This window comes from Impatiens glandulifera, chromosome 1, assembly GCF_907164915.1.
Source record: "Impatiens glandulifera chromosome 1, dImpGla2.1, whole genome shotgun sequence".
Taxonomy (NCBI): Eukaryota; Viridiplantae; Streptophyta; class Magnoliopsida; order Ericales; family Balsaminaceae; genus Impatiens; species Impatiens glandulifera.
The window spans coordinates 57,098,158-57,170,246 of NC_061862.1; the positions used below are offsets into that span (position 1 = coordinate 57,098,158).

Consider the following 72,089-nt stretch of genomic DNA (forward strand, 5'->3'; position numbering starts at 1 on the left):
AAAAATTAAAAAGATAAATTATTAAATATTTTTTAATAATAAAAAATGAATATTTTTATTGAATGCATCTTATTTAAAAGAGAGAGGGAGAAAATGTAATTAATAAGAAGAGAGAATATTATTAATAAATATAAAAAAGAAATAAATAAATACTGAGTCAGCATCTCTAATCAGCACTCCACGTCGTTCGCTGCCCCATTCGCTACAAATTTTTCGCTCCCCCTATCATTACTCTTAAACTTTTCATAAGTTCTAACAATTATTTTCTAACAATTACAATCAACAAGATAGGTCCCACCTAATCGAATAGAAAATTACACAAGTTGATATTCAAGCTCGAATTCAAAAAATATGAACAATATTCAATTCGATTCGAAACTAGAAAATTCAATAAAGTTAGACTCGAGCTCGAATGAGAGTAAAGTTAGAACTCGAGTTTGATTCAAATTGTTCGAACCTTTATTTAAACAATACCGAACTATAACTCGAAATAATTTATATTCGAGTTCAACACCAATTTTGGGAACATCAGAATATATGAAAGACATGAATATTAGATTTTTTTTAAATATTAGATTTTTCTTGAATATTAGATTTTTCTTGAACTATGACTGATTAAGAGATGAAAATAAAAACGGAAGAATAAAAGTAAGGAAGAAAGATGATATCGACCCAAAAATAAGTAATTAACTATTGAAAATATTTGGTTTAAAAAAGAAAGTGTGATATTTAGAAAAGTAAAGATAATATATATATATATATATATATATATTATAATATATAATAAAAAATAATATACATATATATATTAAATAAAAGTTAGAACAACTTTTAACCATCAAACAAAATATTTGAGTTATATATTATTGAACATATTTGTTTCGAACTAGAATCAAATATAGATATAAACAGAGTCGACTCGAACCATTTGTGAACGCTTATGTTTATGTCATATTTAGAACATAATGGTACTTGAGGATCTATTTGAATATCTCGTGATATTTTAGGTGCCGTTTTGATATTAAACTGAAAGAAGGTTTTAACCTTTGTTGCCGGTTGAGAATTGGCCGGATACGAAGGGATTGCAAAACCAGCGAAAAACGATTCAAGAGGTAGAGAGCGAATATGACAGCGCATGGAAGTAGTAAGAGCAAGAGAGAATCGTCCTCATCGAAGAAGAGTGGGAGTCTCAAGAGGAGCAGGAAAGATGACGATCCAAAGGCGCTTTCTGAATCGGACTATGAATCTTCGCCGAGGCACCGAAGTCGCGACTCGAGCAGAAGAAATAGCAGAAGGCGACGGAATCAGTCGAAGGATTCAGATTACTCCGGTTCCGATGATGATAGCGGGCAGGGGAGGAAGAAGAGGAGGTCTTCATCATCAAGGAAGATAACAGACGAGGAGATCGCCGAGTACATGGCTAAGAAAGCACAAAAGAAGGTGTGCATCGTCTGCTATGATTCAATTTTAAATTCTCGCCTTTTGATTATTCACGTGCTAGAGATGGTCGAGATTTGTGACATCGTTCTCCATGAATGTTGCTTAGGCAGCTAAGGTTGCGAAGAAGATGAAATCGCAGAATGTCTCTGGTTACTCCAACGATTCTAATCCTTTTGGTGACTCCAATCTGGGTGAGAAGTAAGTCTATGTCTCGATTAACACTAGTTTTCTATCCCACAATTTCAATATTCATGTTGTTTTTGCGGGGTTTATGCCAATTAAGTTGATTTTTGAATTTAATTTATCAATTTATTATGGTTCTATTTATTTTCACTAAAGTTTGGCTTTTCTTTACCTTCACTTGTTGAACTTTGGATCCACATGTCTGATAGGATTTATAATGGTTCTAACCCAAGCTAATAGATTTAACCATTCTTCATGTTTTTAAAGAAATGAGTTTCTTGATGTGGTAAACTTATTTTCGTGACATCTAATATAAATATATGTTTTGCGATTTTATTAGTCTGCTCAATAGAAGATTAAATTTGTATGTTTATCGAATTGATGAGTACAATTTTCTCTTTTTATAAAAAAAATGGAATCTTATTTTCTCTCCTAACAGCATGAAATGATCACTTCTTCCTTAGAGAGGTAAATGCATAAATGAGGAGTAAAAGTTTAATGAATATTTGCTAGTTGATTTGACTGGATATCTATTGCAGGCTACCATATATATAGAAGGAACTCCTTTCTTATCCAAATCTTAATACATTTAGTTCATTAAAATGCTAGGAGATTCACTTTTGGTTGACAGTTTCACTGAGAATCTTGATAGTTTCAGAATTTAGTAGATCTAGTGTACATTAGAGTGAATATTCCATCCCTAACATTCTGGTGAATGGTTAGTTGAGGAATATATGATTTTCTAGTCCAAATGTGCTGATATCTTGCGTATGTTTTTTGCAGGTTTGTTTGGAGAAAGAAGATTGAGCATGATATTATACAAGGTGTTTCAATTGATGTGTACTCCGTCAAAGCTGAGAAGCAAAAGCAAAAAGAAAGGATGGTATGTACTTTTAGGCCAACTTGTAGTGTTTGCGTGTGTATCTTGTGTTACTCCATTTTGTTCTAAAGCTTATATCTTCCTTTACATTGCCGTGAATCAAAACTGCATGTGTTATGGACTAGATTATGAAGATTGGGAATTAGGAACCATATTTATATCTAGCGACACTGTTCTTTTGTCTTTTCTCCCTAATATGTTTGGATTTTGAGATTCATTTAGCCACATCAGTAGTTTCTTGGAACAAATGATCTTTAACAACTGTGAGGGCATCGTTTTCTTGTGGTCTATATATTGCTTATTTTTCTAAATGGAGAATTTCTAAATGGAGTCTTATGTGCCTTGAATGAAATCACAAGACCTGTTAACAAGAACTTTTACAAGTCTTCTTGTAATAGCTCCAACATGAAGGAGCATTCTAAGGCACCATTTAGCTCCAAAGATTCCTCAAAAAGTTATGAAGAAGTCCTCACGTTGAGTGAAGATATATAAACATAAAATTATCTTGTTACGAAGTGTGTATTATAGGTCCAGAATGTGATTAACTCTGGTGACCATATTCCTTAAATTTCAAGATTCAGTTCCTGTTGTTTTTCAAAAGGAAGATGAATCCTTAGCTCTTCCTACATTGTTAATGGAGTTGTCGCAGTTGTATCTGTAATTGTACCTGCAAGATAAGTATCCACTGTTACCTGAAGGTGAATCTCTCACCAAGTAATTGTGGTGGAAAGTTGGTCAACCTTGAGTCTCATGCAAGTGTTTGAACCCTGCTTTCTGTTCTATCATCTGGAAGATATTTGTTTACATCAATTTTCTTTCCGCTTCTCTGCTTGTTGTATCATATGAACACATATATGCATATATATATTATATATATATATATATATATATTCATGCAATATATTTCACTTTATCAAACAAGATGGATTTTTTTTCCTTTTCTTATTGCTATTCTGCATTGGTGACTTTTTACTAGTCTAATTAATTGGATTATGCATTTTTTCTTACTTATTTACTGTTCATATTGCTAATGCTCCTATGAAGCTTTATGTTGACAAATATGCTTTTGAGGATAATCATCTCATCCTTTTATGGCTTAATTTTTCAGGCAGAAATTGAGAAGGTGAAAAAGAGAAGGGAAGAAAGGGCTGTTGAGAAAGCAAGACATGAAGAAGAAATGGCATGTATCTTATACATTTTAAGTTTCAAGTGTTCACCTTTTTTCTTGTTGAATTTTACGCCAAAAGCTGGTAGCTTATGGAAGCCTGTTAAATTCTAGATTACAGATTATTCATTTCTTTGTCTGGCTGGGTGTTTCCTTGCATGTTGATGACACAAATCTTAAACCTCATTTTTTAGGCATTATTGGCTAGAGAGCGTGCTCGAGCTGAGTTCCAGGATTGGGAGAAGAAAGAAGAAGAGGTAGAGCATTGAACTTGGTTTCCACGTTAAACCTTATCTTTCATCATGCATCTTTCTCCCCATTAATTTGTTACATCTTGAATCTACAGTTCCATTTTGACCAAAGCAAAATTCGGTCAGAGATTCGATTGCGAGAAGGACGTCTGAAGCCAATCGATATTCTTTCCAAACACCTCAATCCTTCTGATTATTTGGACATTGAAATAAATGAGCCATATGTGGTCTTCAAGGTAAAGTGCACTTGCAATTTTGCCTGGATGCTTCATGTTCTATTATTCATATGGACTCTCCCTTAGTGGTTCCTTCTTCTATAATTAATATATTGAAGCTGTTCTTCTGTAATGTCCAATGCTTCTGCAGTTTGGTTTACCACTATTTCAGATATAGATTGCAAAGATAATTTGTATTTTTTGCTGTAGTTATCATCACCGATTAAACATTCACTTAATCTTTTTTGGGAATTGAAAATGTGGCCACAAGGGGGTTAAGCACATAGCCCGCAACATTCACTTAATCTTGTTACAGCTGCAATTGGGATCTATGTACTCAATAAATGTACATGTCTTCATTTTAATATGCTGTTTGGTGCTAGAAGCACTCTGCACAATTTGGACTATTTTTGTCTCCAGCATGAAATTATTTTTTTTACAATCTAGCAGTTCTTTATTACTTTCTAAGGGAAAAGCTTTTGGAAGCCACTCATATGATCTAATGCTCATTATACCCCTTTCAAACATATATTTGGTGTGTATAGGGTTTGACAGTGAGAGATATGGAAGAACTTCGGGAAGACATCAAAATGCATCTGGATTTGGACAGAGCAACACCGTTGCACATAGAATATTGGGAGGTATTATTTATTTGCCTAGTTTCAATAAGATACTGCAATTATCTGTGCAATATTTTACTGTCATTCATGTTCAGTTTGAGCTTTCTGTTATATAATCTCATCTGGAGAGGAAAACTGTGGTCTTCTTATGATTTCAAAAGATCTCTTATTTCTTTCAAGCCATATCGTCCACATGACATGAATAAGGAACCGTTTCTTTTTTATCCTTATCTTCTTACACCCGTCCATCCACATTTCCTAGAATTCCATAACTGTCCTAGTAAATGACCCATTTTCATATTGAGTGAACTCCACAATAATGATAAATCAAATTTAGGATCAAAATAATTATGAAGAGAAGTGGATTCTTCCCAAACAAGGTCTAATAAGAGATGTTACATAACAGGCTCTCCTGGTAGTTTGTGATTGGGAGTTAGGTGAATCACGTAGAAAGGATGCGCTGGATCGAGCTAGGGTTCGTGGAGAGCAACCACCTGCTGAGTTGCTAGCGGAAGAAAGGGGTATGCATTCTAGTATTGAAGCAGATGTCAGGGACCTCTTACATGGAAAATCCTACGGGGAGTTGGAAGCCCTTCAGTCTCATATTGAATCAGAGATGCGTTCTGGCACAGCCAAGGTGGTTGAGTTTTGGGAAGCTGTTCTTAAAAGACTTGATACCTACAAGGCGAAGGTACATATTAATTTGTTGTTCAATGCATGCTTTATTTACTATGTATCAAGCTGCTACTAACAAACAGACTTCTTGATTGCAGGCCTGCTTGAAAGATATTCATGCTAAAATGTTGCGGATGCATTTAAATCGTCTTGAGCAACCTTTGGAAAGTGAAGATAATGTGGATTTGGACCATAATGTAAGGCCTGTAGAAGAAACAATCGATGAGGAAGAAATAGAAGGTATATAATAATCCCTTTTACCTTTTTTTTTCCGAGAATATCCCTTCTCCCTGTATATGTTTTTTTTTTCTATCCCAGTTTGCTAGGACCAATATTCTAAAACGTATTCTTTTCAAGGCCATAAAAACATTTTCACCCTTCAATTTGCGTGATATGTCAAGTTCTCCCTTCAAGTTTTTTTTGTCAATCTGAGGCTTTTTGTCGAAAATGTAATTTTAATTTTGTACAGAAAAGGGTATTTTTAATAGCAAATGTTAAATTGGAGTCCACTCTTCAAGTATGACAAAAAGTCTCAAATTGACAAAAATTTCTAATTTGAAGGGTGGTTGCGTTATATCGTGTTGAGGTTCTAATTTGTCGTGTGGAAGGCATTGAACTGAGTAGAATTGATTTGAATATCTTGTGCAAATCGAAGGTCGATATAGGTTTTGGACCTTCATTTAGTTTTGTTAAAGTTGAAGGGGTGACAAAGAGGTAGTTTAACCCTAAAATATAAAGATACCACATAGATAGACTAGGTCAATTTGTAACTGTCTTATCGAAAACAATGACCTTTTGAACACCAATTAGCAATAACTGAAGTGCCACTAGATGAGTTCATCATTTATTCTTTATATCCCCTTTGAGAATCTCATGCAGAATAACAGTATCCTGTTTCATAAAACTTGAAAGACAGTTAGGAATGACCATATATATATGCATGGAAAAACTTGAAACATTTAGGAATGAGCATGAATATGATTGGAATAGTATTAGTAGTGAACATTTGGGGGACCAGTTGAGACGGTGAGATTCACATGTGTTAAGAAGAATATTCTCACATATTCTTGATACAAAAACTAGAATAATATTTTGAATTTATGCCTGACTATATTTAGTTATTAACATTTCTATATGTGGAAATTGTGTCTAAATAAATTTAGTTTCCAAAACATTTACAGATCTGGATCCAGGTCTAGAAATAAATATAAGATGTGTTTCCAAATGGTGTCTAATGAGTTGAGTTGTATATAGATAGTAGAATAGACTGCTAATGGTCCATGTGCATTTTAGATGAAGAAACCATCCTCTCCCCTGAGCCCATAAATGTTGAGGCTACTGAGGAAGAAGCACCACTACCTGATGATGATGATGATGAGGACGGATCATTTTCTCCACAGCTGTTGCATGGTGATGAAGATGAAGCAATTGATCCGGATGAGGATAAGCGCATGCTGGTAAGTGATTAATCTTCTTTGCTTGGCGTCTTCATGTGCCATTTTTATATGTAAGACTTAATCGAAATGTTAATAATGTTATAAACAGGAAATGAAGCGAAAAGCTGTTGATGAACAAAGGCGAATGAAAGATACAATAGCCTCAAAGCCTTCTCAGCCTGATAATAACTTGGAGATTAAGGCAATGAAAGCAATGGGAGCCTTGGAGGAAGGTGACACAGTTTTCGGCTCAAACGATGAAATAGATCTTGACTCACAGGTTTGTTTGCCACTGGACTTTTTGTTTTTGTTTTTCTATTTGGAACCATGGCATTTTTTTTAGCTAATCTTCTGGTTGCAGGTTTACTGGTGGCATGACAAATACAGGCCAAGGAAGCCAAAATACTTTAACAGAGTTCACACAGGGTATGAATGGAACAAGTACAATCAGACTCATTACGATCATGACAATCCACCTCCGAAGATTGTACAAGGTTACAAATTCAATATATTCTACCCAGATCTTGTTGACAAATCTAAAGCCCCTGTTTACACCATAGAGAAAGATGGGGACAGTAGCGAGACCTGTATCATTAGGTTTCATGCTGGTCCACCATATGAAGACTTGGTAAGCCTTTTTGTCTCTTACTTTTTGTTACATGTTTAAAAAAGACCCTACTGACGCATGTTTGTTTGGCCAATGTGTCTACAGGCTTTTCGTGTTGTTAATAAAGAATGGGAGTACTCTCACAAGAAGGGGTTTAAATGCACCTTTGAGAGAGGAATATTACACGTTTATTTCAACTTCAAGCGATACAGATACCGTCGCTGAGCTTCATCGTTTGAAATGGGGTTATGTATGATTATAATATACTGATTAGGGTTTTCTCCTGACTGTAAAATTTAGTTTGGCTCAGTATCCATTCTCCCGTTATCATACCGTTATCATAAGACAGTTTTGGTTAATGTTTTGAACTCGTCTATGTTGGTAGAGTGAAAGTTGTTATGCTTCTGAGTTGGACATACACATTCTATTATGGTTTAACTTGTTTATTATTTATTATGTTTTAAACAGAGATTAAATCGAGATTAATTGAGGTAGCTTCTCATATTTATTCTTGTTTGATATGTCATAATTACCAAATTGAAATTAGTTCTTAGTATGATTTTTATTATTTACATATGTATGAACACTTTAAATTTAAGTAAATATAATGTTAGATTGTTGTGAAGAATTATACATTTGTTTAATTTTTGAAAACTAAAAATTTATTTGATTTTTTTAGATCCATTTTCTTTTGGTAGCATACTTATGTTATTATTATTTTTTATTTTGTACAAAATTTTTACAATTTTATATTTACATATTAAGATTGTAAGCAGAGTATATAAAATAATTTTAATTTTACAGACTAGATTTTATTAAAAAAAATAAAAAATATTATTTAATAAAATAAATAATATTACTTATATATATAAATAATAATAATATTTTTTTAAATAAACTCTTACTATTCAAATAATCTCTCAATTTTAAATTAACTCTAGTTTTTTTTGGTATGAAATAATGTAATAGAATGGTTTTTTCAATCAATACCTGCAAACAATGAAGCCATTAAGGTATAAGCTCCCTCAATCAAGCAATCACAATGAAATAGTACAAGATGTGAGATAGAAAAATTTCAATATGAAAAATAAAAATTAGTGAAATGGGCATTGGAGTGGTTTTATCTACATTTCAAAATTGTGACAGCACAGTAGCAGCTGGACGAAACACCTTTCGATGTCCTACATGGAATAATTTCAATGAGTCTTTATATCTTGAAGATAGTGACCAAATTGTTGAGCACCAATATACAAGGCATCAGCAACAAGAAATATTCCAATCTGTCAAGAATTGAATGCATGCGATAAGTTATCACCTAAATTAAAATCCAATCCAATAAGCTAGTTTTCTTTTCTCATATCTGAAAACAATAGAAAGATTTACAAACCAGACGAGCAGAGAAAACCAATTGATAACCCCATCCTTCCTTTGCTGCTGCAGCCCTTTGTTGGTCAGTCCAACTACCAACAAAGCCAATGATTATCAATTTTTAGTATTTAAAAGAAAATGTCAGCCAAAAACACAAAGTAATAGATGATATGGAAGATAACTTGCATGAAGGAAGGAAAAACAACAACAATAACTTGTAGGCTTTACCCAAGAAATTCAGAAACTCCACCTATCCCAGCAAATTTAAAAGGCTGAGGCCCATCTCTTTGGAGATCCTGTTACAAACAAAAAAAGAAATCGGTTAAAAACAAATAACGAATATTCCTTTTCCTAATTAAATTTCACCTCTTCTTCAGCAGCCTCGAGTCCCCCTTGAATCCAAAGTAGGTTTTTGTACCCAGCATTGTACAATAGTTCACAAGCCGCAAGAGATCTGTAGGATCAAAGCTCAAGGCGTTTATCTATTCTGGGGTATAATTGAAAATCCTTGAACTTGTCAAATCCAGGCTGCCCAAGTTCAAGTTTAGTAGGAAAAAACAGTTTTTCCTTCATTTTTAGGTTTCTAAGGTGTGCTAACAAACGAGATTTTCACAAGCCATCATTGTACTGGTGCGCCTTAACAAGTAAGTAATAAACGAATAAAGAATAAGAAGACTATGAAAATATAAGGAATAATAACTCACCTAAGACCCTTCTGGCATGAAACAATAAGATTTGCCTCTTTTGGGAATTTTTCCTCAACCTTTGATACAAATTGACTGTAGGATAGAAATAAGCAACATGACAGTTTGGCCGAGCGGTCTAAAGCGCCAGATTTAGGCTCTGGTCCGAAAGGGCGTGGGTTCAAATCCCACAGCTGTCAAATTTTTAATTTTATTTTTTTCTTATATAAGTGTTTAATTGTTTATAACACATACATATGGAATGAAATAAACATCAATGACAGTTTGGCCGAGCGGTCTAAGGCGCCAGATTTAGGCTCTGGTCCGAAAGGGCGTGGGTTCAAATCCCACAGCTGTCAATTTTTATTTTATTTTTTTTCAATTTTTTTTCCATATTTTCAGATTCCGAAACATAAATGGGGGTCATGTATTATTGCATTCATACCTATCAAAAGCCAATACAGGAACACCACTCCACCAACCTCCTGCAATGAGATAGAAAGAAACAGTTAAGGAAGATTTGATCCAAAGTAGTCGATTTCAAGAAGCTGCATCAAAACCCGTGATGATGGGGTGGGGGATAAGATAAGATCCTAAAGCTTTACCACATCAGTTAATGAAGCTAAGTATTTACAATCTAGCAAGTCCATACCCAAAAACGTTTAGAAACTAAACTCAGTCAAATAAAGATTAAAAACAGGTTTTTGTTTCTGGAGTGAATTCAGAAACAAAAATAAGAAGTGTTACTAAATGGGACAATATATGCTTTCGAATATGTTTTCTTCAATAAAAGTATACTTGAAGAGAATGTTTCTAGAAATAGAACTCAAAAGAGTGATACTCTATCATACCCATCACATAATTTGTTATCTTTCCAGAAAGAGATCCAATATCGAATCTATTATCAACGTCAAAGATGGGAATCCATGTTGATCCTTTCACCCATGCCTACAAAAAAGAAAATCATAATTACAAGATGATATTGCATCAAAAGCAAAGAGAGCAACAATAAACATATGAATTCCTTCACAAGGATGTTGAAAAGAAGAAGGTCAAAATAACAAGAGAAAATAATTTCTTCACCTTCTCATGCTCTGTTGCTGGACGTACATCTAGCAACGCCTTGTTAGACAGTTGAATGGCATAACCAGCTTCCCTTGGTGTAAGAACTTTAACTTTTTCCTCTCTGATCTAGGGGAGAATAAAGGAAATATATTCAAAAAACAAGAAAAAAGTAAAATGTTTCCTTTTGTTTACCTTGGTGTTTCCAATATAATGAATTAATGATTCATCTGTTCTTTTATAGCATTATCAAGGATACAAGTTCCTTTTTTTTTCCTTAACTTGTATAAAATGCTCGTTTTGGATTGATTTGACATGCTCTACTCATAAAAACGGTTCAAATTACCTCTCGTTGTCATTTTTGGTTAACTTTACTAAGTTCTCAAATAATCAATATACAATTTCTGCAGATATTGGATCACAATCACCTCTGTACAATTTCATTCTAAAGTGCATAACAAGATATTACCGAATTTAACAAAAAAAACACTATGATACGTAATTTGAACCATTCTTTAAAGTTCAATAAGCGCAAAATGAGCCTCCCGCCATGTTAAAGCAAACTTTTGATGCAAGTTCATAAAAACAAAATGAGCTTTTTCCCATCATCAATATATATATCCATCCACCCAAATGGAGAAAAGTCTCTCTTTTCACACCTTATATAGTGTTATCACATGACACTAAGAAAGAGCCTAACATTTGCATCATAAAGTTACAAATAATGCAAAACTAAGTAATAAGGCAGAAATATTATGCAATCAAATTTTGCATGTTAGATTTATACACCTTTAATTGAATTTCTCTACAAAAAATTGCAAGGTCTCTTGAGAATTCCAACATCTTAGTCCAAAATGGGAGGCAGTGATGATTTTAAACACAAAACATTATTAATTACATTAGGTTAAATGGAGATTACCAAAGCTTCCCATCTCTTTCTAGCCGCAGCCATGTCTCTCACTTGCTTCAGCTCATATTCTTCTTCTACAGCTTGCATCCGTACCCCAAATCCAATGTGACCCTAAAGAAAATACAATCCTATACAGACTCAACGAATACATCTACAAAGGGGAAATGACTCATGTGCGAAAAGGGTTAAAAGGAAAGAAGTGAATACTTTCTGGGAAATTGGATGCTGCAACTTGGGTAAACTGAAACAGGTCCTACCGAATTGAGTGGTGCAACTCAGTTTACTACTACTGCAGTCTCGATGTGAGACGCTAGTTGAAAGCGGAAGTCCTAGCCCCAAAGCTTCCATTTTTGATTGTTGTGTGAAGAGAGAGAAAGAGAAATACAGAGTGAGTGATCAATATGTTTATCCACTGTCTCAAGTGAAAGGGGCCCTTTTAGAAATAAGAGATTATCAAATTGAACTAAATTTTTATTTTCTTGAAACAAAATAATATTTCAAGTAAGCATAAACTCAAAACTATTTTATTTTATTTCTTTTTTGGAAATTAATTGTTGGCGACTAGATCACAAATCATATTTTTCTTTCCGACATTCTCTAATTTGTTAGACCTTATTTTTTACTTATTTGTTATCACATTATTCATATAAAATAAAATAAAAACTCAAAACAATCAATAAATACTCTAATATTCTTAAAATGAAAAAATACCCGAATGTTATTGGAAGCTAAAACATGATCGTTTTCATTCAGCATGGTTCGAACTTTGAATTGTGTCATATAAGCTCGAATCATCAAAATTTTAGTCATTTAATATTTTTCTCAAATAAACAAAATATTTGTCTTCGTATTTTAACGTATTATTTTCGTTTTTCTAATCAATTTGTTATGTTTGTAAATGAAAATGATATTTAGAGAGGGTTGAGACATATGTTTTTAAATCGAGTATTTTTATTTTAGATTTACGCATTTTAATTTGTCGAAATTAATTTAAGTGATTATAAAAATGTGCAATTTAAAAAAAGATTTGAGAAAATTTGAAAAGAGATAGATTTAATATATTTTTGTATAGAAGTTCGTAATGACGCAACTTTGTGTATCATTTACCAATTTGAACGTATTTGTATTTTAAATTGAGTATTTTTTCGAAATATACGTCGAATACGGTTGAATGCCATATAAAATGTGTAATGTATTAAAATAATTTTAAAAGGAGAGAATAGAATTGTTCATGGAACTACTATCAAGATTATTCAAACCATATTTTCTAGTATCATCATTTGCTCTATTATACTCAATAGACGAGATAGTAGTAGATCCAGTTAATACTATCAAAACTAATTGACATCAATGGTATTAGAGTGCGCCTCTTCACTAAGGTAATTTAAGTACGAAATGCTTTATTGAAAGTTGAGTAAATAACTTCCCGATGTTGGGTTTTAAAATCCTTTGGTTTGTGTAGCGAATAACGAAGTCACGTAACTAATTTTAGTTAGTTGATAATAAAGTCCGCTTTGTATAGAAAGATAGAAGTCTCATTCACTTGCTTTGAAATAGGGTAAATAATTTAACTTTTCGGTAAATAATTTACCAATTACCGAAACGTGGTAAATTAGTTAAAAAAAAATAATTATGTTAGAATAATAAGACTTCATTCATATGTGAGAAATTTTTAAATATTTAAAATTATGATAATTGAAACTCATATGTTACCGTTAAAAGTTCGAACCTCATTTTGTTTTGTGATTCAAGTTCCAACTTCAAGCCAATTTTTTAAAAACAAAATTAAGAGAATATTTAAACATTATTAAAGCAAAAAAGTATGATTATACAATAAGATTTGTTACTTGATTAATAATTACACTTTAAAATGTTAAAATGTTTATCAATAATTGAATATATATATATATATATATATATATATATATATATATATATATATATATATATATATATATATATATATAATAACGCTTAAGTTTAAAAAGTTCCGCACCATGGCGCACGACCCACTTTATGAGACAAAATGGACCGAGTTAAATAATCTGTTAACCCACGAATCATACAAACGGGTTATAGAATAATATAAAAAGTCACCAATTAAAAAATTAAATTAAAGGAGATAAGAAGTCTTTTTAGATTATTAGTCTCCATATTTATTAAATTAATTTATTATTTTTTCTTAAAATATATATTTTATTTTCTCTCTATATAATTATATATTAGATTTAAAAAATATTTTTACCTTAGTTTTTAAATAAAATTTCTAAATAATTTATTAAAAAAATATTTTTATACCTATAGACACCCCATTTTTACACCATGTATCCAATAAATAATCTAGTCTAATATATCGCTCATGCTTGTTTATTGGAGCGGAAGAACAAGAACATAAAAATGTCATTCGAAAACTGACTCGAAAAAATCTGAAAACAATGGTCTAAACGTTGAATTTTAAAAATACTCAAGTCACGAGTGCCTTCTTACCTTCAAAATGATCGACCTAAAAAAATGTGAACTTTTAGTATAATATTGATGTTCGAGAAAATATATCGAATGGTCATTTCATAGCTCATTTATGGGTCAAAATGCAGTTTTTCATAACAACTCAGTTTCCAGAACTCGTAATACGTTCATATCCTTCGTTTTGAAAAATATGAATTTTGAGTATAATATTGTTGTTTTCAATTATGTGTAGAAGGTATATAAAAATCCGAAAAAACTGAAAAATGAGTCAAACCAGCGAGTCAACTTGGGTCAAGGAGAAGTCAACATGGATCAACTGGCTAAGGTGTTTGACCGACTAATTGAAATTCAATTATTAGTGGAAGATGATGTCACTAAAGATGTAAGCTTGAATTATCTAAAAATGGATTATCCAAAAAAAGATATTTGAACCCTTTCAGGTATCATTAAGCCCAGAACGTGATTGAAACTTTAAAATTTCTTTTGGGTCTCGTTTTTCAATGGATTTTGATGATTTTGAAAAGAGAAATATGTCCTTTACAACTTCAGTTCACATTCTTTGTCATATTGAATTCTCAAAATGTCTGAAATTAGGACTCAAAAAAAGTGCTTTCAAGTGAGAATTGAATCTGACATGTTCTTACTAAAAAAATTCGCAATTCACGTGCTTAACGAATTCGAGTAATTCGACCTCAATTAGAAAGTTAGTTCATTTATATATAACTTTCCATATTTATTATATATTATATGCACCTTATTTTAACTTTTTTTTTAATTTAGTATAATTATATATTAAATTTTAAAAATAATTAAACCTTACTCTTTCAATACAAAAATAATTTACATTCTTCACCTATTTATTATTTATATAATTAATTTTCTTTTATTCATTATATCTTTTTATCTATTATTTCATTATTTTAATATTTTTTTATTAATTTAATATAATTATATATTAGATTTAAAAAAATAATTTTACTTTAATTATTAATTTCATTTTTCAAATAATTTATTAAAAAATTATTTTTTATATCTTCTCCGCCTATTTATTATTTATATAATTAATTAATTTTCTTTTATTCATTATATATTTTATTTATTATTAATTAACAATGATTAAATATTTATACATACATAAAATTTTAAATTAAATTCAACAATAATAAGTAATTTAGTTGTTAAAGTGTTCATAATTCATATTTGAAACTAGAGGATGCAAATTTATAAATATTAAATAAAATAATATGAAGAGTCACCAAGAACTCTTTTTATATTATTAGTCTCCATATTTATTAAATTGATTTTAAAATAATTTTTTAAATTTGTTTAAAATATATATTTTATTTTTCCTCATACTTATTTTATGAACTATTTTTTAAATTTAAGATAATTATATATTATATTTTAAAATATTTTACCTTAGTATTTAATTAAAAATTCTAAATAATTTATCAAAAAATTAATTTTATACCTTATATAATTAATTAATTTTCTTTTATTCATTATATCCTTTATCTATTATTCTATTATTTTAAAAAATTTTAATTAATTTAATATAATTATATATTAGATTTTAAAAATATTTTTATTTTAATTTTTAATTCAAATTTCTAAATAATTTATTAAATATTTATTTTTATACATTCCTTTCATATTTATTATTTATACAATTAATTAATTTTTTTATTCATTCTATATTTTTTTTTATTCATTAACAATGATTAAATATAATATACATACATAACTCCATATTTATTATATTCACCATTTTAACTTTTTCTGTAATTTAATATAAATTTATATTAAAATTTTAATTTTTTTTATCGTAGTCTTTAAATAAAATTTCTAAATAATTTTATACCTTCTCTACATATTTATTATTTAAATAATTAATTTTCTATTATTCATTATATCCTCTATAAATTATTCCATTATTTTTAATTTTTTAATTAATTTAATATAATTATATATTAGATTTTAAAAATATTTTTACTTTAATATTTTTTTCAAATTTATAAATAATTATTAAAAAAAAAATTTTATACCATCTTGGCATATTTATTATTTATATAATTAATTAATCTTTTTTATTCATTATATATTTTATTTATTTATTAACAATGATTATATATATATATATATATACATAAAAATTTAAATTAAATTTAACAATCACAAGTAGTCTAGACATTTCATATTTGAGACTAGAGTTCGAGTTTCAATTAATGCGAATTTATAAATATTAAAATAATACATACTTGATGTGATGACATATGTGAGTTCTTACGTAAATGCGTGTGTGAATTTGTAGTTGATGAAAAAGGCCGAAAGTAAGAATAAAATAACATATCTTCCCTACGTAAATGGGGAAGGTCAAAAATATCTATACAAATTACTCGAAGGGAGGTAATGAAAGATCAATTAGAGAATTCTTAAAATGAGGTAAAAGTATTAGTATTAGTAAGTCAAATTTATTTTGGTGGAATATTAGTTGATTTTAAATTAAAATTTTAAATATATTTTGTTTAGTTTTAGTTACGAGATTAGTAATATGAGAGGTCGTATGAGGAATATCAAAAGTAAAGGTAAGATCGATACAAAATGCTCGAAGTAAAACTTAATGAGAGATCAATTAGAAAACACTTAAAGCGAGGTCATATTAATATTTTAGAAATTTATTTTTGGTAAAATATTAGTTGTTTTTAAATTAAAAATTGACTATATTTTTATTTAATAATTATACATTATCTTTGAAATATAAGATATAATAGTACGTGTGAGTCAGAATTTGAGAAAGGAAAGAATTATGGTTCAAATTGAGTGAGTGAGTGTTAGTTATAAGATTAATAATACGAGAGATCGATTAGGGAAGGTAAAAAGTAAGGATAAGATAAGTCGAAGTTTATTTTGATGAAATATTAATTTTTTTTAAAATTAGAAATTTGACTACATTTTTGTTTAACCATATAATTACTAATTTATTTTTATAAAAGGTAAGATATTTTATAATAATAATAAATTAATTAACTTACCTCATACACTTCCGCTGAGTCTAACAAAGCCCACAATGGAAAAGGAAGTGACTGAGTGATCAACATAGGGACATAAGGTGGTAGAAGGAGGAAGTGACTGAGTGATCAACATAGAGACATAAGGGAGAAGGTTGTGAGGGTAGTCATACGGGGTGACTTTAACGCTAGGGTGAATACCTTTAACATATTAAAGAACTCATTAGTAATGAGCAAGGGTAAAATGTCATTATAAAATTTTTGAAATAAAATAACAAGTAATATGAAGTTAATTGATGAATGTTTGAAGTGATGTCACAAAAATCTATTTTGAGTGGTCAAAAAATGATAAATATCATTTTTTTAAATGGGACAATGGATTAAGTATGTAGCTCGGAAACACACTTAAACATTTAACCAAATGCAAAACTTGTCGCCTAACGGGCTCAAACCTAAGAACTTAGGGTTATTATCCACCTTTTATTGCCGTTAAGGCTAAAAGAGGGGATAAATATCATTTTTTAAAGTAAAATGAATATTAGTTTTTATTAATTCTTTTTAAAATAAAAAATTTAACTATTTTTTTATTTAATTATTAATAATTTTTTTTTCATAATATGATAATATATTTATAATAAAAATTTAATAGATAAAATAATATTTTAAATAATTTAAAAATTAGTAATGAGATAGGGTAGAGTTCAACTAGAGAAGGTTTGAAATAAGGTAACAAAATTAGTAAGTTAAAACTTAATTTGGGTGACAAAAAAAATGATCAATTATTTTTTAAATGCAAATGAATATTAATTTTTTAAAATAGAAATTTAATTATTTTTTATTTAATTATTATTAATATTTATTTTCATCAGATTATAAGATATTTTATAATAAAAATTTAATAAGTAAAATGATATTTTAAAAGATTCGAAGATTAATAATAAACAATTATAAAAGTTAACTATAAAATGGTCGAAAAATGTAACAATATTATTAATGAAAGGTGAGTCGGGAGTTGATTTTAGTTAGATCATACAATTACAATTAATAAGTATAAGTTTATTTTTGGTGTATAAAAATGAATAATATTAATTTTAAAAAATATATTAGTTTTTTAATAATTTTTTTTAAAATTAAATATTATTATTTTTAAAGATTATTTTATTTTTATTTTTATATAACATAATCTAATTATTAAGATATTTTATAATAAAATTATAAGTAAGATTGCATTCTAAAGAATATTTTAATATTTTATTTATTTATATATATAATTAATACACAAATTATAAAAAATATATTTAATTCTATATTTTGACCTGTTTAAAATTATTTATAAATATTTGTTATTTTAATTTATCATTATTATAAATATTATTATATTATTATTTTAATTTATAATAAAAAATATTAGTTAAAAAGTTAAAATTTAAATAAAATTAATTTAAAATATTTTAAAAGATCTAGGTGACTTAAGTATGGATAGAGAACCGTATTTAAATTTAATTTAAAAAATAAAATAAAATTTCAATTGACATGTCACATATATTAAATATTAAATGGAAGTTTAATGCTAAGCTATATACATATTTTATACAATATAATAAATTATTTATTTTTAATTTGTTTTGAAAAAGAAAATTATATTTTATAAAAAAAATCAAATCATTAATTTAGTCCATTAATTTTTAAGTAAAATAAAATTTTAATTATTCACCTAAAAAAAAGTATAAAGAAGTTAAATAAGTTGAATGTTTGATTCAAAAATATATATATTTATAAGTATATATTAATATATATATAAAAAATCATAAAAATATTTAAATATAAATTTAATTTAAAATATATTTATTATTAATAACCTTATAATTTGACCATAATGTAAATAGACAACACATAACATTATATTATTCAGCGAACTGAGACACCATATATGAGATTGAGTGGAAAAAAAGAGGAGAGAAAAACTAAAATTGTATAAATATTGAAATTATTATTAATAAAAGAAGAATATATATATATATATATATATATATATTCTTCTTTTATTAATAATAATTTCAATATTTATACAATTTTAGTTTTTCTCTCCTCTTTTTTTCCACTCAATCTCATACATGGTGTCTCAGTTCGCTGAATATGTCCACACTTATCTTTATATATACCCTCGTATTTAGCAAATCTGGAGTTTCCTACGCTGCATGACCTGTGTATTCAATCATAAAATTAAGTGAGTTGTTTTCTTAACTAATTAATCATGACTTATATAACTTAAAACTAACCAGTAAGCTTAGCTTGAGCCAGTCAGGCGAAGATGATCTCCCAAACTAGGCATATGCAAATGGCATATGTAGATCTTCCAGGGCCCCTAAGAAATATTGAAAAATCAAAAATTTAAAATTAGGACCTATCATTTTCATAATGTATCGTTTAAAAGTTAATAAAAAAACACACAATATTTTATACCTTCTATCTTTTGATTTAGTCTTCAATATACGTTCTTGAGTTTTAGTAGATTCTCAAGAAGTGACGATGTGTCAAAACAACTCATTGATGTGTCACATCTTAGATCGAGTATTAAAACCATGATATGTTTAACCGTATCCATGTGAAACTAAAGACATGAGCGTCTTCCCTTGGTAAATGAGTACATCTAGAGAAAAAAGAGGAGGCAACGCATTATATACATATAAGCAAACACATATTTATATACAATATTAGGTTTCCATTATTAATACGTGCATGAGCCTAATTCGGCCCAACCCTGAACGCATAGGCCTTTTGGCCCAACCTTTAGGTACAAGTTGTGCTTAATACATTTTGTTCAAATTCGTTGCCATATAAGGTTGTTCTCTAAATTTGTTCAATACAATAATGAAATGATATACAAAATTTATCAAAATTATTTCCATTAAAAAAGAATAAAAGAAGTATAAAATTCTTGAATAAATACCTTCACTAGTAATAATAATAACTGACTAAATTTGGTTTGTAAGTTTTTTTTATGCACACAAATATTTTTATTAATTTTAAGTAGAGATTGCATAATTACTTCTTATTTATCACAAATTAATAAAAAGAACTCAAATACATGAATAATAATTTGTTGTATTCAATCATAACAGGTCATTCATTGAAAGACAACTAACATACGAGATTAAGAAGCTTCAAGTGCAGAGGGTTGCAGTCTCTTTTTCAGTATAGATGGTAGCCTTATATGGTTTCTTATAGGAGGTTGTTGCAGTCCTCTCTATTGAAGTTGATTTTGCACTAGTTCAATCGACCATCTCTAAACCGTGAGTTCATAGGGAATCATTATATTCTTGAAAGGTAAAAACATACCCAAACATTCCATTAAACGTCTATTAGTTAAAATATATTTATTTAAAATTATGAAGTTATCATGACAACCACAATTAAGAACATTTTAACTTTAAATATTATATCAACTCAAAACATTTGAATTAGATAAGCCTCTCACCAATTTAGTTAAAATATTTTTTTCTTCTAGTATTTAAAATGTTTAAAGTTGTTATTATATATATAATGCTTAATTTAAATTTATTTGGTTTGTCGGGTTAAGAGTTGTGGTTAATTTGAATATATATATGTGAGAGTAAATGAATACATGGGTCGGATCGTGGGTTGATCCGCTCATAAACTTGAAACGGTTAAAAATAAAATTAAGAATCACTAGTAAAAAAAATTCAATACCGACTATATATGCCGACCATCGCAAAACCGTCGTTATTTAGTATGTCAATGTCGACTAGAACAAAAACCGTTGGCATATGGGCTATTATTACCGACCACATACAAAATGGTCGGTATTAGTACCTCTATACCATACCGATGATTTTAGTGCCCTCGGTATACATATATAGATGAAAGTATTTATATTTAAGTATATAAGATTTTGTCAAATTAAAATACTAATATTAATTTGTTAAAATTATCATGAAAGGGTTTGTATATAATCTTTAGCCTAATTATATATAACTTATTTATATTATTATTACTTATTTTAAATGTTATTTAAATTAAATAAAAATATTTATAATTTTAAATTATTTAATTGAATTTATAAAAAAATCAATTAAAATAGCCTCCTTGTTAACAATAACAAGTTTTCAAATAGTTATTTTGTTGGACAAAAATACACTATCAAATATTTTCATTTTAAGATTGAAAAGTTATTTAAAAGTAAATAATTTATATAATAAAATTATTTATTTTTTAACTTATAATTAAATTAGTTTATTTATTAATTATATATATAAAAATTTGATATATACATAATTTTATTTATATGATTCAAATAAAAAAAATAAATTATTTTATATGTTATAAATTAATTGAATTTATATTATATAAATTATTTAAAATAATATATAAATTATAAAATATAAACTAACGTGTGTAATTAAATTATACTTGAAGGGCCTAAACTCAAATGGCAACCACATGTCCGGGAAAATTTGACGAAATAACTCTAATAATAGGGTTATTTTCAAATTTAGCATAGGAATGATAAATTTTGCAAAGGTAACCTTTTGTCATGGGCAAAAGACACTTTTACCCTTAATTAAAAAAATGGGTTATTTTCGTTTCTTTTCCTCCCTCTCCTCATTCACTTTCATTTCTCCCCCGACCGACCCTTTGGTTTCCCTTTCTTTCATTTCAGTTTCTCCCCCAACGATCCAAGTAAAGCAACGAAATGAAACGAAGGAAGCCAATCGATCAACTCCCGAGGCAATGCCGGAATGCCTTCATCATTTTAGGTGAGTTATGCCTGTTTTTCGTCGTTTTCATTGCATGCATGCTGAAATGGAAGAATGGTTTAGGGTTTCAGCATTTGGTTTAAGATTTAAGATGGTGGCTGAATGATTTTAAGGGGTGGCTGAATGATTTAGGGTTTAATATGCATCTATCGTAGGCGTCGCAGGCGAAAATGCATCTGTTGTAGACGAATATGCATTTGTCGCCTACGAATATGCATCTGTTGCATGCGAAAATTGCGCATTTGCGCCTGCGAAAATTGCGCCTACGAAAATTGCTACTTGGAATCCTAGTTAATTTGATCATACACCATTATTCAACAGTACGCTTACAGTGTCGACCCCTACATGATTGGTGCTGTATCATCTTCATTGTCAATCAAGGAGAAGAAGAAAGACAAGTAGCTTCATCTCGTTTGTATTCTGTCGTGGGAAGATGATGGATTATGTCAACTTTGTTCTATTTTTGTTAATTATGTTGTGGGATGTAACTTGTGTTTGTCTTGGACTTTATTAAAATCTTGAGATTTTTGTTAAAATAAATTATCAAATAAATAAAACATATATTATATCATTTGAGTAAGTTACAAAAAAAAAGAGACATATTAAGTTTAATTTATGTTAAATGATGATTATATTAAAAAAAGTTCCTCTATGTCTTTTGTAGCGAGTATGAAGACAAAAGAAAGATCAATAATAAATCCAAAAGAAAAAAGATGCATTCAGATTCTTTTACTGTGTTCTACTCATGTCATATTGTTTCAATTATATTTTTCTTTTAAACATCTTTGACGAGTTTGTTTAATACCTTTTACAATATCCCAGTGTAGGAACAAAAATAAAATGTGTCTGTCCCGTTTTACTAAGTAGTTTACTATCACAAAGACTCAGCTATCGTCAAGCTAGTTTTCATCATAGATTAAAATCCAAATTTATCTGATTCCAAAGGAGAAGTGAGTGAACACATAATGCAACAATTGTAGAATGACTGAACTTATGGCGTATTAGATGAATTGTGAACCTTTGTGGAGCTAGTTCAACTGATAAGATTTCTCTAAGCAATGTACATAGAAGAGACTATATATATATATATGATTTTCAGTGATCAACTAAGATATTATATTATCACCAAAGGATAAGAAAGAAAGAACAAATTTTAAGTATAAATGCACCCAATTCTCACAAGCAAAAACCTTTATCTTCCACGAGGATTTACTAGCTGCGAGAAAATAGCATTTGTCGTCACATCTACCTCCCCATAACTCGCACCCTCCACCCTACTTGCGCTGTTGTTATCAAACGCCTCCATAGGTGGAGGGTTCAATGCAATTTCTTGAATATGGTTTGTGCGGTTGTCTTCCGATTCTGTCAGAGCCGATGAAGTTTCCTCAAGCTGGAGAGCGTACTCCAAATTCCACAAAACATCTACCATTGACGACCTGTCAACCCCATACTCCGCTAGACATTTCTCCTCCGTATCATTGTACTTCTTCAGGGAAGCAGGGTTCACTTTCCTTGAAGAAAAAACAAAGAAGAAAAAAAATGATACTTTATCTTACAAAACACAAAGGGCAATAACATTTTACCTCATTTTTTTTCTCAACAACAACCCAACACATGCAAATGCAATTTGCGCAGGCGCAAATGCGCAATTTTTGCAGGCGCAAATGCGCAATTTTCGTAGGCAACAAATGCATATTCGCAGATGACAAATGCATATTCGTCTACGATAGATGCATTTTCGCCTGCGACAGATGCATTTTCGCCTACGACGCCTACGATAGATGCATATTAAACCCTAAATCATTCAGCCACCTCCTAAAATCATTCAGCCACCATCTAAATCTTAAACCAAACCTTAAACCCTAAACCAATCTTCCGTTTCAGTATTCATGCAAGGAAAACGACGAAAAAACGGGCATAACTCACCTGAAATGATAAAGGCGTTTCGGCGTTGCCTCGAGGAGTTGATCGATCGGTTTCCTTCGTTTCGTTGCTTCGCTTTGATCGTCGGGGGAGAAACTGAAATGAAAGAAAGGGTCGGGGAGAAACTGAAATGAGGAGAGGAAAGAAAAAAAGGTTGGGGAAATAACTAAACCCATTTATTTAATTAAGGGTAAAAGTGTCTTTTACCCATGACAAAAGGTTACCTTTGCAAAATTTATCATATTATCAAGGCTATTTCATCAAATTTCCCCATATCCGGTCGGAGGAATGATAGAGAGCGCGACTATGAGACAGCGACTGGGAGAGCGATGGTGAGGCGACATGTGGAATTAATAAATAAATAAAAATATAATAATAATTAAAACAAGTTTGTAGAATATTCTCTCCTCTTATTAAATAATTTATCTCTCTATTTCTACAAATTAATTTATCTCATTTATCCATATTCTCACGATTATTATTTTACTCATTTATTTGATATTTATTATTTAATGGTTAAAATAACTCAATAATTTATTTATTTGATATTTATTATTTAATGGTTAAAATAACTCAATAATTTACAATAAACTCTCACGTTAAATATTTTAATAATATGTTTAAATAAATTCTAAACCCTAAACCTTAAACCCTAAACTCTAAACCCTAAACTTTAAATCATAAACTCTAAATCTTAAACCCTAAACTCTAAACCCTAAATACTAAATTCTAAACCCTAATTAATATCATTGATTAGTTGAATTATGAATTTATCTCTTTTATTTTTATGACTTTTCAATTCATTTATTTATCAAATATTTTTTATTTATTTTTTATGGCCTCTTTTTACTTTTTTTTTTAATTTTTTATTTTTTTATTTTATAGGATAGAAATTATTTAATAAAAAGAGAGAGAAAATAATTAATAATAGGAAAGAGAAAATAATTAATAATAGGAGAGAATATTCTACTTGTCAACCACATAGACATCGCTCTCCCAGTCGCTGTCTCAAGTCGCGCTCTCTATCATTTTTCGTCCGGTCGTAAACAATGAATATATGTCCTCTTTCAGCCTTAGCTATTTCCGTTTCCGCTTCCACGTTCAGTTTTCCCTCCTCCGAAGAAGATGGAGAGTTTAAGAACTTTGATTCGTCAATTAGGTCATTTCCAGATTCCTAATCAACAGCCTAATCATCATCGTCATCTGTATCGTCGCCATGTAAACCCTCACTCTTACACTCTTCCTTTCTTATATATTTATTCCTTTCCACTGGATAAACCTCAAATTACTCGTCCTCATCTCCATGAATGCTAGGATTTGACTCCTGTAACTCTCCATTCATCCGTTCGGATCCTTTCTCACACTTGAGTAAGTGACGACTGCTAACTCACGTTTCCAGGTTTCATATCTTGTTCTTTACGTTTAGTTTTGAACTGGCATTGTTTAATGTAGTTAACATTTCGAGTAATGAACGTAATTTGGTCATTTGGTAATCATGATTAATAGATCGTGTTCCCTGTTATTAATTTGTGATGAGAAAAGCTTGACAATATAACTACATAGTTTGCGGGACTAATAGGATGGCTATGGAGATGGAGAAGCCATTGTTGGATCCTGAGAGTTTTAACCGTGATGGGATTGACCTTGTAAAATGATTGACAAGTCCGGGACAAACAAAAGTGATAATATAAATGTGATAATTAACATTGTCAGCTGATTTGGTTCAACAAGAGCAGTTACCATTGGATGAAGTATTTGAACAGCTGAGAACATCACCAGTAGGGCTTTCATCTGAAGAAGCAGAAGCTCAATTGAAGATCTTTGTCCCTAAAAAACTCGAAGAAAAGCCTGTAAGCAGGTGATGGAAATTCAGCCTTGGTTCTAAAATTTTGGAAGAAACTGAGTTTATGTAACTAACACAAAGAGGACATGTTTTCTTATTTATTGCAGGTTATTGCTGAAAAAGTGCATGCCATTATTGAAAAGTATGCTAAGAGAGGTTTGCGGTTTCTTGTCGTTGCTATTCAGGTAGTAAATTCAGAAATATATATATGTTTTTTCATCTTTTTTTAATTAGCATGCTAATTAGCACCGTATCTGCTATAATTTCTTTTCAGGAAGTTCTTGAGAAATCTAAGGACAGCCCTGAAGGTCCTTGGAGATTTTGTGGGACTATCCATAAATCACTTAACCTTGGTATTAATGTCAAAATGATCACTGACAATGATTCATCTTTTTCATTTCTTGTGAAATTGTATCTAAAATTATTTCTTATGGTGCCTGCAATTGAAACAACATCTGTTAAATTAGAAGACAAATGGAAGGGAGTAAATTAATTTTTTTGTATGTGCTAGATAGGTGATCTGTTGGCAATCGCAAAGGAGACAGGCTGAAGACTTGGCATGGGAACAAATATGTACCCATCTTCCTCATTGTTGGGCCGTCACACAAATGACAATGAAGTTATTCAAGTAGATAAACTCATAGAGAAAGCAGATGGGCTTTGAATGGTTTCTAATTATTTATATCTTGTTGTGCAGATAGAACACAAGTACGAGATTATGAAGATTCTTCAAGAGAATAAACACATAGTGAGAATGGCAGGAAACACTACATACACCTGCTCTGAAGAAACCTGATATTGGAATAGCAGTTTCAGATGCTACAGACGCTGCAAGGGGAGTTACAGATATCGTATTAACCGAGTTAGGCCTAAATGTTATTGTTAGTGCTGTTTTGACTAGCCGTGCTATTTTTCAAAGGATTAAAAATTATACAGTTCAGTACGACTCTTCTTCTCTAGCACCCTGACTGATTTTGAGTTTGTTTCTAATCTTGCAGATATATATAGTATCTATAACTATTCGTATTGTGGTAAGCATGATTGATTTCAAGGTACATGATTAGAGGACAACCTAGAGAGTGATGGTAAATGACCGCTTCTCAAACACACATAGTTAATTTTCATTGACGTTTTTCTCTAATGGTAGATGATGATGATTCATCTTCTCCATGCCGTTCCAAGAGAGTAAAACTATCCGATAAAGTTATAAATCACTCCCAAATCAACCAACCAATTTCGGTAACTATATCTTGTTGATGTTATTATATACAATTAAGTTAAGAAAGTAAGCAAAGATAAAAAGAAGATTGAATACATTTTGGATAATGAGGACAACTACGATGAGAAGATGGTAACAATATTTATTGGATGATTTGTAAATATTGTTTTTATTCATTGGAATTTCTATATTACTACTAATCAGATTACAGAACCAACTACTGGAATCATTTTCTCAATCAGAAAAATATGTTATTAAAATTGTAAAAGAAGATCTTGCTAAAAGAACCCGTGATGCTGATCACGATCCAAGACAATGGAGGACTTAACTAGTTTCGAGTTTACAAGGTTTAGTTATCTTGATTTTTGTTTTGATCGTTACTTCACTTGACATATATATCAAGCTTTAATAGACCATGATATGATTCATGATGTTAATCATAATGGCTTCTTTTTGTTGTGATTATTACTCTACGATCATTTCTTCCTCCAATCGGTTGAATTTTAGTGTTTTTTCATCTTAAATTAATTATATGCTTTCTTTCTTAAGGTAGAGACGTCCAACCGAACAAATAACGGAGGCCTTGAGTTGTTGAATTGGTAAGATCTTGGGATTTCTTTTCCTCCATCCTTCTGAAACCCGCTCTTGTCTTTCTTCAAAACAAAATCATGAATCTGATGTTCTCTTTACCATCTTCGGTTTAACTTTGTCTTAAGTTGATTAAGAAGTATTGTATCTTGGTTAAAAATCTCATCATGGTGACAGATAAATATACCCCTAATGATACAGTTTAGTAGAGGAATATGTTAAAATTTACTGAACATCCAAAAGAGTCAATATCTCTTCTAATTGAATGTTGTACTTGTAGTTATATAAATCAAGATATTTTATTGCAGAAAATGTATACCATCGATACCTAAAACCAAAGATGTATGTAGTATATATAATCTATTATTGCAGATTTCATGATTGTTATCTTCCTTCTTCAACTGCGTCTTTAAGACCATCTCTACCGTTGGAGTTATGATCAAGTTCTTCCACAATTGCCCTGATAATGTATTCCATGTTATTTATGTATGTCTTATATGAGTTTTTCTTTGAGAATAAATTTTATATTTTGTCATTATTAAATTAATCAATCATAACAGATTGTTCTAGTTGGAACATTTTACTATTTTTACAAAGGATTCGTGCTATAGTGGTAAGGATTGGTACTAATGACTAATGCTATTGGTTTTCATTGAGATTTGTGAAATTTGATTTAATAATGATGGTTTTTTCTTTTAGCCAGGATACCGGGTTAAAGCTCTTTCCACTTGACACTCCAACATCACTAGTAAGAATGAAATTTGGCACTTGATTTTAAATCAAATTTCATTTGACATGTATATGATATAATACTTAATTGTTATGTAAGTTTGGACGATGATTACAAATGTGTTAATTAATATAAAGACGACGGTTAATAAGCCTTAAGAAGTAGTGGAGAATGTTCGTGTATTAGCTACTAGCATTGTCTATGGTGTTAATAAGTCTTAAGAAGTAGTGAAGTGGAGATGCTGAATTTTCTCCAACTTTCTCACTTGAAATTTATCATTTAGTTAAAATTATAAAGAATTTTGATTTTCTTTTTCAGTGAGGAAATAGTTGTGACCTATTCAATGGTAAGTCAAGAAATGGTTTATTAAAACCTTGAAATTAAATATTTTATGTTTTAAAAATATTATTTAATTTGTTTGGTTCATCATATAACATTTTATGGCAACGGTAGAGTGATCGTCATAGAGTCCTCTATGGCGACGGTAAGAGTGGTCGTCATAGAGACCTCTATGGCGACGGTTAGAGTGGTCGTTATAAAGTATTATATGGCAAACTTCTATGGCGACCGTTAGAGTGGTCGTTATAAAGTATTATATGGCGATGGTAAGAGTGATTGTCATAGAGTCCTCTATGACGACGGTTAGAGTGGTCGTTATAGATTATTCTATGGCAACGGTGAAAGTTGTCGGCATAGAGGGCTTTATGGTGTCGGTACTAAAATGGTCGGTGTATGCATTTTTGGGCAATAACGATAAGAGCAATGCCGACGACTAACGACTGCTTTTACGTCGTTCCAAATTATTTATAGCGATATTTATATTCCTATACCGACGACCTCTACCGTTGTTATTGAGCTTTTTTTACTAGTGAATGTTATATATATGTTTCGAACCTAATAAAAATAGTAAAACCCTTTAAAGAATTAAGCTAATAAGACTTTATATTTTAAATTTTACACCAAATTTGATAAACGTGGGAAATCCCTAACAATATAATAAATATATAATAATGCTTAATTTGAATTTGTTTGGTTTGTCGGATCGAGAGTTGTAATTAATTTGGATATATATGTAAGAGTAAATAAATACTTGAGTCGGATCGTGGGCTGACCCGCCCATAAATTTGAAACGATTAAAAATAAAAATACTATATGCAATGTTTTAACTTGCAACATAACAAAACGAGTAATTTTAACTAATAATACTAATAAAACTTTATATTTTAAAAATTCTACACAAAATTTGAATAATGCGCGACATTCATACAAATATAATATATATATATATAATAATACTCGATCTCTAATATATAATAATGCTTAAGGAGAGTCGTTACTGACACTATTTTATATCAGTGACGACAGGGATTCAACCCACCCAGAAATTTTTTTTTCGGTTAAAATGTGACTTTACCCTTAATTTTTTTTTAAAAAAATTTTCAATATATTTCAATATTTTGTTTATTTAATTATTAAAAAAATGGTAAAATTTACCTTAATTTACTTATTTTATAAAAAAAATTAAAATAAATAAAAAAAGTTATTTATTTAATCTCACCTTAATTTTTTTTTACATCATTAAATTACTTATATTTAAATATTTAATATTTATGAATACATAGTAAAAGCACTTTTCTAGTAAAAATATAAAATAAAAAATTAAAAAAGCACTTTAATGTCCTAAATAAATAAAATAAAGTAAAAGCAGTCTAATTTAAAAAGAAAAATATTATCAATACTAATCTTTTTAACCACCGTTCATATAAATTAATACATATCTTCAATATTTGGCTTCTGTTTAGTTTAAATTGTTAAACATTAATATTTGAATAAATTGATTTGGTTAATATAAGAATAAAGTGAATATGGATCTCACCCCTTGTCATCAGATTTGTTAGGATTTGGTTTTAATTGTTAAGTTCATTTCGGATAAATAATATAAATTGTTCATAATGTTTATCTTCTCCTTTTCAAATTTTTATAGTTATTATTGTTAATATTTAAGGTCTAACATGAAAAAAAATATAAAATAGTTAGAATTTATTTATTAAATTTTAAATATTACAAATTTGTTATATTATTTAATATATAGATTTTTATCTAGTTATTTTGATGTTATCGGTTATGTTACTCCAACTCTCTCTATATGGTCTCTTAGTTAATATCGGTTTATTTTCAAACAAAGGTCTACTTGAGAATTTTAGGATTCCACTAGTGTCTTAGAACGACATTAGGGTTGCTGCACCTCCATAAAATCGACCTTATTCTTTCAAACTTGCATTATACTTGCACCTAAATGATGATAAGAATTGAAATGGGGGCAACAATTTACTTACTACTAAATTGACATTCAACCAAACAAAAAGAATATAATTATTATGAGTTATATTCTTAATTTATTTATATTTATGGAAACTCTTTTTATCCGCCTTGAACGATTTTGATTGGTGGCCAAATTATATTTAAAAATATAATATTATTTTTAATAATTAATTTAATTTTGATTGATATAAAATATAATTTTAAGAGAGGTATAAAAATATTCAAAAAATAATTTATCAATTTTAAACAAAAATATATTTAACATTAATATATATCTTATATTAACTACTAAATTTTATAATATTTATATATTTCTTTATACTTTTAATATAATAATAGTTCAAATAAATTATATTAAAAAAAATAATGAAATGTTTAATTTGATACTTATAAAATTTTATAAATAAGTTATATATATATATATATTTTTTTTTTAAATTTTAAGTGTGTTACATATATCATAGTTTTAAAACCCGACCCGATCATCAATCCAGTGAAAAGACTGAGTCACTATGTTGGCTCAACTAATTAAATTAGTGAGTTTTATATAATAATAAAATAATTGGAAATGGAGTTAGACAATCTATCGAAAGTGGTAAAACATTTTTGTACATATATTATTTAGTAATTGTGTATTAGTTGGTATCATATAAAGATTAAATCCCAATTAATATGATATATTTAAATATAAAAGTTATGGACTTATTTATACATCTATAATAAATATGGGGATATATTTATGTGAAGCATAAATACCATTTACTATTTCGTTGATGGGTCGATTAATAAATGTGTATATTTGAGCTAGGTCCCCAATCCACATAGATAACCTACCTATTATGTTAAACTCATTAAACAAAAGGTAAATATCTGTTCATCTCTCAAGAACACTCAAGGCTATCGATAGAGGGTTCAAAGACCTAAACCCCACACACATCATTCATTACCGATCCAAGTCCAGATCCAAAACTAGAAGATCCAAGATTAAGTGAAGATCCGAAGAACAACTTAATGAACCGTTCTTCATTAAAGATTAATGTATGTTTTCGCAATTACAATTTATCTCAATTTATCGACATAGAGTAAAGATTATAGACTTAATGATTAAAGATTTAGACTAAAAGTAATTATAATAAGTGGTATCAAAGTTTTCTTTATGTTGATCTATTGAGATTTAAGTTTATATTTTTTTTAAAAATATGAACAAACATTTATATATGTTCTTTATCTAATTCGGATAGAACAAATAATAATTTATTGGATTATTGAACTAGAAACGAGAATACAATTTGATGTATATGTTGTTCAGAAATTCTGGATGAATATAAGTAACACATCATATATCTAAACGGATTTGTTGTTGCATGAAGAAGATGAACCATTTTTTTAAAGAATTTGTCAAATTAATAGACGATAAGAATATGTCAAGTTATTAAATTAACTAGCATAATGTCTTTCCGTTGCAAGGATAAATAAAAATTATAGTTACAAAATTGAAATAAACAATACTCACTTCTTTATGTTTGTCATCATCATCAAAATTTTCATCGCTTTCATTATCCTCTTCGTCGTTAACATATATGGTCTGAATATGAGGGAGCTTCAATGGTTAGGATAGCCTAGTAAACGTCTTCCTCCTCTCATTATTCGTTGTTTTCATTATTCATAAAAAAGGATAACAAATTTGATAAGAAGACAATCATATAACTTTTTTCTCATCAACACCGACATCTTCTTCTTCAACATTTTACTCTCATTTATCGGTTAACCAATAATAGCATTTCTTACCTAAAAAATTAAAATGCTCGAACACCCGCTCCAAATCGAACTCTCCCTAGAAATTGAAGAGGAATGCGTCAACGTTTGGAAGCGAGTTGTCGTCGGTCACTTCATGGACACCCACAAGGCCCCATTCCGAGCAATGAAGGCCGCCCTTTTCCGACAATAGAGCGAAAAGGGACTTAAAAAAAGTCAAAGTCAACGACTTTGGCTATTTCTTCCTCATTTTTAGCACGGAGACCGAAGCCCAAACTATTGCTGACTTAGATTTCACTTTCATGTTCAACTTATGTTTCAAGCTTGCCAAATGGAATGAAGAAATCGACATCAATAGCAAATCGCCACAATCTGAACAAGTGTGGGTGAGACTAAGAAATATTCCACCACACCTTTGTAATGCCAAAGCACTTTCCTACCTCACCGGACTCATTGGAAAGCCGCTTATGCTCGATCCCAACTTTGACTCATTTGAACGAGTCATGTTTGCTCGCGTTTTCATTGAGATCGATTCAACGAGCACAAAACCGGAAAAATTTGAGTTAAGATGCCAGAATGGAAACATGGCTGTCATTGAGGTCATGTACAAGCAACCGGAAAAAGAGGATGGGGAAAAGCAAAAAAACCCGTGACCACCCCCGAACAAGAGAATCTCAAGGTGGTTAAAAAATCTTATATCAAAATCCATAAAGCAAATGAAAACCACAACGAACACGTGAACGAGAACCAAACTGATTCCGATCCCACTAAGCTTAAACCGAGGCCCTTTCCCCACTAATTAGGTTCAAAAAGCCCAACGTCAACGTGGATGATAGCGAAAGCCAAAACATCTTAAAAACCATGAGCTCCAAAACCAAAGAAAGCCGCAACGTTGTTAAAGAAACCACCTTAAGGAAAACAACTCATACGCTCAACTCCAAACTCAAGCCCGAAAGAAAAAAAGTGACAAGAGAAGCTAGAGAAGACAAAGAAGCCGGAACTCTATCCGGAAATATATCCCAAAAAGACATAAGGGTAACAAGAAAGAAGGAAAGAAAGAACAAGGGCAAAGACAAGAGAGACGAGTCCGAGGAAATCAACCCCTATCATCCTTTTTAGTTGATTGATTATTAATTTCATTCCTTATTCACTTTTGTACTATGATTTCATTTCCGTGTGCGTTTCTTAGGCCAACCGTGGATTCCTTATGGCCATCGTGTGTTGATTTTGAGCAAACTGTTGTAAGCTCAATTTCAGCTCTTGTACTCCTTTTCCATCTTCGGGTCTTTTTAATTAATGACGTAAGCCATTTCTAAAAAAAACCTCTCATATTACTAATATCATGACATAATTTGTTCACTCAACCATCTCAATAGTACCAACATCTTTTACCATAACTTTTGGCAAACCAATCATCTCATCATATCACAAGCCTCTTTTCCCTCATTTCTTCGATAAACCAACAAATTCATTCATATATTTAACCACCAATATTTGTTGTTTTACAATGAACATCCATTACTAATCTCGTGACCTCACATAAAGTATTTTGTACCTCAACCATCTTATATCATTATCGTGACCTCTTTACCTTCACTTCAGCAAACCATCCACCAATTCAATTGACTCTTATCTAGTGACCTCACTTTCACACTTCGATCAACCAACCATATCAGTCACACATTTAACCACTAATATTATTTTTCTCAATGGACAACTATAACTACTAGTATTGTGACCTCATAAACTTTCACACATCTCTTATCCCTCGCCAAACCAACCATCAAATCTCAATTGACCTCTCCATCCCGTGGCCTCACACTTTTAGATGTCTTTTATCTCTCATCAAATCAACCACCAATCACAATTGATCTTTAATACCGTGACCTCACACTTTGGTCAATCAACATCTAATTCACATATATGCTTAACCACCATCATAATCGAACTCTAATATTATAATCTTACAATCTTTTCTTACCGGTCTCTTATCCCTAGTAAACCAACCACCAATCTAAATCTTATTGGCCTGTTATTCCTTGACAAACCAGCCACTAATCTCATCGACCTCTCATCTCATGACCTCATACTTTCACATGCTTCTAATCCCTCGACAAACCAACTATTAATCACAATTGACATCTAATCTCGTGACCTTATGATCCTTTGATATCGGTCTCTTATTTCTCAACAAATCAACAACTAACTCTAATTGACCACTCATATCATGATTCATTACTTTCATATACCTCTTATCTCTCGTCAATCTAACTACCAATCCCAATCACACTTTCACACACCTCTCTTATCACTTGGAAAATCAACCAACCACAAACCTGAATCGACATCTTATCCCTCGGTAAACTAAACACCAATTCTAATATTATCGGCCTCATATTCATCGATAAAATAGTTATCAATCTCAATCGACCTCTCATCTTGTAACCTCACACTTTCATACTTATATGACTTTACTCCCTCGACAAACTAACCAATGATCCCAATCGACCTCTAATCTCGTGACTTTATAATATTTTGTTAGCGACCTCTTTATCCCTTAGAAAACCAACCACCAATCATAATATTACTGACCTCTTATATCTCGACAAACCAACCACGATTCTAAATCATACTCTCACACGCCTCTTATCCCTTGACAAATCAACTACCAATCTAAATCGACCTATAATCTCGCGACCTCATTATCCTTTATTACTGATCTCTTATCCCTTGGGAACCACATCCCATCACACTTTCATAAGTCCCTTATCCCTCGGTAAACAAATATTACCAACCTCTTATCCCTCAACAAACCAACCATTAATATCAATCGCACTTTCACATGCCTCTATCCCTTAGTAAACTAACCACCAATCTCAATCATATTTTCACACGCCTTTTATCCATCGACAAACCAACCACCAATCTCAATATCATTTTCACCCGCCTCTTATCCATCGGAAAACCAACCACCAATCTCAAACACACTCTCACATATTTTATCCCTTAACAAACCAACCACTAATCTCAATCAAACTTGCACACACTTCTTATCTCTTTTAAAAAAACCAACCACCAATCTCAATCGACCTGTAATCTCTTGACCTTACGATCATTTGTTACCAATCTCTTATCCCACAATAAACCACTTCTCAATCACACTTTCACACGTCTCTTATCCCTAGGAAAATCAACCACCAATCTCAATCGACATTTAACCTCGTGACCTCACACTTTGGTCAATCAAATATTTGATTCATATTTTTTAACTACTCTTATTTATTACCAGTCTCTTATCTCTCGTTCACATCTTAATCACACTTGATTAAAAGTTTGTACTTTTTTTGTTAGGTTGCAAGTTCGAAACATACCTATAGCATTTTTAATTTTATTTTTATCCATTTCAAGTTTATGGGTGGGTTAACCCATGATCCGACCCAAGTATCTATTTACTCTCACACACATATATATATATCCAAATTAACCACAGTTCTCGACACGACAACTAAACAAATTCAAATTAAGCATTATTATATATATATATATATTAGTTAGTTAAAAAGTTTAACTTATATTATTAGGAATTTCATGCGTTCATCAAATTTTGTGCTGAATTTAAAATATAAAGTCTTATTAGCTTAGTTTCTTAAATGTTTGTACTTGTTTTTGTTAGGTTGCAAGTTCAAAACATGCATATAGTATATTTAATTTTATTTTTAACCGTTTCAAGTTTATGGGCGGGTCAAACCACGATCCGACTCAAGTATTCATTTATTCTCACATATATGTCCAAATTAACCATATCTCTCGATCCAACAAATCAAACAAATTCAAATTAAGCATTATTATATATATAGAGAGATTGATTAGTTAAAAAGTTAAACTTATATTGTTAGGAATGTCACGCGTTCATCAAATTTTGTGTTAAATTTAAAATATAAAGTTTTTATTAGCCTAGTTGGTTAAATATTTGTAGATTGCAAGTTCGAAACATACATAGTATTTTTAATTTTATTTGTTACCATTTCAAGTTTTTGGGCGTGTCAACCCACGATCCGACCCAAGTATCTATTTACTCTCACATATATATCCAAATTAATTACAACCCTCGACCAGACAAATCAAGCAAATTCAAATTAAACATTATAATTATATATATATATATTTTAGTTAAAAGTTGAACTTATATAGTATCTAATTTTGTGTTGAATTTAAAATATAAATTGGTTAAATGTTTGACTTACAAGTTTGTTATATATATTTAAAATTATTTATAAACTTAAGAATTCAATAATTCTAATAATTATATTTTTGATCAAATTTATAAGAAAGTTGATCCCATTGATTTAGGAAATTGAGCTTATAGAAGAATAATTAATTATTATTATAATTAATTAAGGATCAAATAAAGTTGACCCTAATTAAGAAAATTGAGTTTTTAGAATAATAATAAATTATTATAATTAATTAAGAATTCATATTTTAGAATAAGAATTTATTATAACTAATTATTATTAATTAATAAAATAAATAATGATAATAATTATTCTAATTAGTTAAAGATTAAGGTAATATTTATCCCAAAATAACTATTAATATATGAATACATATACTGAATCTACTCTGAATTTAAATATTGCGAGTAAAATATGTTATGGAATTTTATATTAAGAATTATAGAATTTAATATAATGTAGAATATACCATTAAATTTATTTTATTATTATTTAACAAAATAATTAAATAAAAAATAAAAATACATGATAATAATATTTTAATAAACAGAGAGACAGAGAACATGGCCAGAAAGTTGATAAAAAATTATTCCAATTGGACTTTTTTTTTGTGCGCTGTCACCGATGACAAATCCTTTAATTATGTCGAGGAGGAACCCAATTATGACACCTCCATTATGAATCTATCGGACACAATATTTGAATTCCTCGAAAATAGTGTCGACGACGGAGAGAACAAAATAATTGTTAGTATTCTTGTCTTTAAATAAACAGAATAATATATATACACATGATGTTACAAATAAATGAAATAAATAAAATATATGAAGAGCAATATCACCAAATAAATGGTTGATTCGAGGCATGTGCTTAGCACATTTCCCTTAAAACAGTTCCATCGTCTCCCGTTTGTGCTGGAGCTTATCACAGATGGCTGTCTCCCAGGGTACAACGAATCCTGTAGTGATTCTGCACTAAAATACTACTCATCGAACTTGACCAGCATACCTGAATTATCACCGGGTTTCAACAAAAAATATCGAGCAAAAAATTCGAAGAACACTCACAAAACAAGAAGAAAGCTTTTGGGAATCTAGAGTAAGAAATTAATCAAGGATGAAAAGGTGTGGTTTTGTGTGTATCGAATGGTGTGGGATAGAATGCCTATTAATATTCTTGAAATAATAAACTGTTAATTAAATCATCAATTGATCTAACGGTTGACATTGATTGCCTCTTCATTTGCCTTAATATTTCTTCTTGATGAAGGGTAATTGTTTGCCTAAATTAATGAAGACATTTATTTTGCAATACTCACGTTACATAATTTTTTTAATTTGTTAATAATAATATTAAATTATCATAACAATTAATAATAGTAACAAACTCATGTAAGTTACTCTACAAATTAACAACATTTTGTTAACTGGCCATCAATGCATTTTGATTAATTAATTCAAACATTTGGATCAAATTTCACCCTTTAATTCACGTTTGAATTTCATGTGAATTTGATTTAATTTTATTACCCACATTCTAATTTCCATTCATTAATGGAATTTATAGAATTAGTTTAAAAATTCCAACAATCCCCCACATTAATGAAAATTAAAAGATTAACCCGGTGAAATGTTCAATAGTTGAATTCTAGATAGGATAGGTAGGGGTAACCTTTTGAACCTTCCCTTATGAAAGTATATAACTTTACTAGCTGATTAGTAGACTCGATGTCCTTGAACTATTCTGCCATTTGTGTAAATGATTACACACTTTCACATAGAATTCTCCCTGATACATGTCAAACTCTCATGGTTGTGTCCGTTTTGGACATGGAACACGCGCCTAGTTCTGTGAGAGGGTCTAGAATTGAGCCGTGCAATTCTTTCGAAGCGGCCTCACTTCTCCCTCATATAGGTGATCTATTTGCTCACAAAGAATCCTTAAAGGCGGTATGCTTATCCTCATCAAAATATATATTGTTTCATTATAGGATTAATCCTCAACAATAACTTTCCAAGTTAGTAGTACAATTAGGTTATCCCATTGAACCTAGTTCTTGGGATCTCCAGTCTGAATATGTCGTGTTTTCTTTCATACCAACTTATAGTAGGCTGATGTCTTAAAAAGACTTTCAAACAAACTCTCTTTTCAATCATTTTATTAGTAGATCCATAATGTTATCTTTGACTTACACAGTCAAATTTGATAACTCCATTAGAGAGTGTAGTTTAATGACATTATATCTAAGACGTGTATGTCTAGACTTGTCTTTGACTCTAAACTTATCTAATTTCAAATTATTATTACAATAATTAGAAATTTCTGATAATCTTGAAATATCTTCTAATCAGAAGCATAGTCATTCGTACATGCTTACCATTTAAACACTTTTTTATGAAAATATTGTTTACTTGACTAACTAGTAGACAAAATGTCTTTGAACTATTCTTGTCTTTGACCACTTTTGATAACTCCATAGAAGATTTCCATACGTAGATTTCACTTTTAAGTGTAAGCATATTCACTTTTAGACGTAAAATATTTCTTTTAATAATATCAATATATCATTTGATAACAACATGATATTTCGTGTAGTGCAACTCACATCCTTAATGGATTTAATCATTTTTATCGTAATTTTTAACGATAAAAATATCGTACAAAAGACACATAATGAAATAATTTTCATTGTATTCATGATATATATAATTGTCACATCCATTTTTTAAATAAAAGTATGATCAAAGTTTAATATCATTATTATAAAATTTGTTATAAGTCATATCAAGACTTTATAAACTTTCATTTTTATTTATTTCATAAAATCTTTTTGAAGACATTGATTCTTCAATATTTTATGAAAGTAATGTCAAAATATGACATGTTTCTTGATTTTAAAATCCTCAAATTTAAAATATCAATTTGAGCATCAACTCAGCAAATACAAATAAGATATTTTCTTGTTATTTTATTTCTTTTTGTAAAGTTGCACAACTTTATCTTTTATAGAGAACATAATTCTCTAACAATAAATTATTTTTTACATAATATACATAATTATTTTTGTGTTATTATCAATAAAAATATTTGCCCCCACATTCGTGTTGGTACCATTTTTTTTAAATCACACACATTTATATGATTTTATAATCAAGAAATTGTCACACAATTTTTTTACAAATTTATTTTGTTATACTTATCATACAATGAATAAGATAACTATATTATAAATATTTAATTGAATAAAACATAATTTTTGTACAAGAGATTAGAATGTTTATTCATATATAAATCATTCTTCATATAATCTTTACATAAGAAATTATAATATTTAATCAATCAAAATATTTATTTCATCACATTATTTCTATAAAAAAATTTGAATATTTAATCAAATAAATATTCACCATGTCACATTATTTCTACAAAAGAAATCATATTGTTTCAAGCAACTTTGGCTGAAGCCGCTTAAACATTTATGATAGGATCGACGTAATCAATAGAGACGGGGTCTGGCTATTGATGACAGCTTAGGAAAAACGATTTGATAGAAATCATATAAGGATTTAAATCACTTTCTATTCTGCACAAACTCTTGCAAACTCTTGAACGATTCAAGTTCGAAAATGTTTGCTCAGGTTTGAAGCTAAAAACCAAGAATAAGAAGATGACAGAATGAAAAGACACAGCAGTTTGTTTATGGATGTTCGGAGCTAACTCTCCTACGTCACCCCTTCTTTCAACCATTGGAAGGATTCACTATACTTTCGAATCAAATACAGTTACACCAATACCTCACTGTTGAACAAGACAGACTCTCTTCAACTTACAATATGATGAAGAATATCACTCAGCTAAAACAATGCTTTGATTCTAACTCTCTCTTAATTGAACACTTAGTAAAAACAAGAAGGCAGCTCGCTCAATATGACAGTTTGTATGCTTAGATTGAATACTTTGTGATTATAGCAATGTTCAACAAGTTCACTTGTTCTTTCTAGAAGTTATTCCGTTGTTCTTCAGAATCTTTAAATAAGGAGCAGGTACTAACGGTCGAATCTTTCATAATGACACGTTACGAGCTTCCATTGGAACGCCTCCATAGTACATAATAGACTTTAAGCACTAGGATCGTGGCCGTACCAATCTGGTAATGCGCCAAATATTCTTCTAGGATATTCCTACAAAAACTAGTAGTGGGAAGAATATTTGCTTACGTGGCATTGATCAATTAGTTGCAACTGACTGTCGTACTGATCTTCACTAGAAAGTGGAGCAGGAGTAGCGTACAACTAGTTGATCGTGGGTAGACGGGTGTTAGCTTCAAGCAACTTCTTAAGCATATCATTAGACATATTTCACTTAGACGACCTCGTCTAATGGGATTAGACAACACGTCTAATAACAGGATCCATTATACCACCTGGTCTAATGGGATTAGACAACACGTCTAATAACACATCCTTTCAGACTAATCTGAAGGAGTTAGACTGTACGTCTAACTCCGTCTGACTCAATGCATCTAATGCCCAATCAGTCTAATGAACCTCATTAAGACTTAGTCTAATATAACCTGTTTTTAATACACCTACACAAAAAACGATTAGACGGCATAAATTGAGTTTTATATACATTCATCATCAAATTTCCAATAGTCAAACTACTTTGACACTTAGTCAAAATAATTTGACCCAACAATTTCCCTCTTTTTGATGATGATGTTAAAATTTTGCATCAGTAACAACTTAAACACCCATCATATAAAATGCTAAGTTAAACTTGTTTATCCATCTTACACAAACACTTTCCATAACCAATATTCAAAAACAAAATTCAAGAAACAGAGTTCATAAACTAACAGTACCATTATCAAATAAAAACATAAGATAAAAAACAAGATCAGGAATACAAAATGTCAGGAGTGTTTTTCAAGAGGAATACAAAACATCTTTTTAAAAACAACAAAACTAAATAATTTCTATCCTCCTCCTTTTTCTCTTTCTCTCTTCCCCCTTTTTAACATCATCTGGAAAGAAGAATCTACAACCTAAGAAGTCTCTAAGACTGTGGTTAGAGCGGAGTTGTAGACACCTTTGTCCCTTTTCTTTGATTTAAGCCTTTTCACCCTAAGAACGTAATCAACAACCTTCTGGCTGTTCAGGGTTTTGAAAGATGAATGATACCCGTGACCAGATTCATCTAGAAGACAACAAAGAAATGCGCCAAGAGGAGCATCAAAACCGAAGATCGTCTTCCGTGCACAGTTCTTCCAGTTGATGGCAACACCCCTTGTAATGGCCACCATAATCTCAAAGACTTTTGAACAGTAAGTGTAAGAGGATTCTTTTGCAAGGAGGGATTTGGAGATGATGTCGCTGAGTAAGGCATACTCTCAACTTTCAGGAAGTTGCTCTTCCCGTGATACTTCACTAGAAGGGTTGCATCTGAAAAGACTTTCATCATCTCCGACAGGATCTCAAGAGAAGAGGGGGGAAATTCATGGATTCCTACGGTTGGGAGAAGGAAGAACATGCTGAATGTATCTTCATCAAAACAAATCATTCTACCGAGAACAATCCCGCAGATATATTTGTCGTTGTAAAATTTGGCGGTTTCAAAGAATTCACGAATGATCTGTTTGTGATAAATGCAATGGGGGCGAAGAAACTTCTTCAACCCAGAGGCTTCTAATGATTCAAACATTTGAACCATTCTAGGAATCGGTGTAGAGTACACAGACTGGAAATCTACTTGTAAAGATTTTGGAGAGAAAGAAGTCATTTTGACGATTCGAATTATAGAAAGAGAGAGATACAGATTTGGGAGTACTCAACCATTTGAGTAATACCATTCATTAAATATTAAGGACCTAACGTGTAGTTAATATCTAATGATTATATCAACCGTCAAAGAGTCATAAACCTATTCCCTAGGAACACAACTATTAATCTTAATCATGAAAGCATGCAATTAATACTAGATGTATAAATAGAAATAATATCAGAAATGTCAGTCACTCTTGACAAATTGAGAGACACTTGTCTTCAATTTATTTGAGAGGTGACTAGTTCATTTTAAGAGGGAAAAAGGTACATGGACAGATTCATATGCAGATGACAGCTGTCCAAATAGCCAGAAGATGAAAAGTTTAAGTACACAAGTAGTTAGATGTTTATTCTACTTTTCACATTTTTCACTTCTACTTGGAAAATCTGTGTATTAGACGACACGTCTAATTGTGCATAAACAACACGTGCTTCACGTGTGTCTGGTTAGACGTGAGCTTCCACTTGCTCTAGACATAAAAACGTGTAACGTCTATTAGACGTGTACGTCTAACCGCGCAGGTTATAAACCAAGACATAATTTCCCGAAAGAAAATAAAAACTGCTAGAGTAGACGTACGTCTAAGTAGTTATGCTTCTTAAACTTCTAGTCTATTGGACATATTACGACCTTTGACTTCTTGTCTGTCCACTTAAACTTTCAACAACATGTTCCCCTCAATTTATGCACATAACAACATCAATAAAGATCAACAAGACCTAAAATGTTTCTAAACTGAGAAAACTTAGCTTCGGGCAGAGGCTTCATTAAGATATCTACCGTTTATTGATTTGTAGGAATATATTCAAGACGAATCTGCTTCTGATTGATATGTTCTCGGATAAAGTGATGCCTGATTTCGATATGCTTTGTTCGAGAATGCAGAAATGGATTATAGGTGATTGCGATGGCACTAGTGTTGTCGCAGAAAATTGGAGATTCTTCAGCTTCAATCCCATAGTCCCTGAGCTGTTATTGAACACACAAAAGCTGAGAGCAACAACTGCCAGTAGCAAGGTACTCTGTTTCAGCTGTAGACGTGGTAACCGACGTCTGCTTCTTGCTAAACCATGAGATAAAACGATCTCCAAGGAACTGGCAAGTTCCACTTGTGCTTTTTCTATAAATTTTGCACCCTGCATAATCTGCATATGAGAAACTGGTCAAATTGAAACTGGAATACTTTGGATACCATAGTCCCACATTTTGAGTTCCCTTTAAATATTTAAGAATGTATTTAGCAGTAGTAAAGTGAGAGAGTTTAGGATTAGCCTGAAATCTTCCACAGACACCAACAACAAATTGGATATCTGGTCTACTAGCAGTCACATAAAGCAATGATCCGATTGCCCTCTATATGCTGTGACATCTACACTTTGGCCACCTTCATCTTTATCTAATTTACTAGAGGAGCTCATTGGAGTGGCTGCGGCAGAGTAGTTTTCCATTCTAAACTTCTTTAGCAGTTCTTTGATTTAGTTGGCCTGATTGATGAAGGTTTCTTTCTCTAGCTGACGAACTTGAAGCCCAAAGAAGAAAGTTAATTCTCCCATCATGCTCATTTCAAATCTGTCCTACATCAGCTTAGCAAATTTCTCACACAATTTGGGATTAGTTGAGCCAAATATAATATCATCAACATATATTTGAACAAGCAGGATGTGAGAATCTTTAGTGAATCTAAACAAGGTTTTTATCCACAGTTCCAATAACAAAATCATGATTAAACATAAATTCAGTTAAAGTGTCATACCAAGTTCTAGGAGCTTGTTTCAGACCATATAAGGCTTTGACAAGTTTATAAACATGATTTGGTGACGTATGATCTACAAAACCAGGGGTTGCTCAACATAGACATCTTCATTTAATTTACCATTTAAAAATGCACTTTTCACATCCATTTGAAAAACTTTAAAATTATTAAATGATGCATATGCTAGGAAGATTCTATTTGCCTCAAGTCTTGCTACAGGTCTAAAAGACTCATCAAAGTCGATACCTTCCTCCTGTCTGTATCCTTGAGCAACTAAACGAGCTTTGTTTCTAATAACTAAGTCATCTTCACTAAGCTTATTTCTAAAGACCCATCTAGTTCCTATGACTAACTAGTCAGTCAGTCTAGGAGTTAGATGTCACACTTTATTTCTCACAAATTGGTTTAACTCCTTCTGTATAGAATTTATCAAATTAGGATCAACCACTGCTTCACCAATTTTCTTGGGTTCAATATGTGAAATAAAGGCAAAATTGGCCATTTCATCCATCAATTGACGTCTTGTCCTTCGAGGAAAGAAAGGGTTTCCGATGATCAATTCTGGTGGATGATTCTTGTTCCATTTGAAGTTGGATTCAAAGGGATTCGTCATCTGAATAGGTGACTCTGCGACGTTTGAACTCTCAATAGTTTGTTGAATAGGAGTTTGTACGTCTGGTTGAACCTCAACCGGATCAGCCACAGGGTCAGACAATGAAATCCGTTTATCTAGAGCTTCTTCCTCACTTACAGACTCAAGACTTGTCGCTTCTAATCTGTCAGCAAGGTCAATGGGATCAATGGATTTGCTCTCAATAGACTCATCAAAGACTACATGGAAAGATTCCTCAACTGTTTGTGTTCTATTGTTGTATACTCTATAAGTCTTGCTTATTGAGGAATATCCCAACATGAATCCCTCATCCGCTTTAGCATCAAAAGCGGTCAAATAAACATTTCTATTGTTATGAATAACACATTTACACCCGAATACTTTAAAGTAAGAAACTGCGGGAATTCTCCCGTAATATAGTTCATATGGAGTTTTATCAAAACGTTTGTTAATTATTGACCGATTTTTTGTGTAACAAGTAGTGTTTATGGCTTCTACCCAGAACCTCTAAGGTACGTCTGATTTAGCCAGTATAGATCTCGCTGCTTCCTTCAGAGTCCTCACTCTTCTCTCAGCAATACCATTTTGCTATGGAGTTCTGGCACTAGACAACTCGTGCCTAATCCCGGACTCCTCGAGATAAGATGATAGGTGTTAGATAAATTCAGACCGGTTCAAATAAACCTAACTTAAATAAACTTCCCATGTAGGAACAAGGAACCGGACCGGATGAAAGAACCGACTAAAGAAAACCAATCGGTCAAGCTACTAAACCGATCAAGAATATTCGGAACGTGACCGCACAAAGAAAAGATCGGCCAAAGCTTAAAACCGGAATCATCAAACAGCCGATCATCCACAAGAGAGGAATAACCGGAAGAAGTCCGGTTACATCACTCATACCAAAAGCCCTTCGGCCAAGTCAAATGACCGACCAGTACAAGAAGACATTTCGGGTATCTGTTGAGAATGATACAAAAGGAACAGACTGAACACTTCCACATTCATGCAAGTCTGAGGAAAGACTGTAGGCTGCAGAAGACAGTACTACCGGATCCTTCCACTTCTGGATAAGACAGAAAGGAAATCTTCCAAGTACAGACAACTATCCAACAGACAGTGCCTACATCAAGTAAAAGACAAACCCGGCAGGTTTGTCTTACACACCGGAAGAACAGACCGCCAGGTCTGAGACATAATACCAGGTCTGAGGTTGACCATCAGGTCTGAGGAAACGACCGCAGGTCTGAACCTCTGAAACACTGAATCACTGCACCTCTGATCAGCCAATCAGATTCAAGGCAGTGAAATATGACCGTTGGCATACTTCACCTATAAAAGGGGTAGCTGAAGAAGAGTAAATGCAGCAACTTAAGCGGGACATTAAGAGACAACAGTGTGATATTGAGATATTAAGAGCATTTACTACAAGTGATAAGAGTGTGCTGTTTTAGAAAGCCTAAGTGTTGAAAGTTAAAGTGTGTTTTACAATTTCGGTGTAAATTGTAAGAGTATTATCGAGCAGGAAATAAGTCTCGATCGGCCTGTACTTGTATTCCTTAGTGAATATCCTTCTCGCGGTTTCGAGAGGAAGGGGTGACGTAGGAGTTTTATCTCCGAACATCCATAAAATCTGTCTTGTTATTTACTTTCTGCCGGCTTCACTATCTAACCGACTAACTTAACCACACCGCCCCAAACTGACTCTATACTAACCATACCGAATAGCCAGATTACCGAAACCAACCCACCATTTCCAAATCTCCATCATCCGAAACCGACCGTGCCTATCATACAAGCGTGCCGCTTCAACCTGAAAGCAAATCTCTTCCGCGCTTGAACCTAGTTCAAGGATTTGTGACAGGTTGTGTAGTATTGAAACCCCGGTGTTAATCTCTAACCGGATTAACCACCACCCTTCGAGTGTGAACCGCTAACCGGTCCAACCCCCGGCTCACCAGCGGCGATCTAGATCCTAACAATTGGTATCAGAGCAGTTAGTTTCAATACTCAAGCAAGCATGTATCAAGATAGGCCTCCAATGCTAGAAGGTGATGATTTTGCCAACTGGAAGGCACGCATGCACCTGCACCTAGTCACCTTGGATGATGAAATGGAGTCCATTCTGACCGAAGGACCGATAATTATTGACAAGGACAGAAAGGAATGGACGGCTGAAGATAGGAGAAGAAACAATCTGGACAATCATGCTAGAAACCGGATCTCCAACAGCGTGGACAGAAACACATACTGCAAGATCAGAGACTGTCAAACCGCGAAGGAGACATGGAACACGGTTATTCAGATCTTTGAGGGAAATGAAAGAACAAAGGAGAACAAAATAATGGTAGCCACACAAGTTTGAGAGCATCAAGATGAAACCAGGAGAAACTATGAAGGAATACAGTGACCGGTTCACTGGTGTGTTAGATGAGTTAGCTACTCTGGGCAAGAAGTATGACAACAAAGAGGTCATTATGAAGGTTATGAGATCTCTTCCAAGTGCTTGGGACATAAAAACGATGGTAATGAGAGAATCAAAGAGCCTACGTAAGATGAAATTATACGATGTATTCGAAGATCTTAAGGCATATGAGTTCGAGATGAGATCCAGAACTGAAGAGGAAGTCTCGGCCTCAACGTCAACCAGAGCACTCATCACATCTACAGAACCGGCTGCACCTGTTCCTGCACCTACACCGGCACCGGCCCCTGCACCCGTACCGATCAGAACCGCCGAACAGTTCACTGAGGATGCCATGGCAATGCTTGCACAGAAGTTTGGAAGGTTCATGAAAAGGAGCCAACCGACGAACAACTACTATGGTGATAAATCCAATGTAAGATGCTATAACTGTAACTGTTTGGGACATTTTAAGTGGGAATGCAGGAAACCGAGGAGGGATACCCAGAAACCGGACTATCAAAATGACAGAAACAATTATCAACAAGCCGGTGAAGGAAGTGAGGTACCAAAAGCACTGATAGCCGACGATGGAGGAAGTCTATGGGCTCGCAGTGATAGTGACGATGAACTCACATGTCTCATGGCAAATGATGAACAGGTATTTGACTCTCCTTGTGAAGAATTTACTAAAGATGAGTTATACAATGCATTAAATGACATGGTAGAAGAATATAAGAACCTACTAATCATGCTACCTAAGCATCTCAACATCAAGCCCGACTCCATAATACCTATTTCAATAGAACCAGAGGTACCCATCATAACCGAACCGGAGGTCATACAATCTGATGATACCTATACTCTAGAAACCGAGTTAGATCCTAAGACCGAACAATCTAGTGAACCGACTAGAGAACTAACCAAGGAAGAAAATGCCAGACTTCAATATAAGATGGCCGCCTATAAGAGATCTAGCGATATAGTAAAGAACATGAATAAGCACTACAGGCATCCTCGTTGTAAGCGTGGCCTAGGATACACAGAGAATAGCTCTAAAGACCGAAAACCCATAGAGAAAGCAAGGCTTACAAAAGGAAACCTTCCCTTTATAAAATTTCTTAAGAGCACCTGTACCGCTGAAGAAGAGGAGACCGCATATTATAGGGAAGAAAAGCTAAAATACGATTATGTTGGTCCAACCGATTCATGGCTTGACCCTGAGAAAAGAAAAGCCGAAATCCTCAGATATAAGGAAAACTTTCCTGAACCGCGTAGGTCAAACTACAGATCACCGAACCAAAGACCATCACCATTTAGGACATTTGAAGGAAAACCGAAATACACAAAACCAAGTGTCAAAAGGACAGTTAAAACCCTAGCAAAGAAGACTGTCCGGTTCATCAAGGTCTGGATACCTAAGGGATTAATCGCATGTGGACCCAAGTAAATGTGGGTACTAAATAGTTGTAAATATGTACATTTTGCAGGACCCAAAAAAGAGGCTAGGAAACTCCGAATGGTTCTTGGACAGCGGTTGCTCCAGGCACATGACCGGAAATAGCAATTTGTTAACCGACATTAGATCAGTAACCGGTGCTTTAATCACTTTTGGTGACAACTCAAAAGGTAAAACTGTGGGCAAGGGTAAGATTGTCCATGGTAACCTAACCATTGATAATGTACTCCTAGTTGAAAATCTACGTTTTAATCTACTTAGCATTAGTCAGATGTGTGATGCCGGATACACGGTAGAATTCCTTAAACATGCATGCTTAGTTAAGAATTCTCAAGGCATCGTACTACTAACCAGAAATAGGATAGGTAACATTTACAAGGTAGACTGGAAAACCAGAATAGAATATCCTATATGCATGATAGCTAAGACTGATCAAACCTGATTATGGCATAAGAGACTAAACCATCTAAACATGAAAACCTTAAACTACATTCGTGGTAAAAAGTTAGTTGAAGGTATTCCTGATATAGTATTTAACCAGGATAAGGTCTGTTCAGCATGCCAAATGGGTAAACAAACTAGGTCATCTTTTAAAAGTAAAGGAAACATTCAATCTAGCCGATGCTTAGACCTCCTTCATATGGATTTATTTGGACCAATTCAGGTCATCAGCCTAGGAGGTATGCTCTACACCATGGTAGTTATTGATGATTATTCTAGATATACATGGGTAATATTTCTACCATCTAAACGTGAAACTGTATCAAACCTGATCACACTTCTTAAGCGTTTACAAAATGAAAAATCAACTCGTATTAATAGCATTCGAAGTGATCGAGGTACCGAATTTACCAATAGTACATTAACTGCATATCTTGATGAATCCGGCATTAGACACGAGTTGTCTAGTGCTAGGACTCCTCAACAAAATGGCCTGGCCAAGAGAAGAAACCGGACTCTCAAGGAAGCCGCACGGTCCATGATAGCCGATTCCGGCATTGCTCAGAAATTCTGGGCTGAGGCTATCAACACTGCATGCTATACACAAAACCGGTCTTTGATAAACAGATTTCATAACAAAACACCATATGAGGTTTATTTTAACAGAGTCCTAAACTTAAATACCTCAGGATTTTCGGTTGTAAATGTTATATTCATATAAATGATAAAACCCCACTCACCGCTTTTGATGCAAAAACCGATACCGGCATCATGCTAGGGTACTCGGCAGTAAGTAAAGCATATAGAGTATATAATAATAGAACTGCAACCATGGAGGAAACAATTCACGTTGTTTTCGATGAATCGGTTGAAAGTAATACTGCTTCATGCTTTGATCTACATAACAGACTGGAAAATAACGATATTCATTCTGATAGTGAAGATGAGGCTCCGGTCTTCAGGCGGTTTGTCCATGACCAAATGGGTAATATTGATACCCAGCCGGATCAAGCTGTTCCACAACAGGAAGCTGACACTTCGGTCCAATCCGAGGGAGTCGGTCGGTCTGACAATCTCGTTCAGCCTACCGACATGTCTAGCCTTGGTCAAGTTAACGGTAATTTGGTAGACATCCCTGAACTGAATCTCAGAAGAAACAGTAAACATCCTCCTGAGCAAATTATAGGTGACCCTTCAGAACCTGTTCGAACTAGGAGTCAACTTCTGGAAGGATATTTCAACTCTGCTTTTATATCCCAGATTGAACCGAAAAGAATAGATGAAGCATTGTCAGATCCGGATTGGATCTTGGGAATGCAAGAAGAGCTAAACCAGTTCGAGAGTAGTAAAGTCTGGTACTTAGTTCCCAGACCGAAAGATCAATCGGTCATAGGCACAAGATGGGTATTCAGAAACAAACTCAATGAGGACGGTTTGGTCACGAGGAACAAAGCCAGATTAGTGGCTCAAGGTTACAAACAGGAAGAAGACATTGATTTTGAAGAATCATTTGCCCCTGTAGCTAGAATTGAAGCCATTAGGATTTTTCTTGCATTTGCTGCTTTCAAAAACTTTAAGGTTTTTCAAATGGATGTTAAAAGTGCATTTCTGAACGGTGACCTACGTGAAGAAGTGTATGTTGAACAACCACCCGGTTTCAAAAGCGCTGCATTTCCAAACCATGTATACCGGCTGAACAAAGCTTTATACGGTCTAAAGCAAGCACCTAGAGCCTGGTATGACACACTAACCGCATTTCTACTAGAACATGATTTCACCATCGGTTCAGTGGATAAGACATTGTTCAAATTTGAAAAGAAGGAACATATCCTACTTGTTCAAATCTATGTAGATGACATTATTTTTGGTTCCACCGATCCTAAGCTATGTGACAAGTTTTCAAAAATGATGACTGACAAGTTTGAAATGAGTATGATGGGAGAATTAAGCTTCTTCCTAGGTCTTCAGGTTAAACAACTCAAGGAAGGACCCTTCATTAGTCAACCTAAATATACCAAGGAGCTGCTAAAGAAATTCGGTATGGACACCTACTCCTCGGCGGCTACTCCAATGAGCTCATCCATTAAACTGGACAGGGATGATGAGGGCCAATCGGTAGACCAGATTGCATACCGGGGCATGATCGGTTCTCTACTATACTTGACAGCAAGTAGACCGGACATCTTGTTTGTAGTTGGTGTATGTGGGAGATTCCAAGCAAATCCCAAACAATCCCACTACACAGCCGCAAAGAGGATACTGAAGTATCTAAAGGGCACACCTGATGTCGGTCTGTGGTACCCAAATGACTCATCTTTCAATCTAACAAGTTATTCAGATGCAGACTATGCAGGGTGTAAGATTGACAGAAAAAGCACCAGCGGAACATGTCAGTTCCTTGGTGACCGGCTCGTTTCATGGCATAGCAAGAAGCAGACATCTGTGGCCACATCTACTGCAGAGGCTGAATACTTGGCGGCCGGAAGTTGCTGTTCTCAACTCCTCTGGATCCAACAGCAACTGAAGGACTTCGGTATCATAGCCGAAGAGTCCCCGATCTTCTGTGATAACACGAGTGCCATAACGATCACCTACAATCCAGTTCTCCACTCCAGAACCAAGCACATCGACATAAGGCATCACTTCATCCGGGAGCATGTCACGCTGAAGCATATCCGGCTGGAATACGTACCGACCGACCAACAAGTAGCCGATATCTTCACAAAGCCGCTACAGGAAGCTAAGTTTTCTCAATTCAGGCTTACTCTCGGCTTAACCGACATTAGCCAAATCCTTCCAAAGGATGCTTAAAGGGAAACCGGTTCAGACAGACAAAACCGATAATTCTTCCTAAACTGTTGAACTTCGAATCTTCAGGGTTTTTGTGGAAAAACCGCCCAGTCTATTAGATAGAATAAACCGACCGGCTACTTGGTGCATGCACCAAATAACCACATCGGAATGAACAACTGATACCTGACCGGTTTGGAAGCAGGTCATTCTAGATTATTTGAATTTCACACAAAAGTGGAACAACTATCAATGCTTGTAGATATCTGTTCTGAAACATTGCCCTTTTAGAGTAACATGGTCGCGCCTAAAAAGACGTGAAGATCTTTTGATATCTTTCACAGTCCAGGCCTATGACCGACACCTAGACTGCAAACATGCCTATTTCATGCAATATCTCTTATCCTGCAGTTAATACATGTCATCCCATTTAATGCCTGGACAATAGGATAGTCCCTAAACTAGTATTTAAGTGAAGCAAACGTTCACCACAACACTCATAAGTCACAAGAACATCCTCTCACTAAGGCACAAAATGTCTTAGTTTCCCAACATCCTTCAGGTTGATTTTCAATCCTGTTCTTCCACAGACTATTATGAAATATACAAGATGATAAAATCTTTGGAGGAAACCGGCCTCCAAAGTTTCCTATGTGATAAGCACTCCATCTATCCGGACTCCGTTCTAGAGTTCTTCCACAATGCAAGGGTGTTTCGGGGCACCCCCCACTTTGATACCCACATCCAATCCAAGGTGGGAGGCATTGTCTTCGATTTCACTGAACGGGACTTCGCAAGGTGTCATAGCCTGCCAAGGCACGGGATCACAGATCTGGACATCCCTGGGGATGTAAAAGCCGAAGTCTGCGTCGCCTTCTCTCGGTCTGACGAACCGGTTGAGGACCATGGAGCAAAATCACGTCTGAGAGCTGAATATCAGCTTCTAAATGATGTGATCGGCAAAAGCATTTTTGGTAGGGACGTCACAAATACCTACAGTGTCTCGAACTTTAACATGATGGCAGCCATAATCACCGGCACACCAGTAAACTGGTCTAGGGTGCTCTTTGACACCCTTATCTGGATGATCGGCATCCAATCAGTTGGTTTCATTCCTCAAATAAGCAGCCTCCTTGTGGAGCTTGGAGTCCCAACATGTCCCGACGAAGGTTTAAACCAAGCTCAGGTGCTCACCAAAGAAGTAACCGACCCATTTTAAAGGCGGTTCGAGAGGGCCTGGAGGAGAAGAAACCGCAACGGTGATGTCAACCCCTTTGCACCCTAAGTCACTCCTTCCTGCACCCGGTCGTTTTGCTTCATGCACCGGGTGTATTCTTGTCCAACTCAAGTTTGATCGTTTCGGCCTTATCCTTGTCCCTTTCGGCTTTATTTATGACTTTCGTAATCTCATGTTTTCTTCATCATGTATGCCATTTTCGGCATTGTCTCTGTTATTTTCGGCATCTATCTAATTATTCTCGGTTATATTTAAGTGCATTTAATGAGATAATTCCAATCAATAAGATAACCCCCAACCACCCGCACATTTAATTTCCAACCAAACTGGTTACTTCCCAACTAACACCTACCTTGGGCTTTGCAATTTGCCGCTCCCCCATGCGCCTTGAAAAAGTAAAGATTCTTTTCCTTAATAAAACAAAACTGACCATCAATGCTCAGATTTTCCCTCCAAAAACCGATCCTATATAAGGAGCCATCCACTACTCATTTTATCACATCCGAAAAACACAAACTCACTTCTGATATTCTTGAATTTCGTCTCTCTCAATACCGAAATCATGCCGAGCAGAACTCTGGGAAACTTTCTATGCATCGATTTCAACTCCTGCACGGGCATAAGGGACTGCACTACTAAGCAGAAATTCATGTATGACTCCCTCGTTGAAACCGGCCTTCAACCGTTTCTTGAAGAGGCCGGTCCTATTCTTCTAGACGATGTCAAGGCCTTCTTTCGAAGCGCCTACATCAGGGAGAAGTATATCGTCTCTACTGTCAGAGACCACACGTTCTGGATCGACGAGGTTGAATTTTCCTCACTATTCGGTCTACCCACTGAAGGTTTCTCTGACTTTCCGACTATTCAGGACCTTGCGGGATTTGAAACCGCGCAATACCTGTCGGCCACCCCCTCTCCGGTGGAATACTTTGGGCCAAAAACCCAACTTGCTAGTCACGATCAACTACTGCTCGAAATCGTGACCCGGTCAATTCTGTGTCAATCACCGAATCAACGGTATTCTAGGAATACCTACAACATCATGACCCACATTCTTTGCAAATCGGCCATCAACTGGTCAATGGTCATTTGGGAAAACCTAAAGAATATGGTGCTGACTAAGAAGGGGCTCGGTTATGCACCGCATATCAGCAAGCTGATTCTTGGGTACCGATCAGAGTTCGGACCGGGCACACCGACTTCCTCTTCAAACATCCTCGACAGGGATTCGGCAATAGAACGAATCTGGAGAATGTCTTTTGAATAGGCTGTACTTTACATTATTTCTGTATGCCTATCTCTGTACCGAATCTTATATCGGTTTCCTTTCTCTGCTATTTTAATATCATTTCAGTTTAAATGACCGTGTCGTCTTAATTCTTTGAACATTTATCTAAGTAACCGGCTCACACCTTCAAACTATAACCGCGTTCTTATCCGGTCACATAAAATCTGCTTAATCTGTTAACACTCTAATCACTCAAAGTAACCGGTCAGACTTCGAAACCGCATCATCAATCGGTTTCTAGAAGAAGAGTGCGTCATCAATGACATAAGCAAAGGACTTTGGAGGGAAATCTCCCGCTCAAATTTGCCGCCCACCTCTTCTTGTTTTACCGCCCATAGTTTGGCGCCTTTTTCATTTTGGAGGGAAAATTCCCGCCCATTATTGATGGGACGATTGTGCTTCCAAACCGCATCTATAAAAGGGACCTTCGGTCATTTTATTTCATTCTCACGCGAATCCACTTTCTCTCTCTAAGCTTTCTAACTCTCTTGAATCGGTACTCTCTCTCACATTCTCAAATTCTTAAACATGGGGCGTGATTCGGTTTTGTTCAGACTCTACTCTCAAGTGGATTTCGAGGAAATCCGGTTGAATGGTACGCCCGAGGCGAAAGAAGTTATTGACCGGGTAATCAAAACCGGTCTGGAATATTTCCTCGGCGGTCCTCACGTCATTTACAAAGATGCGGTCGAAGAGTTCTTCAAAACCGCAACAATCGCCTACGACAAGATCACCGCGACTGTATGCGGTTCCCGAATAGAGCTCACCGAAGAATTGGTGGTCGAAAGCCTGCGTCTTCCAACAACCGGCCAGGATGCAACGGCGGAAATAGACCAGGACATCTTTGAGTCGGCCTGCTACATTCTATCGGCAACCAATGAGCCGATCAAAACATCCGGGAGCAAACAAATGCTAAGGCCGGAGTATATCCCGATATGTGACATCTTCACAAGGGCGATCCTGGCAAGGGGAGGAAACCTCAACAATCTCACAAGGGACAAAATCAAGATGCTAATCGGTCTGATGGAGGGTAAAGAGGTCAACTGGGCAAGATCGGTGTTCAGCAACCTCATGGATATGGTGAAACCGGACTCAACCCGGTCGTGGGGATACGCCGTGCCTCTCGGTAAGATATTCCTCCATTTAAATCTCAACATCGGTCCCGGCGTTGCGGTAGCAAAACGCTGCCTCATCAGATCAAGGCAATTCCTTGAAAGGACACAGCCGGCCCCCAGCTCCACAGGTGGCCGAAAGAAGAAAGCCGCAAAGAAAGATGCCCCGGCCAAAGCAAAGACCGGAGGCAAAGGAAAAGAAAAGATAACCTTCTCCGACCCACCACAACAAACAGAAGATGAGGAGTGGGCCTCTGCGTAAACCGACACGGAGAGGACCGATGATAGAACGGTCAATGACGTCGATCATTCGGCTCGGAGTCCAAACGATGCCGAACCAAACACCAACCCTGAGACCACCGAGGATAGAGAAGAGGGTGGTGAAGAAGAGGTTGATAAAGAAGCCGACATTGAAGGCTACGACACGGAGAGGGAGGAGGCCGAAGAAGCAGAGGCCGATAGATTAGCCCAGAAAATCCTTCAGGGCGTCAACAAGCGAGCATAAGACGTTGAAGAGCTATACTTGGAGTGGCATGAGCACCGGTTCGGTACACCATATAGAGAAATCCTACCGGGCCACACGGAAAAACAATGCATCGACAGATTGGAGGAAGTAGAGGACCTGATGATGAGCCTCACAAAATCCAACACAATTCAAGAGGTACAAAGCCGAACCTGTCTCCTGTTACCGAGGATCCAACTTCGGAAACTAAGAAAGCGCATCCGGAAAATTAAGGAAGAGATCAACAAGACGGGATCGGTGGACACCGTAGCGCCGCGGGTGTTAACAAGGCTCGAAAAAGGCAAAAGGGAAATAATTCAAGAAATCGAGCGGCTGGAAACGATATGCAGCCGAATGCAAGTACCGGTCTATACTGCTCCCGTAATCGAAAAGTTTCCGGTTAACTATCCAACACCTCCAATAGAGGATGCGGCACCGATCTTGGAGGATGCGGCACCGATCTTGGAGGATGCGGCACCGATCTTGGAGGATGCGGCACCGATAGAATCCGGTGAAAGAGCCGATCCAAATCTCACGGAGCAATCACCTCCCCCACCACCGGAAGTCACCGCCTCAGACCTTACTATAGAATGGGCTGCTAAAGAATGGGTTGAGGACCGACTTCAAAAGCTTGAAGCATCCATATCGAAACGGATCGATGACCGCATACAAGAACACAACGTGTCCGAGCTTCAACCATTCAAGGATAGATACAACAGAATAGTTGATTCGGCCCTGAAGTTCACCGACGTGACAAGGCTGCTTCTGGAAAAACATCAAGAATGACTCTCAGAACTCGGCAACGGTCTGTGGGAAGAGGCCGGTGAGCGCGATAAATGGGCTCAGCGAACCGCAAGTCTGGAGGATGTGACCTCCGATTTAAAGAAAGACTTCGAACGGGTCGACACGACACTTAACCGGGTCTCCGAACTCGAGAAGACAAACGAGAGCCTCATGGCCGAAGTGAAGGCGCTTTCCGAACAAATGGCCGAGGTTCTAAAGGCTAAGGTGAACGCGGACGCCGCGGCTGTAGCGGCTGATGCTCAAGTAGCTAAGAGGGTCCAGGATGCGCTGGACGCCGAAGTTAGCAAAGATAAAGAGGCGCCGCGATCGTCTCAACTGACCGAAGTGGAAGTGGAAGCCGCACGACTTAAAAATGCTGAGGCCATATTCCCAGGGTTTGCTGAGAAGGTAGCCACCCGAGCTGCGGAGGATGCCGCACGATTGGAAAGGCAAAAACGGAAGCTGGAAGAATTCTCCGAAGTAAACAAGAAGAAGAAGGCGACCGCCTCCGTTTCAGCACCGAAAAAGAGACATAGGGAGGCCCCTAAGAAAGTTCAGATAGCCGAGCTGCTCAAAGAGGTCTCTGAACCGGTCATTACGGGTACATCGCAGCAAGCCGACCAAGTCGAGGACGAAGTCGAAGAACAACTGCGGTCCCGGTCTAAAAGGTGATGATCTTCCGAACCGACCGGGCAACAACAACCGAAGAAAAAGAAGAGCGTCTATGATTTCACGGACTCTGAATAGGGACTATCCTTCTTTTCTTATTGGCCTTAGTATTTCTATATATTCTGTCTTTTCCGGTCATCTATATATAAATATATAAAGTTATTTTTGAATCCGGCCTTATTTTGCATTTCTACTTAGTTTTGATAATTTTAAATAAAATAATCAAAAAGGGAGAAATTGTTAGATAAAAGATAAAGACTCTTCCAAAACTTTTCTCAAAATTTTCTCTCAAAATTTTTCGAAAAATTCTCTAAGTCTTTTTCAAAAACCGGACAAACAAAACAACCGGCCTACGGTTGCAAACTTACATGATTTTGATAATTTTAAATAAAATAATCAAAAAGGGAGAAATTGTTAGATAAATTCAGACCGGTTCAAATAAACCTAACTTAAATAAACTTCCCATGCAAGAACAAGGAACCGAACCGGATGAAAGAACCGACTAAAGAAAACCAATCGGTCAAACTACTAAACCGATCAAGAATATTCGGAACGTGACCGCACAAAGAAAAGATCGGCCAAAGCTTAAAACCGGAATCATCAAACAGCCGATCATCCACAAGAGAGGAATAACCGGAAGAAGTCCGGTTACATCACTCATACCAAAAGCCCTTCGGCCAAGTCAAATGACCGACCAGTACAAGAAGACATTTCGGGTATCTGTTGAGAATGATACCAAAGGAACAGACTGAACACTTCCACATTCATGCAAGTCTGAGGAAAGACTGTAGGCTGCAGAAGACAGTACTACCGGATCCTTACACTTCTGGATAAGACAGAAAGGAAATCTTCCAAGTACAGACAACTATCCAACAGACAGTGCCTACATCAAGTAAAAGACAAACCCGGCAGGTTTGTCTTACACACCGGAAGAACAGACCGCCAGGTCTGAGACATAATACCAGGTCTGAGGTTGACCATCAGGTCTGAGGAAACGACCGCAGGTCTGAACCTCTGAAACACTGAATCACTGCACATCTGATCAGCCAATCAGATTCAAGGCAGTGAAATATGACCGTTGGCATACTTCACCTATAAAAGGGGTAGCTGAAGAAGAGTAAATGCAGCAATTTAAGCGGGACATTAAGAGACAACAGTGTGATATTGAGATATTAAGAGCATTTACTACAAGTGATAAGAGTGTGCTGTTTTAGAAAGCCTAAGTGTTGAAAGTTAAAGTGTGTTTTACAATTTCGGTGTAAATTGTAAGAGTATTATCGAGCAGGAAATAACTCTCGATCGGCCTGTACTTGTATTCCTTAGTGAATATCCTTCTCGCGGTTTCGAGAGGAAGGGGTGACGTAGGAGTTTTATCTCCGAACATCCATAAAATCTGTCTTGTTATTTACTTTCTGCCGGCTTCACTATCTAACCGACTAACTTAACCACACCTCCCTAAACCGACTCTATACTAACCATACCGAATAGCCAGATTACCGAAACCGACCCACCATTTCCAAATCTCCATCATCCGAAACCGACCGTGCCTATCATACAAGCGTGCCGCTTCAACCTGAAAGCAAATCTCTTCCGCGCTTGAACCTAGTTCAAGGATTTGTGACAGGTTGTGTAGTATTGAAACCCCGGTGTTAATCTCTAACCGGATTAACCACCACCCTTCGAGTGTGAACCGCTAACCGGTCCAACCCCCGGCTCACCAGCGACGATCTAGATCCTAACAATAGGTATCTGTTAGTGAACTCAGTTCCCTGGTCACTTCTAATGCATGCAATATTCAAATATTTCTAATTCTGAATTCTTTTAAATATTCTAATCAAATTTTCAGCAGTTTTATCCTTTGATGACAAAAATGCTACCCATATAAATTGCGAAAAATCATCAATAACAAGTAGGGCAAATCTCATTCCTCCTAGGATCTTTATAGGAATTGGACCAAACAAATCCATATATAACAATTCTAAACAAGGACTGGATTGAGATTTCCCTTTACTTTTGAACGGTGATCTGCCCTGTTTGCTTAACTGGCAACCAGAGCATACCTTGTCATTTGAAAACTGAAGTTTAGGTAAGCCAATAACTAAATTGTTTAAACAAATTTTGTTGATGGTTTTGAAATTTAAATGGTTCAACCTTTTATGCCATAACCATTTCTGGTCGTTCTTGGCAATCATGCACATATCTTTTATGACTTGATTTCGTAGAATATGTTCATGTTGATCGATTGATACAGAATATTTCTGGCCACATTATCCAGGTTGTTGGTCATCTTATCTTCAGTAGTACACTCACTTCTTGGCTTCGAAATATTTATGGGGCCATCAGTAATGATGCTCCACCTATCACAATCAAGAGCAGCCAAGTGAGCTTGCATTCTCATCATCCAATAGTCACAGTTGTGTCTTGACAGAATATGGATCTCGTTGATGATAGACATGATTCATGTTCTTTAAAATTGAGAATAGGAAACAGAGCTCTGATACTAATTGATAGGATTGGTGTAATCAATAGAGACGTGGGTCTGGCTATTGACGACGGCTTAGGAAAAACGATTTGATAGAAATCCTGTTAAGGTTTTAAATCACTTTCTATTCTGTACAAACCCTTACAAACTCTTGAACGATTCAAGTGCGGAAATGTTTTCTCAGGTTTGAAGATAAAAACAAGAATAAGAATATGACATAATGAAAAGACACAACAATTTGTTTATGGATGTTCGGAGCTAACTCTCCTATGTCACCCATTCTTCCAACTACCGGAAGGATTCACTATACTTTCGAATCAAATACATTTGCACGAATAGCTCACTGTTGAACAGAACAGACTCTGTTCAACTTATAATATGATGAAGAATATCACTCAACTAAAATAATTCTTTGATTCTAACTCTCTCTTGATTGAACACTTAGTAAAAACAAGAAGGTAGTTCGCTCAATATGACAGTTTGTATGCTTAGATTGAACACTTTGTGATTCTAGCAGTGTTCAGCAAGTTCTCTTGTTTTGTCTAGCAGTTCTTCCGTTGTCCTTTAGAATCTTTTAATAAGGAGCAGATACCAACGGTCGAATCTTTCATAATGACACGTGGCGAGATTCCATTGGAACGCCTCCATAGTACACAAAGACTCTAAGCACTAGGATCGTGGGCATACCAATCTAGTAGTGTGCCAAATATTCTTCTAGGGTATTCCTGAAAAAATGAGTAGTGTGAAGAATATTTTCTTACGTGGCATTGATCAATTGGTTGCAACTGACTATCGTATTGATCTTCACTAGAAAGTGGAGTAGGAGTAGCGTACAGCTAGTTGATCGTGAGTAGACGGGTGCTAGCTTCAAGCAACTGCTTAAGCATAACATTAGACGTATTTCACTTAGACAACCTCGTGTAATGAAATTAGACACCCCCATCTAATAGCAGGATCCATTAGACCACTTGGTCTAATGGGATTAGACAACACGTCTAATAACACATCTCTTCAGACTAATCTGAAGAAGTTAGACTGCACGTCTAACTTCCATTACTTAGACTGCACTTCTAACTATACATCCCTTCAGACTAATCTGAAGGAGTTAGACTGCATGTCTAACTCTCATTAGTTAGACTGTACGTCTAACTATGTCTGTTAGACTGCACGTCTAACTCCGTTTGTTAGACTGCACGTCTAACTCCGTGTGTTAGACTGCACGTCTAACTCCGTGTGTTAGACTACACGTCTAATTCCGTCTAACTCAATACATCTAATGCCCAATTAGTCTAATGAACCTCATTAAGACTTTGTCTAATATAACCTGTTTTCGATACACCACACCAAAAACGATTAGACGGCAAAGATTGAGTTTTATATGCATTCATCATCAAAATTCCAATAGTCAAACTAATTTGACACTTAGTCAAAATAATTTGACCCAACAATTTATATTAGTTGCACGTTTGCATCCCATAATATCGGCACGTTTGCCACATTATTTCTCAAATCAGACACAAATTTTCTTGTAGTTATTAGATTTTAAAAACATAAAATTAAACAAGTCTTTATGATGAAATTGAACCATGTATATCAAATATATAATCGAATAACATAATCAAATGATATGTCATATATATTATAATTACTTTATATATCATTAAACAAATATCTTTCTAAAATACATCAATAATTGACAATTTATCTTTAACCAAATATAAAATAACTAATTATTATAAATAATTGTTCATGTCATCAATTCGTCTGTTTTCTTAATTAATTAGATGACTTTAACTTTTCATAAAAGTTTTTTTTAATACCAAAAGACACATAATTTTATAAATTATTTTTTCCAGAATTTTCTATTAAAACAAAATGCATTTACAATAGATCTTTATTCATATATGTATACAAATTGCTAAATAATCATATATGAATGAACATGAATCATCGTATTATTAGCTAATATACATGATATATATATATATATATTATCACTTAGCAACATAATCAAATAAAATATATCTATAAATATATTTCATATCTTAATCGAAACACTTACATTGTCATGTTTTTAATAATAATCGACGTGAAGCGTGTATGCACTCTCAAAATAAATTTGGGTAGATTGTTCTTACCGAGACAATTTTTGCAAAAACAATTTCGACTAACATAGTCGCATCTCTTTAAATGCATGATTATAATAAGTTCTAATACAAACAACTTATTTAATCTCATTATACATATGACCTTCATTTTCTATCATTATTAATCACAAAATTTCTATAGAAGAAATTAAAATGCTTCAAAATATAAATGACAAAATCATTTTAGAAAATTAAATTTCTACATAAGAAATCATTAAGTGTCCCATTTTATTTCATAATTTCTACACAAGAAATTAGAATGATTCTAACATCTATGGTTAAAATCTTTTTGACAAATCAAATTTATATATAAGACATTGTTATGGGCACTCATTCATCTCATAATTTTTGCATAAGAAATTGGAATATTTCACTTTCAATGACCCTAGTCATTTTAACGAGTCTGATTACTATAAAAAAATCATTTCCTATAGTCATCTTAACAATTATTGACTATCTCATTCATCTCATAATTTCTACACAAGAAATTGGAATGATTTCAACATCAATGACTAAAGTCATTTTAACTAGTCAGATTCTACAAAGAAATCATTGATCATTCCATTCATCTCATAATTTCTATATAAGAAATTGGAATGGTTTCAACGTAAATGACTAATGTCATTTTATCACGTCCGATTTCTACAAAAGAAATCAACGTAAATGACTACTGTCATTTTATCATTTCCGATTTCTATAAAAGAAATCAACGTAAATGACTACTGTCATTTTATCACGTCTGATTTCTATAAAAGAAATCATCTCATCAGCTGGATCCGAACAGGGAACCTCCCTTCTATCACGCACCATTGAATCTGAACTTTGAACCATTGCGCCATTTCATCATTGTGCCGCTTTTATGACCTTTTGTATCCTTTAATTAGAAGAATCTATTTATTTTCTTTGACACAATTCTGTCAACAAACAAATATATACACACATTTTGAAATGATATATCTTAATACCATAATAAAATATAGTATGTAAAATAATGTATAAATAAATATATCATCTCTCCTTATTTAGTAATCATCCTACCAATTCTTATTAATTATCAACTCTTAATTAATTTAAGAATGCATATATTATAATTAATTATTTTAAAACTGAAACCATATGTTTCAATTATAATTAATTTTAATTACTATTAAATATAACGACTAATTTTATTTTAATTTGAAAATTATAAGTTGACCTTTTAGTTACCTTTTCATTTATTAAAAATAATAATTCTAGTAACTATCAAATTTTTAATAAGAAAGAAAACAAATTATTGTTTTCTAAATTATTTTCAAGAAAACGTTTGTATAATGAATATATATCTTTTTCTTTAGAATATAAATCTACGTCAACATATATTAGCTTATAAAAGTAAGCTTTCATACAAATAATATTAATAATAATTAACATTATATGTATACAATAAAGACTTATCTTTATTTGTAGATTCTTCTATTCCTTTAGATAAACAACTTTATCTTATCGAAATAAGTCATCGTCTCATTTGCAACATCGCGCTCGTATTTCTGAAACCTCAAAGACAAAGATTTTCGACGGCAAACACTATTAAATAACTTAGCACACGATACTGTTCTAAGATTGTTAGTATTCTTGTCTTTAAATAAACAGAAAAATATATATACATATGATGTTACAAATAAATGAAATAAATAAAATATATGAAGAACAATATCACTGAATAAATGGTTGATTCGAGGCATGTGCTTAGCACATTTCCCTTAAAATAGTTCCATCGTCTCCCGCTTGTGCTGGAGCTTATCGCAAATGGCTGTCTCCCAGGGTACATCGAATCCTATAGTGATTCTACACTAAAATCACTACTCATCGAACTTGACCAGCGTACCTAAACTATCACCGGGTTTCAACGGAAAATATTGAGCAAAGACTCTAAGAACACTCACAAAACAAGAAGAAGGCTTTTGGGATTCTAGAGTGAGAAATTAATCAAGGATGAAATGGTGTGGTTTTGTGTGTATCGAATGGTGTGGTTTTGTGTGTATCGAATGGTGTGGGATAGAATGCCTATTAATATTGTTGAAATAATAAACTGTTAATTAAATCATCAATTGATCTAACGGTTGACATTGATTGCCTCTTCATTTGCCTTAATATTTCTTCTTAATGAAGGATAATTGTTTGCCAAAATTAATGAAGACATTTATTTTGCAATACTCACATTACATGATTTTTTTTAATTTGTTAATAGTAATATTAAATTATCATAACAATTAATAATAGTAACAAACTCATGTAAGTTACACTACAAATTAACAACATTTTGTTAATTGGTCATCAAGGCATTGTGATTAATTAATTTAAATTAATTAATTCAAACATTTGGATCAAATTTCACCCTTTAATTCATGTTTGAATTTCATGTGAATTTGATTTAATTTTATTACCCACATTCTAATTTCCATTCATTAATGGAATTTATAAAATTAGTTTAAAAATTCCAACAATAACGACGGTGGTGGTGGTGAAGAAGGTAAGTTGTTTTGGGAGAAGAAATACAACATTCTTCAAGTAAATTATCGAATTAAGAGATTTAATATAATTGATTAATTCTTAATTTTCCTTTAAATTTGTGATAGTCAACATTGTTCTGAACAACGTCTTCAATAGATCAAGGATGTATGACGCGACATTAGAAGCGTTGAAAGAATTATAAATGACATTGAATTATTGTTGATGTAGACAGTTAGGAATTAAATTTTGTCGGAATTGTTTAATCATAGAGGTTTATAGTCGCCTGAGGGATGCCAGATTCAACTATGCTGTCTCGAAATCAAAATGATTTTTTTTATAATATGCAATCAGGTGAACACACATTTTTGAATGTAAGAGAGGATAAAAAACAGGATTGAGAGATGTGATAGTAATTGAATTGATTTTTTTAGGATGTCTAGAGCAAACGAAGAAAATAATGAATTCAGTTCAACCTGGGCTGACCCAAATCCTACCCAAATTTTTTTTCTGGTCAGATTTTGGGTCTAACCCGAACCTGAAAACCCCCAACCCTAACCCTATATTTTTTGGGTCAACTCATGTCGGGTTGGCGGGTCGAGTTTATTTTTACACCCCTAGTTTTGTGTCACACATATATATGGAATTTATGTAATTTTGATACTTAAAATAATATTTTGATTTTTCATTATTAATAACATATTCAAAATTTGGTACAATTTTAGGCCCTCATTTGTAATTATTCGGTTGTTAATCGGTCCAAAGGAAGATTAATAATTGGTCGCATTGTAAATTTCAATTATGTACAAATTATTAATTTATAAAACCTATTGATTGAAGTTATCTAATCAATTTGTTTTATAAGATTAAGATGGTTGTGTTTATAACTCTGCAGTTATTAATCGACACAAAGAAAGTTTAATAACTGGTTGAGTTACACACTTAAAGTATGTACAAATGTTATTAATTTATGTTTTATAAATTAAGAAGGTAGTGTGTATGTAATTCATTCGGTTATTTAATCGGCCCAAATGAAGATAAATAATTGGTTAGAATAACATTATGCACATGTGGTAATAAATATGTAACAATTATTCAATGTGCCATGTGAGCAATTGGACTATCTAAAGATATAAAATTGTTTGAAAAGACTTATGTTCAATATTTGATTACTACAAAAGAGTATTGTTTGCAAGTTAATATTTAATGTCCAAAAGACTAAATATTAATGTTGTGTTTGGTATCTTATGATGAGATATACCATTATTTTGAATTAATGTGATTATTAAATTTTGGTGAGTATGGTTATTCATTTGTTTTGTTATCTAATTAAGTTAACACTTTTGTTTATACGGTTTTATTGTCAACTTCTTAAATTTATTTTATATAATAAAGTTTTAAAGCATATCTAGAATTTGTTATTTTTAAGAAATACACCATAATATATGTTTTTATTTTGTTTTAAAATTAACTGCATTAAAGTTAGAGTTACACTAATGTATTCTCATGCATCTAATTTGAGTTTTCTTATTCACACTTAAGTTAATTTGATGTGAATTACAATTATGTAAAAAGAGACTTAGTCTCTATATGAACTCACATCATAGTGTGTAAGAAAATAAAAGATTGAATTTTATGGGATACCAAAATATTCGGAAATTAGTGTCATTTTATTTTATTTTAATTACTAGTTGAAAAAGTTAATTCTCATAAAAGTGTTAAATAAACACTCAAATTCTCTTAACATGATGACAAAATTTATTAGGTATTGTGTGACATCCAATTAAAGAATATGACTGCAAAATTTTGTCATGGAGTTGCAAATTATGGATGATATAAAAGAACCGCCTAACACTAGTAAAAAAAAGTCCAATAACGACGGTAATGGTCGTCGGTATTGAGATATAAATTGTCGCTATAAATAATTTGCGACGGTGAAAAGGCAGTCGCCAGTCGTCGGCAATGCCCTTGTCGTTATTGCCCAAAAGCACATATACCGACCATTTTTGTACCGTCTTCATAAAGCCCTCTAAGCCGACGGCCTTTACCATCGCCTTAAAATACTCTATAACGACCACTATTACCGTCGTCATAGAGGACTCTATGACGACCACTCTTACAGTCGCCATAGAGTATTATATGACGACCACTATTACCGTCGCCATAGAGTATTCTATGACGACCACTCATACTGTCGCCATAAAGAACTGTATGACGACCACTTTTACCGTCGCCAAAGAGTATTATATGATGACCACTTTTACCCTCACCATTGAGTAACCTGTTTGTAGTGTCATTTATAAATATTAAAGCAAACTAAATAATATTCTTAAAACATCAACAAACATAGAATATTATAAAATATTTAGTTTCAAGGTTTTAATAAACAATTTCCTAACTTATCATTGAACAGTAATTATGTCACAACTATTTCCTTACTACAAAAACAAAAACGAAATTACTTTAGTCTTAACAAAATGACCAATTTCAAGCCAGGAGAAAATTCATCCACTCCACACTTCAAATGAATTCTTCTTAAAGCACACAAACTGGATCTACTTTATCCACCTGAACCAAAAACAAAAGAGAATTATACAAAAATCTTACACGACTATTATATGTTATTTAACAAATTCAGAACTACAAATATAACTATATAATATTCCTTTTAAATATATTGATACATAAATCATATCATTAACTAATATCAGTATATCATTCATGATCATTCTATTTGTTCAATTTTGAACAATAAAGATCAACTATATAATATTCATTTTACAACTAATGATACATAAACTATCTCAAATCTTAATATCAATACAACATTCATGATCATTCTACTTGATCGATTCTAAATCATAAAGATCAACTATATTAAATATGTAATACGTCAACGGAGAGAAAAGAGATGTGAGAAAAGTGAGCAAAGAGAGCAATACCCGGTCTGTTGACTCCTAACAAAGCAATCATGTTCCTTCCAAAGCAATCATGCATGTTCCTTCTATTTCAAGTTAATTGAGATTCCTATTATAACTGTGCTCTTATATCAAATGTTAAAAAATTACAATCTACAACTTATAAAAACAAAAGTCTTCAATTTCTTTTTTCTAAAATCTCCATCTTTATGAATTTAATGTACCTATAATAATAAGAAAAAATAATTGTAATCAACCAATATAATAGTGAAAACATCACTAAAATTTATATAACATGTTAAACTAATAAAAATTACAAAAACAAATACCTATTAATCCATTGAACAATGAAAATTATTCATTGTCTTCTTAAATATCATCCAAAATTAACCCATCTATGAAATAGTTAACAAGTTAAAATAATCAAAATAATATTTCATAGTAATATAAATAATAAAAAATACAATGTTGTAATAATCTGACCTATATCATAAAGCGATACACTTTGTGGCATTGATGAAGTGAGAGAATGGTGTAAATTCAGCGACAAGAATGGTGATGGATACTTAAAATACTATTAAGACATTAGAAAATAGAAATAATTAAAACACATATGAATGACAAACCAACAATTTTATAATGTATAATTGAGATTCTACTAATTAATTAAATCAGTCTTGCAAAGGTTGAGAGATTTTGAAAAACAAAATTTGTAAAACAAGGCACACTTTCATGAAGGACTAGTGATTTTATCTTATTAACAAGATTATAGATAAGATGTCATGCATACAAGTTTACCTCAATAACTAACAAGAACTTGAGGTGTCCACACATACCAATAACTTGCAACTAGTATTAAAAACAATATAATAAGCAACTAGTATTAAAAACAATATAATAAAAGATGGAAAAAAATTGGTCTTTGAGGATTAATTGATCCCTTTTATAGAAAGGTGACAACATGAGTAATTAAAACATAAAACATGTTGGTACATTAACCTATTCTCATATGATGGGCCAGTTTATAGTGTAATTCAATAAAGATTCATTTGATCGAGAAGAGGAACTCATAATTTTTATTGAAAATTTTATTTAGAAGCTTAAGAGTTGAAAATATTGAATTGCAACAAATAATCATAATGGATGACAGTCAGAATGGATGATAGAATGTTTTCCATCCTAATTGTTAGGGAGGTTCTTCTCTACTTTGGTATATTAAATATATATATATATATATATATTCAATTTTCTCAATCAATTAGACAAACAAAACATACTAAAAACAAACAAAAACAGACCAGATTCAAAGAAGGCATTCTTAATTTAATAAAACCTAACCTATTTTATGAACATAATTTCTGGATAGTCCTACTTAAATACCATAAAACTACACGATATAAACAAAATTTATGCACAAAAGATGTATTTTAGGCAAATTATCATCCAAAACTAATTTACAGTCTTGATTTTATTGTTTTTCCATTTTACATATTGGTTGATAAAAAATAAGTGAAATTTCTTCTCCTGTTTAATTGGGTATTGAGTTTTCTTATAAGATTATCTTTCAAATTGATTGGGCTATTATATCTAAAATGTAATGTAAAAGCATATATTAATGATGTAAATAGATTATTCTGTATAAGCAGGGACATCAAGTAATTATATCATATTGTAAAGGCAAATCATATTATAATGGAGTAGAGTGGAAGGCTAGCTAGAGAACATTCCAAGACTTTTCTTTTTTCTTCTTCTTTCTCTAAAGTCTAATTACATTAAATAACATGATTAATGCCTCATAAGTAGATACAAGTTCCCATTTGACCCATTGAATTAACCATCAAAAGAAAATAAAATAAAAATGTATTTTATATCTGATCCTAATTAGTTTAGTGATCATGGAGTATTGAGCCTTTGATTTTTCATCTGACTTGATAAAAAATAATATCACATCACCTAACATAGCTATATATCTGACTTGCACACATTCCAAAACATTGAGATAGTAGATGGAAATTATTCATAGGATGGAGTTAGTCATTCTAAAACTGCCTCTCATCACACAATAATTTCTATGAAATTGATTTCTTTTTACTTGGAGTTACTCTTCTTTATCTTAACTTCTCTAGTCATAATCTTTTACTCTCGTTTACTAAAGTGCAATTCAGCCAGGACAAAATCTATCAAGTGTTCAATGTCCGTTCACATCCATTGTAAATGAAAATTTATCACTAAGCATACCAAAAATTCAGAATTATGAAAATGGAAGAATAACCCAAAAAAAGACCTTCCATGACAAACAAGTTAGTCTCCTCATCATCAATAGGCACAAACAAGTCAAACCTAATAGAAACTACATGATTATTCAGCCCTAACCTTTCTCTTTTGGCTCTTCAGATTTTGACCAATCTAGTTCCAAACCTGAATTATGACAATATATGTGGTGGTCTCCTCAGTTTCTTTTATTCTGAATCTAGATATATACCAATGATTAAGAACTACAAAAATGTGTGTATAGTTAGCATACGAAGCTCAATATTAAGTGATTTATAAAGAACAATCAAAGGAAAATCCAGTTGAAATCCATAAACGTGTCTATAAGTGTGTTAAGAATTGAAGGATCAGATAGGCGTAAAGATGAACAGTCCACTAATTAAGCATAAGGACATGTATAATTATTGCGAAGAAAAATAAAAACAAAACGAATCGAGACATTACCTTTCAGCTTGAGAATCGCCCTTTCCCTGCTCTAACAGCACCAAAGGTTATTGTTGATCAGGTTTACGACACAGACGTAAACAATGAATAATCGTTGATGCGACTGCGATCGATTAGAACCTTGAAAGGGGAGTTTACATAAGTCATGAAATATTTCAAGTCTCAGATGTTTGATTATTAATCTATGTTTTATAGTTTGAGTAGTAAACCTTATAGATCTGTTTTACTAACATGCCATTTTGGCGATAAATTGAGAGAAATACCTTCTATCCTTCGTGTATAGCTAGGTTGGAACGCAGGTTCAGAGAGCGATTGCGGGAACAAGGAACTGGAGCGGCCGTCAGCGGAGAGCCAGATCAAGGAGCAAGGAGTAGCTGTAATTAGTTATATAGTCTTGATGGGTACTAAGACTGTAGAATGCAAAAATTCTTGTTGTGTTTCATCAATCAATGAAAGAAAGCTGGGAGAAAGGAAAGGGTTAAAGCAACGAGAGGGAAACAGGGAGCAAGGAAAGAAGAACCGGAGGGAGCTGAAAAATATTTTAATATAAGATTTTTTTTCACTCATTAAAACTAATCTTTTCATTTTAATTATTACTAGTCAAATCAATTTTTCTAAAATTAATAGAAATAATTAAGATGGTTATTTATTATTAATAAAAAAAATATCATCATTTTAATTACTAATGGCCAAATCATTTTTTTCTAAAAATTAGTTGTAATAAGTGAGATAATTATTGTTCATTACAAACAAAATCAATCAAGCTTTAATTATACTTTGTTATTTTATTTAAGAATGAACAAGTATTTTAATTTGATAATATATAATATATTTAAATAGACCACATTTTATTTAAAAGTAAGGAGGTATATCGATGACCCAAAACAATCGATATACTGGTTACAATACCGAGGACTTTTAAGTAGTCGCTATTAAACCTTAAATACCGATGATTTTTTAAATGGTCGTTATTAAACCCCTAAATACCTACAACTATTTCTTTGGTCGGCATTGTTATGCTATATACTGATGGCTTTTGTTCCCATCGGCATTTGTCGTCGCTATTGAAGCTTTTTTTACTAGTGTAAAGATATTATATGACATTAATATACAATCTTTTACTTTAAGAGTAATATGAGTTCGACTAAGTCAAATGATTTAGAAAATAAAGAATTCAGAAGGTTTAGTTATCTATTGAGCATATTTGGACAAACTCCAAAATTACAAATCAGTTTTCTAAATATTTGTTATCCGATATCTTTCATTAACATATTATTCATATGAATATTGCACATTTAGATGATATACAGTTTTAGTGAGTGTTTGAATTGTGATGCTTGTATAAATATAATTTGGAATTTATGTGCACATTAAAGATTCAGTTTCTAAAAAAAAAATATTCAGTTTAAAGAAATTAAGATTATAAAGTTATAAAGATTGATCTCTATAAAGAATAAAGAATGATCTGTTGATAATAGACATGTTAAAGATCACATCACATGTCAATCCACACTACACACTCATATTTTATCTATGTCATTTGATTGTATTGACATATGTAAATATTGAGGGTTTAGTTAAATTAATGCAACACAAATTTCTTTAATCCTATGTTGATATAATTAATGGATGAGATTGATATAGATGTATTTGGAAATGATAACAATATTTTGAGCTCTTAAGGATATAATATACAATTGAAAGAAATATATATATGACCTAAGTGGGAGATTGTTGAAATTATTTCCAACATTTGTGTACATATATTATTTAGTAGTTGTGTATTAGTTGTTATTATATAAAGATTACAGACCAATTAATGTGATCTATTAAAGTATAAAGGTTATGGACTTATTTAAACATTTATAATACATATGGGGATATATTTGTGTAGAAGCATAAATACCATTACTATTTCATTGATAGGCCGAATAGTAAATGAGTATATTTGGGTTAGGCCCCCAATCCATTTAAATAGCTTACCTATTATGTTAAACTCATTAGACAAAAAAGTAGAAATTTGTTCATCTCTCAAGAACACTCAAGGGCTATCAATAGAGGGTTTAAAGACATAAGCCCCACCCACATCATTCATTACCGA

The 72,089-nt window shown here is 32.9% G+C and overlaps 2 protein-coding genes, 1 long non-coding RNA gene, 2 other non-coding genes and 1 pseudogene across 5 annotated transcripts; 4 read left to right on the top strand and 2 right to left on the bottom strand.

Moving 5' to 3' along the window:
- The first annotated feature begins 1,068 nt into the window (after positions 1-1,068).
- On the top strand, positions 1,069-7,976 carry LOC124946174 (cactin). The gene is made up of 13 exons (XM_047486746.1): positions 1,069-1,440; positions 1,547-1,638; positions 2,407-2,506; positions 3,612-3,683; positions 3,863-3,925; positions 4,015-4,155; positions 4,680-4,775; positions 5,161-5,445; positions 5,528-5,669; positions 6,723-6,886; positions 6,975-7,145; positions 7,227-7,493; positions 7,578-7,976. The coding sequence occupies exons 1-13, from the start codon at positions 1,126-1,128 to the stop codon at positions 7,695-7,697; spliced, it is 2,028 nt and encodes a 675-aa protein (XP_047342702.1). The 5' UTR covers positions 1,069-1,125; the 3' UTR covers positions 7,698-7,976.
- A 487-nt stretch (positions 7,977-8,463) lies between these two features.
- Positions 8,464-11,905, bottom strand: LOC124920947 (rhodanese-like domain-containing protein 11, chloroplastic). Its single transcript, XM_047461538.1, has 10 exons — positions 11,703-11,905; positions 11,505-11,606; positions 10,607-10,714; positions 10,375-10,471; positions 9,969-10,008; positions 9,545-9,619; positions 9,207-9,294; positions 9,069-9,136; positions 8,860-8,932; positions 8,464-8,752 (listed from the first exon to the last, which is right to left on the bottom strand). Exons 1-10 carry the CDS (start codon positions 11,841-11,843, stop codon positions 8,669-8,671), a joined length of 876 nt encoding a protein of 291 aa, XP_047317494.1. The 5' UTR covers positions 11,844-11,905; the 3' UTR covers positions 8,464-8,668.
- TRNAL-UAG lies at positions 9,644-9,723 on the top strand. Its single transcript has one exon. It is a non-coding gene; the product is annotated as a tRNA-Leu (tRNA).
- On the top strand, positions 9,803-9,882 carry TRNAL-UAG. The gene has a single exon. It is a non-coding gene; the product is annotated as a tRNA-Leu (tRNA).
- Positions 11,906-25,250: 13,345 nt separating the features above from the next.
- Positions 25,251-32,780, top strand: LOC124928819 (annotated as a pseudogene).
- Positions 32,781-66,694: 33,914 nt separating this feature from the next.
- LOC124922641 lies at positions 66,695-70,481 on the bottom strand. Its single transcript, XR_007097843.1, has 6 exons — positions 70,252-70,481; positions 69,989-70,108; positions 67,757-67,847; positions 67,603-67,668; positions 67,298-67,497; positions 66,695-66,923 (listed from the first exon to the last, which is right to left on the bottom strand). It is a non-coding gene; the product is annotated as an uncharacterized LOC124922641 (long non-coding RNA).
- Positions 70,482-72,089: the final 1,608 nt, after the last annotated feature.

What these genes read in the sequence shown, in the direction of transcription:
- LOC124946174 (XM_047486746.1), top strand. Translation starts at nt 1,126, where the DNA reads ATGACAGCGCATGGAAGTAGTAAGAGCAAGAGAGAATCGTCCTCATCG. An exon ending in GACTCCAATCTGGGTGAGAA is followed by an intron (nt 1,639 to 2,406) that starts GTAAGTCTATGT and finishes TGTTTTTTGCAG; the next exon opens with GTTTGTTTGGAGAAAGAAGA. An exon ending in AGCCATATGTGGTCTTCAAG is followed by an intron (nt 4,156 to 4,679) that starts GTAAAGTGCACT and finishes TGGTGTGTATAG; the next exon opens with GGTTTGACAGTGAGAGATAT.
- LOC124920947 (XM_047461538.1), bottom strand. Translation starts at nt 11,843, where the DNA reads ATGGAAGCTTTGGGGCTAGGACTTCCGCTTTCAACTAGCGTCTCACAT. An exon ending in CAGCAACAGAGCATGAGAAG is followed by an intron (nt 10,472 to 10,606) that starts GTGAAGAAATTA and finishes TCTTTTTTGTAG; the next exon opens with GCATGGGTGAAAGGATCAAC. An exon ending in TCATGCCAGAAGGGTCTTAG is followed by an intron (nt 9,295 to 9,544) that starts GTGAGTTATTAT and finishes TTGATCCTACAG; the next exon opens with ATCTCTTGCGGCTTGTGAAC.